The sequence below is a fragment of the Gobio gobio genome (genome assembly GCF_949357685.1).
Source record: "Gobio gobio genome assembly, chromosome: 1".
Classification (NCBI taxonomy): domain Eukaryota; kingdom Metazoa; phylum Chordata; class Actinopteri; order Cypriniformes; family Gobionidae; genus Gobio; species Gobio gobio.
In genome coordinates, this window is record NC_137097.1 from 26,198,233 (window position 1) to 26,270,321 (window position 72,089).

At 38.5% G+C, this 72,089-nt stretch overlaps 1 protein-coding gene across 1 annotated transcript; it reads left to right on the forward strand.

Annotated features, from left to right (window-relative positions):
• The first annotated feature begins 33,185 nt into the window (after positions 1 to 33,185).
• On the forward strand, positions 33,186 to 57,563 carry LOC307129561 (magnesium-dependent phosphatase 1-like). The gene is made up of 6 exons (XM_079822096.1): positions 33,186 to 33,283; positions 45,234 to 45,297; positions 45,413 to 45,520; positions 45,613 to 45,720; positions 56,012 to 56,097; positions 56,208 to 57,563. Exons 1-6 carry the CDS (start codon positions 33,202 to 33,204, stop codon positions 56,327 to 56,329), a joined length of 570 nt encoding a protein of 189 aa, XP_079678222.1. The 5' UTR covers positions 33,186 to 33,201; the 3' UTR covers positions 56,330 to 57,563.
• The last annotated feature ends 14,526 nt before the right edge of the window (positions 57,564 to 72,089 follow it).

The following is a 72,089-nucleotide window of genomic DNA, read 5'->3' on the forward strand; positions in this document are numbered from 1 at the left end:
CTTGAAACTCTCCACCCACTGTAGTTTTAATATGTGTACACATGGAGGTCTCCAGACTACAGCAATGTTGTCATGTAGATTTCTGTAATATAAATTAATTAGTAATTAGTAAATATCTATTATTAAATAACTATATTTAGTAGGTAGTGTTGTTTTCCCCAGTGTTTTGCTATTATGTTAAAAAATCTAAATAATCTAAACATTTACTACTCCACTTTTTTCTTATACAGGGATCTCGGAACTTGAATCCGATACCATACACTGCAGAATACATGGGTCACAAATTACATCTTGACCAAAATGAGAAGATGGTAATGTTTGGGGTGACCCACGTAGCAGCTGTGGATGGATACTCCAGAAAAATTGTCGCACATTCCACTATGCCAGTGAAAAACAACCTGACAATATATCAAAATGTTTACAGGTAACTTCAAATTTTTTATCTTGTTTTTTGGGAAGTACTTTATTTGTGTTGTTCCAAATTAATGAATACATTAATTAATACATCTATGAGAAATGTGTGGATAATACTAATCATAACACTAACCGGCTAGAGTATGAACAATTAGGCTACATGTTTTTGGATGCAAGAGTGAACTTAGCTCTGAACCGTGGATAAAGAGTCAAAAAATTAATTTATTTCAACAAGCATTACCTATTCAACATGTGTTTTCTCAGAGGAGGCAAAGAAAAAAAATTGTATGAGAAAATAATCCATTCGATAAATTCCACCCTTAATTTTCAAGCATCAATTCACAAATAATATAGGACTATACATGAAATCTGAATTGTTACTGCATTGTTATAGTTATTACTTTGGAATAAATAAACTGAGATTTATACATGATTTTAATTAATATAACATTTTAATTTATAGCATTTTAATGTAAAAATGTAATTCTGTGTAACTGGAACGTGAATTTACTTTTTTTTTTTTTTAATAGTGAGGACTTGACTGTCTAAATAGCAGTTTTTACCTTCAGTGCTTTTAACTATAAGCTGTACTTTTTGTTTCTTGCAGAAGTGCAGTGATCGAATACGGAATGTGGGACCAGGTCAGGGTGGATCATGGGAAGGAGTTTTATTTAACACTTTTCATTCAAGAGAAACTTGCACACCTTAGAAACAACAGAGAGAGGCAGCCATATTGCCAAACACCATCAACAAATGTGAGTCTTAATATATTCATAAACATTGTAGGGCCACAGAAACTATAGTGTCCTTTTAACATAATCTATTAAGATGTTTTATTTTGTTAATAAAAGTATTGTTGTGTCCAATACAGGGGCCTATACCATGAAGCCGGTTTAGGTGGCTAGCCAGATATATTTCAGTTTAGTTTGTGCCAACCCTGGGTTTTGGCTTTTTGCTGTGTTCATCGCCATAGTAACTTGTGCTCAGTGGCGAACATGGTCCGGGGCAGGTTTTTCTCCAGGGGCCAGTTGCATAAACTTAGCCATTATGTTTAGACTGTGTCTTAAGAACTAGTTTGACACACTAGCAATTAGTCAAGAGGTAATCAGTCTTACTTTTCTGATTCAAAGTAGACCAATCTAACTTTTTATGCAAGTGACTTTAAAAAGTTAAGAACAGTCTTGAAAAAAAAAAAAAGGTGACTAACTTTTAAGACTAGTCTAAGCAGTTTATGCAACCGGCCCCTGATAAGAGGTTGCAATCTGATCTTGGATTGATCTGCTGTGAGCAATTAGGATAAAGGCACTTCACCTGTTTCTACTCCAAATTAAAGGTCACTACATAGCAGAAGATTTTTTTAATCAACTTGTCTAGCGTTTAGCGATGCTTATTTATAATAATAATAACAATAATAATAATAATATTTTTTTATGATTTAGATATTTTAATTATGTTAGCCATAGTCCATTACACATACAATTTTAGTTTATCAATTAATATGCACTGTTTAAATGAACATAAACATATCAAGGTAATATAAATAAACTTTAGAATCATAGATAAAGCTATACAAATGACGACAAATGAACTTAAATGTTCAAATCTCTCTATACCTATATCAACTAAATAAACTAACTTCACATATTTTACTTACACTGATATAAGTTTTAGTTGTCCTCTTTCATAGACCACTCTTTTCTTCTCGCTGTGTAAATTTGTTTAAATTCTTAATATTTTTCAATCTCGTAATATCATGCAGAAGTGAAAAGTGAATCGCAGTTTCACTGATCCACAGCATGTGATTTTCTACTGATGTCATTCCTAAACTCAGGATTACAGCCTGAGTTGACAGAGAAAGTTGATGAACAGCGTAATGGTACCACTACCAACAAAGGCTGATTGAATTGTTTGGTTTTGTCAAGTCAAACTAATCCTGTAACCCTGATTTTGTTTAATTACCATCATGGTACAGGCACCTGCTCTTGGAGTGCCATCTTCCTGCAGAGTTTAAGGTTAACCCAAAATAAACCTGAACAATCAAATATAGTGATACTTCAGAATCACTGGAAGATGATATGAAGATGTGAATACTTTATTGACCCTGTATGTTAAGCAAAATAAACTGAACTTTTTTTTTGTTGCAGAATTAAAATGCTATATGTTCAGTAGCTAAGTTCTCTTAACACGCATACATTTTTACAATCTGAAATCAGGAAATCATTATGATGCATAAATTGAGAAACATGAATGATTGGTTCTCCTTCACAGATATAGGTTTCCAGGGAGGTTTTTTAGAGGGTGAGTGGAAAATGTACAGGAAAGCAGCCTGCAAGGAACAGTATTGGACACCCCAAGAGGTGTATGAATATTTTTATGCATCTTTGAAGTATTTGAAACTATACAATTATGCGAACGAATGTACTAACAACTAACTAGCCTACATCTCCATATAAACTGCCTCACCAAGTTCCTTACCATACTGAACCCCCTAGAAACTTTTGATATCTATCTCTCTGAATGATTGTCTATCTTTGCTATAAAACTTTCAGAATGTAAGCTTTTATAGGGAAATTTGCAATCAAGGCTTTAATCCAACACCATAGTTTGTATCAACAAACTTAGCTGTCTTGTTTTTCTTTTCATTCATAAAACAGAATCACATTGTTGAAAGAATATGGCCAGAAGTCAACAACAGAGTAAACTATCCGCTGAAAGGAGCACTCATCCAGTTGGTAGACCAGGAGGAGATTGATATGCAGGATAATCTCACACAATACTGTGTGTCTACTCTGACGTGTCAAGTTGCTCAAATTGGATTTGAACGAGTTGTGCACTCCTGGAATGCACACAGTATTCCAGGTAAATCTGAAGCAGTTGCTTTTTTGTTTAACCTAGCCTCTTGACCTTGATCGTTTGTTGACAGGATTTTTGTCTGCTGTGCTACTTAATAACAGTAAAATGTAGACTCCACCTGAAGCCCTAAAATCTCAATTTCCTTGTAGGGAATGGAGTTCCTGATCATCTGGCCCATGGTGGATGCCTGAAGAAAGTCTCCCCTGATGTTTTGCCTGATGCAGTGGATGCAGCAAACTGTTATGACAGAGAAGTTGGTTCTTCATTGACACGAGAGTCATCCTTTGGCAGGAATCCTTTTTTACATCTTGAAGACCAGGAAGCAGCTCAGAGGGAATTTTCCCTGCACTATCCAAACATTTGTTTGTTATTTGAAAGTGCTGTTAATTTCCAGCCTGGCCATTTCAAACATGCGATTAGAAAGCTAATTGACATTGTAAGAAATCGAAGTTCCTAATTGTAACTATTACCTATCTGGCCCATCTGCTAAAGTCTATTGTTGTAGCTCCAGTGATTAATTTGATATGTTAAGCATTTTGTTGACTTCTTAAATGACTAAATGAACTTGTAGAATTTATTGGCTTATGTGAATAATAAACTCTTGAGATTGTGCACACAAATAAAAAAAATTGCCATTTTTGGGGGGACCTAAAAGTGTGAAGATGGTACATTCACATTCTCTATATAGAGAAGGATATTCATTTTGGGTAGACCCTGTATATTAAAAACAAGGACATTTAAAACAGAAACATGCTCTTTGATTGTATAAATTTTAAAGGATGTGATTCTCTAGTCTTACGATAGAGGTCATAATTTAAATAATTTCACCACCACCTTGAATAGCTTGCTGAACTTTTATGACTAAAACTGAATTTTGATTGTTAAACTTTGCTCAATTTCAATTGATGTAAATGTGTGGAGTGTTCAGAAGGACAACTGAAACCCATCGAATGTAGATTATCAGATGCTGTCAAATCACACTTCAATGCACTAATGGAGGTTATAACTGCATATGACAATTTAAGAAGAGTAAATGTGTATGTTGCACACTTACCAAGTGAAGGTTATTATTTTACAGCTGTAGAGATTAACTGGTTTTTAATTGTTCAATATTTGGGCAAAAAGTGTTACAATTTAACATACCGGTAGTCTACCTCTATTTGTTAGTAACTGATACGAGGGAATCATGTTCCTTTAAGGAACCCATCCCCCCATCCACCCCCAACTTCGACGCGGCCAGTGTTTCACTTAACGTCGACAGCAACTTTAAACTAAGTAACCGATCTTAACTCTAACTCTTCGAACATTGAAATCTTTGATAATGGCATACGTTTTGTTTAAAGACAACAAAAGAGTTTCTTTGAGGCTTGACGATATGCGCGCCGAACGCATTGGAAGGATTTTCCAGGTGTGTCTAATTAGATAATTAAGTTTAATTGAAGTGGCATTAAGTAGTTAATGCTGTCACCAGTCAAACCTTGTGCAAATTCACTAACCTTTCGTTATGTTCGGAATGAAAATATAGACTAAATTAAACTGCTGTAAAAATATATCAGATAAATAAACAGATTTTTTGCATAAATCTGTTAATCAACCAACCTCAGTCCTGATCAAAACTGATTATTATTATTATAATTTTTTAATCCAGGATTTTTACTCTTTAATTGCCTAGTTAATAAATGAACTGTTTCAAAACTGATTTTGGGGTGGAAAAAACACATACAAATTACTTATTTTCAATATAAAAAGTGATTGTGGACTGGATATTTTTTTAACCTTTTATCACAGTCTTGGGCATGTAAAAGATCCGAAACAACATTGGCTTTGATGCATTGTTAGTTTTTGTGCAGCATCAGATTTTAATTTGTTCTCCATTTATATGCTGTTATACTCCATATAACTCCATATTAAAGCCGGAAACTAAGCTTTTGTTTGCACAGGCCTATCTAAAGGGTTAATGGTGCCACCTGGTTATCAGCTGTTAATTACAAATTGTACCTCTTCCCAACAGGGAAAACCACCAACAATCAGAATGCATGATTATATGGTGTCATGACAGGGCAAAAACAGCCAGGAACAGTAAATGAGGGAGAAAAAAATAAAATCTGATGTTGCACAAAAACTAACAATGCATCAAAGCCAATGTTGTTACTGATTTTTTACATGTCCAAGACTGTGATAAAAGGTAAAATAAAATATCCAGTACACAATCACTTTTTATATTGAAAGTAAGTCATTTGTGTGAGATTGCATAATTTTATAGTTAATTGGCCCTGCAAAAATTAGCAAATTGGCCCTGCAAATTTTTTTTAATAGGTTTCAATGTGGACATTTTTGTCCAAAAGGCGCTGAGAGGAAGTATTTTGTGTACCTAGTGCAAAATTGATTTTTTTAAAGGAAATGGGGGTAGTAAAATTCCAATATAATATATATCCAATATATAAAATTCCCACAGACACACGGGGCAAAACTAGCATGGGGCAAAGACAAACAGTATTGACAAAAATACTTCACTAGACGTAAAAGGTGTATTTCAGTTATCACTTTTTTTGTTTCAGGTTGATACAGACAGTCTGTATTTAACGGACTCTGCAAACGTCGCTCTTTTTCCTATGGAAAATGGAGATTTTTGCAGCTTGGACCTAACTGACAGAGGGCTTTATGAGGTTCATGGCGGTGAACTTCAAGGGCAAGTAACAGCTTTGAGTCAGCGTAGTTTCTCATTTTCTCAAAGGCCTTTAAGTTCACCAGTGGCAAACTTCACACAGCCACCTAGAGCTACTACTCCAAGATCATTTCAAAGGTAATCCTTTATTACTGCTTTATAATGTCATTATGTGAAGTCATAAAAATATCATAATTTTAAGCTATTCATACTCAAACTATCAATTCTGGATTTAAGTTGCACCTTTTGTACAATACAGAAATGTGTTTATTTAATAGATCCATACACATCTCTGAAATACAAGATGGACGCTTGGTCTCTAGTCGAGTAGTGGTGGTGCGTTTCACAGAATCTGAGGCAAATGTGCCCAGCATTCTGGAAAAAGTGAGGCTGGCTCTGGGCAATGATGAATCTTATGTCCTTACCAACGCCCAAGGAAATGAAATCTTGCACTCTGAGGGCACAACTGGTAAATAAAAATCCTATGTTTGTTTATATGTATTTTTTTCCCCAAATTTTCCAATCTTTCCTTATTTTCAATGAATTAAAGAAAATAAATGAATTGAAGAAAAAATCTGAAACTTGAAGAAATAATAAAGGGACAATATTTACACTTAAACGGTCTCAAAAATGCACTAGTCAATGAGAATCCATCTTTGTTATCCTTTTCAACATGTAGAGGACAAAAACGCTGAGGGAAAAATGAAAAGCATGGTTGAAAAATTTAGCAGCTCATTTTTAATTCTCAGAAACAAATGCAGCTAGATATTTTCAGTAGTGAATGCAATGTTTATAAAGAGCAAGTTTTTAGCCTTTGAATTTTTTTTTTTTTTCAGATTCATTTGAAGACTTCTTTTTTTATTGTTTTTTTTTTTTACAGTTTTATTTTTCTTTCGGGAAAAGCCACTATAGTGTAGTATAGACTCCATTGTTGCTGTACTTTTTGACTGGGTATGTGCCTTTGTTGTTGTTTTAGGATCATCTTATTGGAGGCCAAACTCCAGAAAAGTCCATGCGGTGGAAAGGGCTGCATTTACACAGTGGCAGCGCAGTAGGAGTCTGAGGTATTACAGTGTAATATAATACATCTCCAGCAAATTCCAAAGCTTTTGAGCTACCCTAGCCAAACAAACAGAATCTTTCAGTGATCAGACATAAAGAGATTTGTTTTATTACTCTCAGTCAACATAACATGTCATGTGGCTAAATCCACTTAAAGGGATAGTTCACCCAAAAATGAAAATCATTTACTCACCCTCTAAACACGCATGAATTTCTTTCTTCTGACCTTATGAACAGATAAAAAAATATTTTTAAGAATATTTGTAACTAAACAGTTGCTGGTCGCCATTGACTTCCATAGTATTTATTTTTCTTACTATAAAAGTCAATGGGGTCCATCAACTGTCTGATTACCAACATTCTTCAAAATATCGTATTTTGTGTTCAGCAGAACAAAGAGACTCATGCGTGTTTGGAACAACTTGAGGGTGAATAAATTATCTTTTTTGATACTCGAGTGTACAAAGTGTCTAAAATTGAACTCCCTACAAATAAAAAGCAAGTCAGAACAGAAATCTACATATAACATTTTGTTGTATTTCTATAGTATTTTCTTTTACAGCCTGTCCCATTCACTTCAATTGCCTTATTGTAACCCTTTTTCAAAAGAAACTTTTATAAGTAAGGAGGGATGAGTGAAATGATTTATGTGGTAACCTTTTTTTTTTTAATAGTCGCAGAGATGCTGACATCCTTGTCCTTCAAAACCTTAAATCCCAAATCGAGGAGCTGTTGGAGGCCTCTCATGGATTAGGAAATGTATCCAGACTTATTCAGCAGATTGTTTCCAGTACACAAGAAGCAGCACAAAGAGCAAACCTAGTAACAACTTTAAAGGAAACATTCATGTGTGTAATCTGCAGAGGTACGAACACACACACACACACACACACACACACACACACACACGTTTGTTTTTGTGAAATGTGAGGACATTCCATAGGCGTAATGGTTTTTATACTGTACAAACCGTATTTTCTATCCCCTTACACTGACCCTAAACCTACCCATCACACACACACACACACACACACACACACACACACACACACACACACACACACACACACACACACACACACACACACACACACACACACACACACACACACACACACACACACACACACACACACACACACACACACACACACACTGCCCCTGTCCCTAAACCTAACCCTCACAGGAGACTGTGCAGTTCACTTTCTGTGAAAAAAAAACTTGTTCTTTATGATTTATAAGCATTTTGAAAAGTGAGGACATGGGGAACGTCCTCATATTTCACCCTCTTTTTGTAATACCTATGTCATTATACACATTTGTGTCCTGATATTTCACAAAAACATGCCCACACACACACACACACACACACACACACACACACACACACACACACACACACTGCAACTGCAACTTTAAATGTCCTAACCAAAACACATTAAACCAGAAGGAACAAATGTGGTGCTAAAACAGAAGCACGGATATTGTTCGGCTGAAATCATGTTCAATCTATTCACTGATATCGGTTGCAAGTGTGTGGCCCCTATAGACTGAGTTTTTGCAGTACCTGCCAAAGGTTTGTATTTGTAGCCATGATATCAGCTGTAATTGATGTGATTTGACTTACTGTTTTCCAAACCCGAATCATGTCTATTTGGCACCAGCTGCAGCTAATGTTGACTTTTTATTTGCTCTTTACCAAGCTGTCATGGAGGAACCTGTGTTCACCTCATGCTGCAGGAGTGTGGTGGGGTGCAAGGTCTGTATTGACCAGTGGAGAGAGAACTCAAGGCAGTGTCCTAAATGCAGATCTGAAGATGTGGTCTTCACAGAAGTCGCAGGCCTATTCAATGTGCTTGAAGTCACTAAGAGTTTTGTTTAAGAGTTTTGTATTGATTTTTTTGTCTCCACTTTCTTCCTGCTGTAACATATTTGTTCAGTTAGTAAGGTTCAAGCAGGGTATGTGAAGAAGACTTCAAAATCTTAAAAAGTTCGAAAACATTGCAGTTTTGTTTGCAGTTCAGACATTGTTGCATTGCAGTGTTGTGAGAACAAATAAAGTTTTTGCAGATTCCATTTTCCATTGTACTGACTGACCTACACATCTGCATGCAGATACCCAACTTTGCACATTCATTTATAGATTTAACACCCAGTCCTGACCCTGGAGGATCATGTTCTGCAGAGTTCAGCTCCAACCAGTCCCAACACATTCCTAGAGATTTCTAGATATTCTGAAGACCTAGCTTAGCTGGTTCAGGTGTGTTTAACTAGCCTATACTTTGCAGGACATTTGCCCTGACATTAGCTTGTTATCCATTGAATGTGATTCATCAACAGCTAGTACATCTTAAAATATAGAGCTCCTGACAAATAAAAGTTCCAGATGGATAAACGTTACATGCAAAAAAAAAAGAATAACAATATCTTAAAAGAAACTAGGGAGTGGCAAACTTTGAAGTAGGGTTCAAGTTTTAATGAGTTGTAGAGCTTGAAGTGTAAAGCTTGTTCTCATACACAGATATGGCCTAATTAAGAATGAAATTCATGCATTTATTTGTCATTAAAAACTGATGCAAATAGGGAAAGAGAGCAGAAAAGACTTGGCGTGCGTCTCGATCAGCTCCCTAGTTCAGAAGTCAATGGGCTGACTGATTCCCTGACTACTGACCAGGGGAGCTGATCGAGACGCACCCTTATTATCCTGTCGCCCCCTCTAGTGGACAGCATTAAGTATTACGGTCCTCAGTGCCCAGATAACGCAAATCAGTGGGATTTTTTGGGAAAGTAAGTCTGACCATTTAGAAAAGATATAAGCGAGTCGGAAGGTCTGAGCTGAGTTTGGTGACGCATTAAAGTTCTAGGCGGAGTCAATTTCTCATAATAATAATCATCTTTAAATATATGCTCGCTTTCTTAAACCAACATAATAAAGAAAAATAAAAAATTCGACCAATTCAGTATTTAAAAGAAAAAACCTATAGTTATATAAATATAGACTAGGCCTAGGCTATATAAAGATTTTTCAGTATTAATGTATGTTTACTGATTCTAGCTGCTCTCTTTTCGGTCTCTTTCTTTTCATGCGAGCGGAGTTGACTACACATGCTTACATTCATAAATATAGGCCTAAACTTTATTTCTATTCAATTTTCAAAACTATAAACACGTGTCACACACGCCTACCTGCCTTTAAATAAATAAAAGACGAGTGTGGTAACGGTTACGGACATATTATCATGGTGCAGTTCAGCCTATTATTGATTTTTATTTCCACTTCCCTTTTATCCAAACAGACGGAAATATTTGCACTGTATTTATCAATGGGAAATACATCATCATGCTAAAATAATCTGTCATATATTCTGTGGCTCACATTAATGGAGTCGCAACATATTTCTGCTTCAAATATTGTGCGTAGTTGACGGTGAGTAGTGACATTATTTTATTAAACTACATTTGTCAGTGCCGCACTCGTACTGGCTCTTATTCTGCCTGACAGACAGAAAAGCTCGTACTGAAGGCGGAGCGATTTGACCAATCAGATGAAAGGGGCGTTTCAGTGCCGCCCTCGTGTGCGAATGAAATATCGAACCCATAAACCGTTTTGTAAACCACAAACGAAAAATGAAATATCGAGCCAAAATCTAATTTTTCGTTTTAAAAAAAAAACAAAAAAACGAATAACAAGCCGATTTATCTTGTCTCGTTATTCCATTCCAAACAGGAAATGAAATGATCAAAACGTACACGGACCTACATCGTTTCGCCTTAAACACTTGAAATGCTTAAAACACAAACCTTTCTTCAGCAGAGGCGCGGCATTATGACGTCACACACCAAGATCAAAATAAAAGTCCCGTTCACTGCTGAGTCAAAAATCACAAAAGTGCACAGACATTTACATAGAAAATATATATTAATATAAATAAGAAAAGATGAAAATTCAGAGAATATATATTAATATAAATAAGAAAAGATGAAAATTCAGAGTTGAATGTTTTATTGAAATACATTTATTAACACAAAGGTAAATTAACAGTTCACCTTGAGAGATTAAAAAAAGTTAAATTACTCTAAATCAAGACACTTTACCCAACATTAATTTTTACTGTTTGTATATATACACACAATATAGAAAACACACATTATAAATTAAATTAATGAGGAAATACCATAACTTCCATAACTTAAGACCATTTCATAAATAGTATAACAAACTTAAATTATCATTTTAACAGGCCTTGAATTTGGAATTGAAACAGAGGCACTGTGGTCTGGATATATGCTGATATATGTAGTTTTAGAGTGTAGAGAGACGGAGCAGTTTAGCTTCAACCCTCAAACTAAAGTTTTTTTTCTCTCTTGGCTTATGTCTACTTTATCATGTTTATCCTCATTTACTAGTTTATGGCTTTAAAATGGGAAAAGTATTTAAAATCCAAATAAAGTCAATATATGTTGAAAGATTATGAAGATTTTAATGAAAATAAATTTACTGATTCAAGGACAATCATATTTTTAGAAATGTTATACCTATTTTCAAGTTTTTAGACTTTCGATGAACTTTATATGTCCACATTTTTAATACTAGACAATAAATAAAATTATTCATTATTGTTCAATAAATATAAAATGTTAATATAAAAATCTATTTAAAAAATACAGAATACATTTTTTTAAAGTAAAGATTCTGAAAGCATTGAATGATATCCCAAAATAATTGATTAAAGCTTTACAGTAATAAAAACCAATAAATATATTTTTATTATATGATATGAATATTATCATATTTTTTTAATCTGATGGTTTCATTCTAAATATGGTGATTATCTCTAAGGTGGACAACCAACTTAATATATTGACTCATTGACCCATCTGACTCTAACATGTCTGACTCTCATGTCAACAAATGAAAAGTCAGTCGGCTGTTTATTATCATGTTAATTATTGTGCCTTTTACCCCAAATACCATACTTTTACATAATCTTCCTTTATTGAAAAACTGTTTCTTTATTTAATTTGAACAAAACTGAAAATTCATAACAAGACCTTTCTCAAAATATATTCAATAATTTTACCAATTCTCATTTACTACATCAAAGATTAAGTAAATGTACATTAAATAGTTAAAATGAAAATAGACTAAAATAAACAAAATAGACATTAAAATTAAATTAAAAATAATTTTAAAAAAATTAATAAAGAAGGGGATTTAAGAAATTACTATTAATTAAATTAATTAAAATATTTTGGCAGTACTTAATGACATTAAATAAAACAAAGCACAGCAGTCCGGTAATTCTGGACAATATGTATAAATTTCTTGCGAAGCCATCAGCAACCACCTCTTTCATGTAATGTTTTCCAAAAGGCAAAAAAACATGACAAATAAATCATCTATATTTTCAGAATGGTAAATACAGAAGTGGTTTCTCAGACAATGTCAAAAGATGCGCATCAACGAAAATCAGTTTGTACACTGTACATTTAAAGTAGCCGTTACATGTTTTACCCAACGCTATCTCACGACCAATTCGTACGTTTTTGTACAAAGTGGCTAATTCGTACGACCTCACTTGTATGAATTCGTACGATTTGTCTATACAGCAGTGATGGGTAGGTTTAGGGGCGGGGTTTGAGGTTAGGTCTTTCGTACGAAATTGACCAACTCGTCAAATACGTACAATTTAGCAATGTGTAAGATTTTACAATTGTTATGGGTCAAGTTTACATTGACATTGTTTTCAAATGTACAGTTGAAGTAAACAGACTTTTCGCAAGCTATGGAGCAGAAGCCAGCAGGAGATCTTTAAGTCGTCGTAATCGTTCAGCAAGACCTCTCAGTAGCTTCGCAAGAGTGTTCTGTTGCTTAAGTAGCATGACACAAAGTGTTGCACCAACAACGTTTGAAAGGGAGGAACTGGAAGCTGCTGGACTTGGTGAGGAAAAAAGTAAAAATGTTTTGGTGGGTATGGTTTTTAAACAATGTAAAATGTTTAGGAATTGGTAACTTGCCAAAAGTTTTGTTTCCTAAAAGTTTGCTTTATCTTTTCACTTTTTGTGTTTTTACAGGTGATGAAAATAATGCAGAAGATTTAAAAAAAAAAACCTACATTCTAACGACATATCCAAAACTTGGTTACTGTGGGGGATTTGAGATTTTAAAAACATCAGGCATGACCCGTTCTAGGAAGCTGGTGGTGTTGCCATATCCAAACCCAGGATACACAATTAAAATGTATGCCCTGTCTGCCGCAGTGGATGCAACAAGGACCTCTGGCGGCTACATGGAGGAACTGAAAGAAATTGATATGGACAATTTAATTGACTTTTTCGGAGATGTGGTACCCAGTCCCCCTGTCTCTCCAGCGTCCCAAGTATCTCCAAAGTCTCCTTCATATCAAGAATTCCTGCCCAGCCTTCCTCTCCCACCTCCTCAGTCAGCCAGTTCCTCAGCCCAATCAGCACTGCTGTCCTTCAGCCCTTCTGCTCCGCCCACATGTGGTGTGGTCTCGCAGCATGGCTCAAGTCCAGCAGTTTTGCCTTACACAGAGGATCCCCTGTCATCGTTGCCTGTCTCCTCACCCTGCACTCCACCGCGGCCTGTCAATGCTTCGGCTACGCCATGGCTCTTCCCTCCCTTGGCTCCACCTGACACCTTCGGCCATACGGCTTTCCCGGGCTCCCTCGTCTCTCCGGCTCCGCCTTGGTCAGTCGTCGACCTGCCTACACCTGCGGTTTTGTCTGGCTCCGCCTTCCCCTCAGCTCTGCCTTCGTCCTCGGTTGCACCGGCTCAGCCTCTGTCCTGTGGTTTTCCTGCTCCACCTCGGATGCTCGTCTCCTGGGCCTCCGGTTTCGCGCAGGCTCATCGACCCAGCTGCTCCTCCAGTGTCCTCATCCTGGTTGGCCTCTGGTGTACCACCTGGCTCCTCCTGCTCCAGGCTCCCCACTGGTTCCTCCCTCCTTCCACGCCCCCATGGACTTGTTCTTTCTGTTGGACTGTTTTTCTTTGTTTTGGACTTTTAGTTTTCTCCTGTTTGTTTCCATGCCCTCCTCCAGAGCCCCCTCCCACCCTCCTCTGTTGGACTGTTTTACGGTGCGAGGACGCACCTTCCGGGAGGGGGAGCTAATGTTACATGTATGCCCTGTCTGCCGTGTTCATTGTGTTTTCAGTTCAGTCCCTGTGACTAAAGGTGGAAAGAGTAACAAAATATTCTACTCAAGTAAAAGTAAAAAGCAGTTCATTTAAAATGTACTCAGAGTAAGAGTTACTTTTTTTTTTTAACAGCGGGGTGGGGGACTCTCCCGTGTAGGGTTGTAATAGAATGAGATTTTCACGATATGAAAATCAGTTTCACAGCATCAAGGTATTAATTATTTAATAAATAAACTGTATTATTCAATTATAGTTATCACCAGTTAAAATGGCATTAAATTAATGAAAACTGATTTTTTTTTTATTGAACAAATGCTTTATTTTAACAAACTTGAAACCATTTTTTTAAATTAAAATTTCAATAAAACATGTCTAATGAATTAAATAAATTATTATGAATTAGATTAACAACTTTAATAATAATAGAGTCCTAAGAAATTTTTCTTTTTATGATTTAATACAAATACATTACCATAACGGTGGTAATCAAATACTTATCCTTTCATTTTTTTGGGGGCAAAGCGCTGCTGTTTTACTAAATTAAACCATGGATTTAAAAATATATTCTTAAATAATGTTTAAATTATGTAATATTATTGTTGTTATTATTATTTTGACAAGTATTCTATAGGCCTACAATAGTAATATATTTCTGTCACAATTTCATAGTTAAACTGTTTGTTTATTTTGACGGGTTTTAGTGAGGACCTATTTCAGGGAATATCTGTTTCAGAATGTATTTGATAATGGCTTTTAGTCAAATAAAATGATGAAAAAGTTCATTAGGGGGTCTCAGATCAGCTCTGGAAATGTTCATACTGTATGTTCATGCCCAAATATGTTTTTTGAGATGTTAAACACCACGAGCATCGCATAGGCTACTTAAGTATGTAGGCTAGTAGACGAAACGCCGCTGCTCATTCACACAGAGACAGAACAAGCAGATCATATATTCATATAGCAGTGTTTTGAGCTTTAATATTCACAGACCATGGGCCCTATCTTGCACCCAGCGCAATTGACTTTGTACACCGACGCATGTGTCATTCCTATTTTGCACCCGCGCAAAGCGCGCTTTTCCCTCCACAGAAGCACGTCGCTAAACTAGTGAATGAACTTGCGCTACCTGGGCGGTTCAGCGCAAAAAAGGAGCCGTGTTCCGGCGCAAACAATCCCTGGTGCTATTTTGCTGTTCCATTAAACAATTGCGCCACTGACCAGAAAAAACCTAGTCTTAAGTCAGTGGCGCGTGGCATACACTTTGCTCATGTAACCTACACAGATGCAACAGTGATTTTTGCAAATCATAAATTGTTACACTAAAAAATATTAACACATGAGATGACGGAAATCATTGTGGTGTGCCACGAAGATGTGAAAAAATAGGCATAAATCTAGCTCACAAATGATTCAGGCTAATTGTAGTCTAATAATTAAGGAGACCTGTTTGCCCAATAGTGGCAACTTCTGGCAAGACATATATGTATATAAGGACATCTAACAAATTGGTTTGTACGTCAAGAACCAGGAAAAAAAAATCGGTGAGGGTGGACGCAGCGATGTCCTCTGCTGGCGTCAGGTCCTGAGTAGAGGCAGATCCACCTCCCGTTACACGGCGTGCCTGATTGATGCTGGCAAGCTTGGACTTTCCCCGTCTTCTGATGTCATTGTAGCGCTTGCGGCACTGGTGCGACGTCCTGGGGATGCCAGCTGATGAAACAATTGTGGCTATTTCCTCCCACGCCTGTTTAACCGACGCTCTTTTGGGTGGGTTTCTCCCATCCCCATACAACACAACTTCTCTGTCTTTCACTGCTCTTACAAGCACATCAGTCTCCTCGGCTGTGAACCGCTCCTGGCGTGCGCCTGGTAAATACGCCATAAAAATAGCAATCCATAATGGAACTTGCGCACCTGCTTTTACAGGGAATGTTGGATGACGCTCTGATTGGTTTATTCACGTTACGCCCAAACCACACCTATGAATAATGAAGCTACTTCAGACCAACCCATTTTAGATTTGCTTCGCGCTTTGACACTTGCGTTTCAGATCGTTAAAATAGGGCCCAAAGTCGTGATTTGATTTATTGTACAGCTCCACTGTCGATGTATTCATTCATCCATCAGTTTGCGTGTTTTACGTGACATCTGCGTTATACTGTAATTCCGGGATTCCCTCTGCATCACAGAAAACATTCGGCCTTAAGTTATAAAAGTACCTTTATCTGCACAGAGGGATGGTGTTCCCGTACATGTTCTATGTGTTTCCTCCTTTGCATCAACATTTTTTTGCTAATTTGATATCCTCCAGGACAACACCCGGCTATTTTTTGTCTATATCCAAAGTATTTCCATACTATCCAGGGGTTCACGACGGTGTTTCGCTTTCAGCTGGGTCTGACGTAGGCCTATGTCTTGTCCGTCCGTCTCCATCTTTTTGTGAATTTTTTTTTTTTTTTTTTTTTTTTTGCGTTCGTTCTCCCGTCTTCAATTCAATGCAGTCGTTTCCGGATCGCGATTTTCATCACTTTGTATTATTTATTTTTACTCAGTAACGGATGTGGTTTAAAATGTAGCGAAGTACAATACTTCAAACAAAACATACTTAAGTAAAATTATAATTACAGATTTTTAAAACTACTTAAAAAAGTAGAAGTACACAGAAAAACTACTCAATTACAGTAACGCGAGTAAATGTAATTCGTTACTTTCCACCTCTGCCTGTGACCTAGGGTGCGTCTCAATCAGCTCCCTAGTTCAGTAGTCAGGGCACTGATCAGGACATAAGTCAATGGGCTGACTCCCTGATCAGTGCCCTGACTACAGAACTAGGGAGCTGATTGAGACGCACCCCTAGTTTCTCCCCAGTCTGTATAATTAGTTATTTCTATCACCTGTGTCCTGTTAATCACCTCGTTAGCACTGTGTATTTAGTTCTCAGTTTTCCCTCAGTGTTTGTCGGTTCTCGTTTCATGTTGGATGTGTTCGTGTGTATGTTCCTGAGTTTTTATTAAAGTTTCCTGTTCTCCTGGTTTCCTCGTTTCCGTGAGCTCATTGCCTGCCTGCTTGCACGTACGTCTGTAAAACCTGCTCTCCATTCTTAACAATGGCTGCAGTTGATGCAGTTCCGCTACAACTATGTACAGAGATTCTGAACATGTACGCTCCTTTCAGTGGGGCTGTGAAAATACCTGAATCAAATAACAAGAGATACAGAATCAGCTTTTTCCTGTATGATTGCTCAATTACCAAACACACTGTGTAATAGTTTTGAAAGATGGCAGATGATTTAATTCTCTTACACATATTACACAACTCCAGAGAGGTCTGACTGAAACAGGAAGGTTTTCATTTCTATAAACTAAGTTTATGACTCAATTACATTGATAATTATCTGTAGTTGGGTTGTAGGCGTTCCTGTAGGTTAGTGTGATGTCAGTGGTAAAAGGACCAATATTTCCACTGCCAGATTCCATCATTGAAGCTGAATAGTTATCTCTCTGTTGTTGAAAAACATAAGCAATATTGTGATATATTACTCTATTACACTGAGAATGCTAATGTCAACATCGTAATGCATGGTCCTGATATTTTCTGAGGAACTGCTGTGGGGCATGGACTATTTTCTTTTTAGGCATGCTGCTCTCTGTCCCTGTCAGTATCCTCATATGACGTCATGTTTTTTTAAGTCACACACACTTACACCGTAACTTTCTGCTGCACATGCACTCACTTTTTCCCATTCTGCCATAATCTGCTTTAATAATAATTATGAATGAGAATAAAAAGTCATGTTTCGAAATTTTCAACACATGATCACTGAGCATATAACTCCTGAGCATACAATCCATTACTTTACCATGTTAAACAAACAACAAGCAAGCTAGCTTGCAAATTACGTAGCATTAAGATAACGTTATTAATGTTAAATATTTTCCAATGGTTTAGCAGGTCTGCTCTGCACTCAGTCACACTCACCTTTGTGCTATTCTTTAAGGCAGTATTTTACAGTAATCGATGGTCATAATCTAACCAAAACTAGGACAATACTCATTTACTGTAGTCTGACTTTAATTTATTCATTCTGCCAAAAAACAAACAAACAAACAATTACTGTAGTACAGTAAATGGTAAAACCATGGTAAATTTCGCAAGCGCTGATTTTAAATGATGTTTTATAAACATAGTTCGGGAGGAGCACGTTCAGATAATTGACACAGGTGGAGAGCACTCAGCTAATCAACAGTAAGAGGTATATATACACGCAGCAGTCTTTCCTCCATTCATTGACAGTTTTCTAGCATCCCTCCACCACCCCTTCTCCACACTTTTATTTTATCAACCACTTACATACACGGGGGTACTCTGGGTTCGGGCCAAATTCCGAGCTCAAAGCCCTCCCCCCGGACAGCACGCCAAATACGCATTTAAATTACTCTCCATAAATTATATGTAAGTGTGAACTCGTGAAACGATTCTCATTACAAATCAGGAGAAACTGTTTGGGCATCTTGTAACATCAAGTGTATGTTATAAGTGGCACAAACCAAGTTTTGGTTGTCTGGCTATCACCAGACCAAGCTCAATTTAAGATTGAACATTGGTCTGGGGAGTCTGCTCTGTATTTTCTACTGCATATACGCGCATAAATTAAATGACTCTGTACGCAATTGGATAATCCTTCAACCAATCAGACCACAAGAGGCGTGATAAACAAGCATAATTCAAATGACTCTATGCAATTGGTAGAGATGCTCCGATCAGCATTTTTGGGGCCGATCACCGATCACCAAGATCATGATCTGCCGATTGCCGATCACTGCCGATCACAGAATGACAGGGGAATGACAATCTTTTATCTATAATCTTGCAGAGTTTGCACCATTTGTAGAAATGAAACTAACTCTAAATTAACTGAGTCAAGATCTTGAAGAACCACCAAGTGTTTATTTTAGAAAATGAGATAACTTAAGGCTACTGTAGGCCATCTTTCCCAAATAAATGTATATAATAAATGTATATTATTATCTCACTTAAATATTTGATCATGCAGTGCATTTTTGTTTTTAAAAACAATTTTTCAGGTAGGTCTGGCATTAGTATTGAGGTAAGAAATACTAAAGACATTTAATAAGAAATCAAATGTAAATTAATATTGGTCTTCCCTGAATAAATCCTTACACTTAAGGTTGCAAAAGTTAGTCATTCAAGCAGTGAGTGTCATAAAGGTTCATCAAACACCACAAGACAAAGAGAAACTCAGAGACAGCAGCAGTTTATTCGACAGCTGTCACTTTAAGAGCAAACACTGATACGGTTACATGCAGTTGCACAAACGTTCACTCGCGAGTCACGACGGGGTTTACGTGCATACTCGTCAAGACGGTAATTTAGTACATACATTTGTGTGTATCTGACCATTTCAGTACAATTTGTACTCGCAAGCTTTTTGTGAGATGGCCTGTGTGTGTGTGTATGTGTGTGTGTGTGTGTGTGTGTGTGTGTGTGTGTGTCCAGACCGAGCGCGAGTGCTGAGTGGTTTGAACACTGGCAAGACTTAAAAACAAATGCAAATGATTAACTTTAGTGACAATGCGACACTCCCTCGATTGTGTAAGAGGCAAATCCTGTGTCAACTGTGCAGCTCGATTTTAGAAAGGGAGAGAGAGAGAGCGCGCACGCGGTGATTCACGCGCGATGTTTGTGAATTTACGTCCCACAGAAAGTTTTCAAATGACTGCGTAAGTTATTTAATATAGAAATATGAATTGTACCTCACCTTCAGCATTATAATTATTTTACCCGCGCTGGAAAGAGAATGAGACGGTGTCGCTGCATATCATGCCCTAGCTCTCACAGTTATGTGTCGTCAGCATGCGATCGGTTCATGAGATCTGCCTTTTTGGAGACCGCCGATCAATCATCCCAAAGCGATTATCGACCGATCGAGATCGGTTGGCGATCAATCGGAGCACCCCTAGCAATTGGATAGTCTTTCAACCAATCAGACCACAAGAGGTGTGATCAATGAGCAACGACCCATCGCTTCTCTATCCGTCATGATAATCCCTCCAATTGTGCCTAAGGTCCCCACTAATGTGGCGGGCCCCATAATGCTGCAGGCCTTTTCTCTGCCTCCGTTTCAAAACCCAGACCAGGAGAAATTAAATCTGCTCTGCGAGATTTTATAACCTGGATGTGGCCTCTACTCCAGGGTCTCGAGTGCTTGGAACATAGTGTGCGCTACGATTGATGCAGTGCGAGTTCCCTTGAAAGGGAACGTCTCAGGTTATGTATGTAACCATGGTTCCCTGAGAGGGAACAAGATGCTGCGTCGCTTTGCCATACTCCCGGCATGCCTGTGACCGACTTGTTCGACCTATCAGAAGCTGATATTGTCTGGTTCAGGGGTGCTTTATAGTTTCCTGGTCAATGACGTCACCCGCCTATGACATCTCGTCACACCATTGGACTGATAAGACTAAGTGCTTCATGACACAATCACGCAGAGTCGTTCCCGCAGCGCTTGACGCAGCATCTCGTTCCCTCTCAGGGAACCATGGTTACATATGTAACCTGAGATGGTTTCTTTCTTCATCAGAACAGAATTTAAGATTTTTATGATTTCATTTCAGGCCTCCAGATGAAGTGAATGGACGGTCCAAAATATCAAGCGTAAGCGGCAGTTCTGGCAAGACACATCAGCCAAGCCTGCGTCAGCTGACATTCAGCCGATCCATGCATCCAATAGGAATATGTTTCTAATTAGACTGCGCCTTTAAATACACCTGCCAGCCATTCAGAGCTGCTTGATCGCACGCTGCGCTCGTTATATGCTATGCTGTATTGATGGATTCAGGCTATATCTAAACTTGCGATGTCAATTCGATCATTTTTTAATCAACACGACCTTGTACAGCTTTAACAATCAAGCTCCCATAGGAGTTACTCACAAGGAACTTTTTCAGTTCTTTCTTGCCAGTATAGAAGACTCAAATCAGCTGTCTTCCACTCCTCCTCAGCCGGGTCCCAGAAAAGAAACTTCCAAAAGGACACTTGTCCAAACAGCGCACCTCCAGCTAAGAAGAAAACTGCCCAAAAACCGTCTCAATCTACATAAGATGATCCAGTACTGTCAGCACTTCAAAACATTCAGCGCTCTATCACAAACATGGATGTTCAGATACAAGCTTTAGAACTTTATCAGCCTTCTTCAAGCTCCGCGACAATCATGCCAAATCTGAGAATCATGTAAACGCAATGGTTGCATGGGCAGAGAACAAAAAGATGCAATACAAAAATACCTCACTGTTAGGTTTCATGGATGAACATTACCAGAAAAAGGTAACAGAAAATCGAAAATACATCAAAACGCTAGCTGAAATTCTTGTGCTAATTGCTTCCGAAAATCTAGCCCAGGTCACCGGGAGTCTCCAGACTCAGACAGACGAGGTGTGTTTTTAGCCATGCTAGATTTGTTGGGCAACCATGATCCCATTGTTAAAAAAAGACTTGAACAGCAACCCAAAAATGCTAAATATACAAGTAAAACCATCCAGAATGAAATACTGGCTTGTTTGGCTGGAACGGTAAAAGAGGAAATCATGCAGGAAGTTAAAGAAAGTGTAACATTTTCTGTCATCGTAGATGAAACTAAAGATGTTCAGAAAAAGAGCAAATTTCAATTGTCCTGAGATACTATCTGATTTATGAGAGCTTTCTAGAATTTCAAGAGGCAGAAAATCTGGATGCTGCTGGGTTAACTGAGAAAATAATTGGCTGTTTGGAGAAGTATGGTTTGGAGTACAAGAAAAATCTTGTTGGTCAGGGGTATGATCAGGGCCGGCCTGTGGCATAGGCGGAATAGGCAAATGCTAGGGGCACCACTCATCCATAGGGGCGCCAAAATGTATTACGGATACTATTTTATTAATATGAATTCAAAATATTAACTTAACTAAGTGCCCCGCCTCTTCCCGGTCCGCCTCATCAATCTCCCCCCGCCAAGCTACTTGAAGTGCGTCAGAAATATAACGCGTGATCAGTTTAACGTTGGGAATTTGTTGTGTCGCGTCGGCTCTCGCCGCATCTAATGTAGACAGGATTGCTTTCATTTTTTAGGATGCTTGGCCGCTCGCGCCAGGTGTAGACACGGTGAAAGTTGCCTGATAATTTATGACGGATGGGCGAATTGTATCAAAAAAGACAGAAGCCCTCTGATGCAGGGAAGATAAGGGATTCACTGCAAAAATGCTCTTCTTACTTAGTATTTGTGTCTTGTTCCTAGTCCAAATTGGGCTAAGAACATGATGGCGGCGCGCACAGACGCAGCGACTTTTGGCTCTCTGATACGGTGTTGTTTGATCGTGTATGTTGTGTGTGTGAAGATGTGTTCTCAAGCAGGACACGCATATAGTTACTCGACCTTGCTTGATATCAGCCGAGGGTGTCGGATTAATGTTACGAGCTCGTTCCATCATGCTCATAACATCCCGAGAGGACATAGCGAGGCCACCGAGATCTGCTTGGATTGTTTTCAGGCCGGGAAGGCGACGCAGGCGGTGTCGGGAGAGACGGCAGAAGAGGGGCTGCCCGGGGAGGTCTACTAGCTCGACTGAAAAAGCGACCACACAAACCATCGGTACCAAACATCTTTCTCACCAACGCTAGATCTGTCGTGCACAAAATGGACGAACTGGATTTACTTATCGCTGGGAGTTCCACCATCCGCGACTGTTGTGTGATGGTAATAACTGAGACTTGGTTACACCCAATGATCCCGGACACGGCGGTACAGCTAGCAGAGCGTTCCATGCACCGATTGGATAGGAACAGCATCTCCGGTAAGAACGGGGGGGGGGGGGGGGGTCTGTGTATGCACGTCAACATTGGCTGGTGAAAGAACTGTAGGACCATATATACACACTGCTGTCCGGACCTGGAAGCACTGACGGTATTGTGCAGACCCTATTATATGCTGCGAGAGTTTTCAGCAGTGCTCATTACTGCTGTGTACATACCACCAGATGCTAACGCTAGTATAGCTCTCGCTCTGTTACATGACTTGATAAACAGACAGCAACAGGCTTATCCTGAGGGTGTACATATAGTTGCCGGTGATTTTAACAAGGTGTGTTTAAGGACTGTGCTCCCTAAATTTGTACAGTATGTACAGTGTGCCACCAGGGGGAAGAACACACTGGATCGTGTTTATTCCAACTTAAAACGCGCATATAGAGCTGTGCCCATGCCACATCTGGGCTTGTCTGACCATCTCTCACTGCTCCTAATCCCAGCATATACTCAGCTGATAAGACAAACTAAGCCAGAAAAGAGGACAATAAGAACTTGGCCAGCAGACGCACTCATTCAGCTACAGGACTGCTTTGCACACACGGAGTGGAGTATTTTTGAGTCCCAGGACCTGGAGCAATATACAGAGACCGTGTTGTGTTACATTAGGACCTGCACAGAAAATGTAACTGTTGACAGACGCATTCGGGTTTAACCCAATAACAAACCATGGATGAACAGAGAAGTACGGTCTCTGCTTAAAGCACGTAACTCTGCTTTCAGGTCCGGGGTCAAGGCCCAGTATAGCGCAGCGAGAGCGAATCTGAGGAGAGGCATTAAGGCAGCAAAAGAGGACTACAGGAGGAAAATAGAGGACCATCTGCAGCAGAACAACCCACGGCGGGGGTGGCAGGGACTACAACATCTCACCAATTATAAGAGCAGATCATCGGTGGCTGTCGCAGGCGAGGCTGAACTGGCAGAGGAGCTGAACCGTTTCTTTGCCCGGTTTGAGATAACAACATCACTCCCAGTCACCCTGACTCCACCCTCCACCACGTTGCACACTCTTGCACTACAAGAACACCAAGTGAGACGTGTGCTGAGGGCAGTGAACCCAAACAAGGCTGCTGGACCAGATAGAGTACTCGGTAAAGTACTGAAGGCTTGTGCAGAGCAGCTATCAGGGGTCTTTACAAGGATTTTTAACACCTCCCTTTAACACAAGCATCCATCCCCATTTGCCTAAAATCTGCCATAATTGTCCCTGTTCCCAAAAAACCTGCAGTCAGTAGTCTAAATGACTACAGGCCTGTAGCCCTCACCTCAGTGGTCATGAAATGTTTTGAAAAACTGATCGCTGAGAACATCAAGGTCAGCCTCCCTCACAGCTTTGACCCCCATCAGTTTGCATATAGAGGAAACAGGTCAACAGCAGATGCAATCAACACAACCCTTCACATCGCACTGAGTCACCTAGAGCAGCCAGGAACTTATGTTAGAATACTGTTTATTGATTATAGTTCAGCATTTAATACCATCATACCAGGCACTCTGGTGGAAAAACTGCTGCACCTAGGATTCTCCCGCTCCATCTGCACCTGGATTTTGGACTTTCTCACTAACTGGCCACAAACTGTGAAAATTGGTTCCCATACCTCCTCTACCATCACAACTAGCATCGGCTCCCCACAGGGATATGTGCTGAGTCCACTCCTTTATTCCCTGTACACCCATGACTGCATTCCCATCCACTCCTCCAACACCATTATTAAATTTGCAGACGACACAACGGTGGTCGGTTTAATAACGGGAGGAGATGAGTCAAAGTACAGGGTGGAGGTCCAGGCACTGTAAGTGGTGTAGCAACAACAACCTGGTGCTGAATACCAAGAAAACTAAGGTAATGGTCATTGATTTTAGGAGAAAAGGGATTGTTTTAGTCCCACTACAAATCAACGGGGATGAGGTGGAGCAGGTCTCCACCTTTAAATTCCTAGGGACAACCATCTCCGACAACCTCTCCTGGATCGATAATACAACAGCCATTGTGAAGAAGTCCCAGCAGAGGTTGCACTTCCTCAGGCTACTCCGGAAAACCAATCTGCGGAGAAATCTGCTGGTGACTTTTTATCGCTCCACCATTGAGAGTGTCCTTGCATACTGCCTCACAGTGTGGTACTCTTGCTGTTCAGCCGCAAATAGGAAGGCACTGCAAAGAGTTATTAGGACTGCGGAAAAAATCATTGGTTGCCCCTTGCCTTCTCTAGAGGAAATTGCAAACAGCAAGTGTCTCCACGGAGCCTGCAACATAATAAAGGATGACACCCACCCTGGACATGGACTGTTTAGCCTTCTGGGAGGAGATACAGGAGTCTTAAAAGTAGGACAAATAGACTAAAAAATAGTTACTATCCATGGGCCATAAGGACTCTGAACGGGGACAAGACTATTTTATCTGAGATGCTCCAGTCTGCTCCATTATACTCCATTATCGCTTCGCGTCGTGACCGCATCACCACCTCGGGTGTGCATTATCATTCTAATAATTGAACGGCCCGGAGTCAATTATTCCGCTTATGCTACGGTTACCACACCTCAAGACATCGATCCGATTATATATTTAAAGGGATTCGTCCGGTTTTTGTACTTAAATCGCTATTGTGAGTAGGACTATTTCTTCCGTGTCTCATCCAACGGCTCTTTTGCTAGTTCCGAAAGAGAGCGAGAGAGAGAGAGAGAGAGAGAGGCTACCTCTGTGCGTCTCTAAACTGTTATTACCTCGCTATAGTGGAAAAAATGTCATGTGTAGACAATGTAGACATTAAGTTGCTACACTATATAGGCCTATAGGCTAACTGATCAAATCGTCAGGTCAGCGCTGAAAACACGTTTTTGTGCAAACTGTAGTGTATGTGTGCGAGCACATGTGATTGCAGTAATGAGACAGAAAAGCTTGTGAATGTATATATATTCATTTAATTATTATTAAATCGTTGCATTTTCTGTTTTTTTGCTTGTTTTTTTTTTTGCAAAAATGAATGAAACACAAAAGGCCTTAGGCATATCTATATTATTTGTTGTACCTGCAATAATAACGGGGAAAAAAATCATGCAGCAGGCCTACCAGCTGTATTATATTTACTTTTTGATTCATGCTACAACTTTATTTATCTAGACCTACATGTTTTATTTATTGAAATTAAACTGCACGCTTCCATTAATTGTAAAATTAGACATCGAAAATGGCAGATCAAGCGCAGGGAGCTGTGTAGTGGAGATTGTCTTTACCTGTTGGTCCCGGCCTTGATTTTCTGTGGCGTTTGAATTTTTGTTTCCTGAGAGGATCAGGCTCCATTGTTTTCTTTCTTCTGCTGAAGGTGCCCAGTAGCTTCTCAGGCTTGTTTCACACTTGTGCCCTGTGACAGACATGATTTGCCTGCTCTCCAGCCCTGCTTCAGACAGTATTTGAACTGCTGTGCTTCTTAATGAATGGTTGGTGTATCTTTTGGATAACCCCACTGCCTCGCAGATGCAAGGAAGCATATTTCCGAGGTAGTTCACACCCATGGGTTCGTGAGAATACCAGAACTCTCGCCTGTCAAGCTCCTCCTGTGTCGCTTTTAGAGGATGAAGATAGAAGGATGTGGCATCAGGTGGGCATTTAGTGAGGTACTTTTTGAAGCTTTTAACTGGGCAAAGGGGGTCACTTGTGTTGGCAGACATGAATCCTCGGTAACAGTCTTTTTTGGGATCGTTGGGCTTTTTGTGTTTTTTTGTTTCTGCATTATAAGACAAGCAAACAAATTCACCTCCATTTTCATATTTTTTAATAACGAATGAATGCTGTCTTAACTCTCGATTTCCCTCACGCCCCCTCCTCGCCAGGTTCAGCTGAATGTCAAACCAGACCTTGCGAACCAGTCCGGCTGCTGTGTCTGGTGACAGATACGGAGAGTGACGAATGCGCTGTATTTCAGCAGTGGAGATGGGAGGATGATGAGTACTGACGTCTTTCCCAGCCTTTCGAAACTTTTTGAGGACGGCCCTGAATACGTTGTTGGATGACTTAAATTCCGATTGACCAATGATGTTGTATTTGGATATATAGCGGTTCAGTCCAGCTCTAAGGGAAATAAAACTTGACACTGAATACTCTGCGCCGGATGCGTTTCGGACAGTGGCATAGAAAGCTTGCAGCAGGGTATTTAAAGTGGATGCCCCCTCTCTCTCTACCTAATCCAGAGACGTATTTTTGGCTTTAAGCCAGTCGTTAAACACATTAACTGCCCAAGCTGTTGTTTTTTTGGTGTTTTCTTCGTGTTTTTCTCCCTCGAGTATGTCTAGCTGTTCTTCGCTAATCATTTTATGTCTTTTGTTGTTGCCGGCTGTCTTTGATGTCCGCTTCCGTTTATGTTGTTCTTCATCTGGACCGTCTAATACTCCTGCCGCCCATTTGTTGAACGTTTCATAGTTCCCGTAAATATTAAAATTAACTTTAGGAAAATCGTCTGTCATGGTGTTTTTTTTTAGTCCTGTAATTTCCGTTATTACAGTTAACTATGCGAAGTGATATGGAACTGTAATGCGGTCAAGAGCTGCATGGAACTACGTTCGCTGTGCGTCTCCCAGAAAATAATTGCACACCTCAGAACGTTCATCAACCAATCAGATTCAAGCATTCAACGGGCCCGTAGTATAATTCTAAATATCTGTCCGAACCCGGCCCAGCCCGTCGGTTATCGACGGGTCCCATTGGGTTCGGGTCAGGTATCCATTCTCTAGTTGGTGACTAAATAAACCAGTGCTTATATCCATATATAATCTGTATTGTTTGTCATTCTTTGTAAATTCATATTGATATGAACTTGTTGTTATGGCAGCGAATGAGCGATATAGTAAATACTCATTTATTTCAGTATGACTGAGACAGAATGTCGACAACAAAGTCATAGAAGAAACAATGGAGACAGGTCAGGCAGATCCCAGCAGACCGACAGGTAATCCCAGGCAGGCAACGAAGCAGGGATGCACCGGGCAACACGGCACAGCAGAATCCCGGAACGGCGATCACACACATCAACCTTGCGCTTGACATGGTGTTCTAAATAACACAAGCCGCTAAACATATTATATAGTTAGTATAACTTATACCACATAGTTGACGTCCTGCTCTAGTCGTTTTTGCTGCTGCTCCTGTTCAACTTCAGCCTCTGGGTCTGATTCCGGATCATAGATGTATGGCTGTATCTGATTAAAAGCCATTTTTTATGTTGAATAAAGTTTTTTCCCGCTTTTAGGGATGACGCAGCTTTCAGACGCACTCAACACAGTAACAGCGGCGCGCGCTCGACATTCTTTAGCTCCGCCCACACGATACGCCCCCAGCCGCACGGCTTTTTCCGGAAAGACTCGGAACAGCGCATCTTTCTTTTATAATTATAATAAAAATAAAGACTTTTCGGAGATATGCAGGATGCAGTGCTACTCTATAGGTACTCAAGATTGACATGAGACTGACTGAAACTGAGTGTCCCCCCCCCCCTTTAAATGCTCATAAGTACTAGCAAAAAACACACACTGGTGTCTATGAAAGCGGCAATGACAATCCTTTCAGACGGTTATAATTTGACTAACGTTACATGTTTTATTCACATCAGATACATGCACATTATATAGTAGCTATATAGTTTACTCTATTCTTCCTCCAGTTCGCTGGTCACTTACTTTCATGTATTTCGTGAGACGCGAGTGAACTCAAGTGTTGTAAATCCGACAGATCCGATTCTGAGGCGTAAACTAACATGGCGTCGCCCATTGCGCTTTATAGATCAACTAACACACATTCACTCACACATTTGAACATCAGATAGTTTGTGACACAGTTAAGAAGTTTGTGAATATTTTGAATAAAAAGAAAAAACGAAATAAACCCGATACAGCTGAGCTGTCAGCGCTATTGCGGCTGCTGTGTGTCATGTGAGAAACATGACGCGTCGCCATGGAAACATTAAGGCGATGCGTTTTAAAATATTTAGCCAGAGAATATGATCATATTTCAAAATAAAGCTGAAGCTGAAGCTGGTTAGTAGCAGAGCAAGAACACAGACGACTGCTGTTATTACTGTAACTGTTATTTAGAGTTATATTAGGCCTGTTGTAGTTGGGTTAGGTGGCTTAGGTTTTACTGTGAATTTGTAAATAAGTCAATTATAATTTGTAAATAAGTAAATTGTGTTTTGTATTTATTTATATTCATACATTTAAGTATACATTAAAGTTTTAATAAATGGTTCAATTTAAATAAAAAAATAAAAAGCCATATAATGTCATCCACCTCGTTTTGTGGCCTTTTTAAAAAAAAAAGTATCGGTTCAGGAACCGTTTAGGCACCGGAACCGTTTTAAAAGTATCGGTTTGGCACCGGAATCGAAAAAAACCCAAACGATACCCAACCCTAGTTATGAATCAGTGAGGTGATTTCAGCAGTTTGGCGGTTTGACACGCGAATCATGATTCGACTCACTGATTCATAACGCTTCGAAGCTTCATGAGGCCGTGTTTTGAAATCGTCATCACTATATAAGTCATTATTTAGGGTTTTTTTGCGCACAGAAACTATTGTCGTCTTCATAAAGTTATTGTAGAGCCGCTGTAGTGAGATGGACTTTGTAACTTTAGTCTTTAGTGTCTTTTAAGGGTCTTGAGAGTGTAAAGTTGAGCCAATGGAGGCCTTTCAGAGCATCAGATTTACACTAAAATATCTTCATTTGTGTCTGAAGATGAACGGAGGTCTGACGGGTGTCCAACCACATGAGGCTCAGTCATTAATGACACAATTTACATTTATGGGTGAACTAACCCTTTTATGTCGAGCCCTGTAACGGCCTCTGACCTCCAACAGTTTGGGATTCAGCCAATGCAGTTCAGTGACTCTAACCCAGAGTGGAAGATACTGACCAGATCCAGCACCAGTGTGGCCGCAGGAGTGCTCCTGGTCTTGGGTGGGATGTCTCGCACTGCTGAGACGGGTCTGGACTGCTGGGAGCGGTTGGGAATGTTCTTGATGGGGCGCAGGAACACAAGCCGACGAGCACACACGAGGGAAGCCTGAAACGATCTGACAGTAGCTGTGTCTCATTTCGAAAGGTTGCGTCCTCCAGAGGTCGCATTTGAAGGCTGCATGCGTTATCAAAGCTGTCTCATTTCAGAAAAGTAAGTAGGACACTCCGAATCCGACCTTCAAATGCGCCCTTCTTTTCAGGAATTTGGAGTGTGCATGAGGTGTATCCTTCGCTGTTGCAGATAACCCACAATTCTTTGCGTCGCCATTAACAACCGTCATGTTTTTTAAATATTATTTGGAAAAAATGGCGCCGCCGGCAGACATACATGCAAGCGAAGATGTGGTGTTTAAACTTAAGTAGTTTCAAGCTTCTTTTTGCTGTATTACCTCAAATAGATAGTTGTGTTAAACAGGATTACAAGTGTTTAGTGATTTTTAAACTTTTAGAACAGTACTTTGCTCTCAAGGCAAGAAAAATGTCATAGTCATTTTCAAGTCATGAATAATTTTCATTCATATAAATGGTGAGAGCGCAACTCCATTGTGAATGTGTTGGCATAGCAACGTGATACTTCCTGCCTGTGTGTCCTACGGAGGACGTCTCGTTTAATTCTGATTAAGGACACTCCGTATACCGCATCCTTCACAGGATGTGTCCTCCATAGGAAGCAGCCTTCAAAATTAAATGAAATGAGACACAGCTAGTGAGTGTGGGTGAGAGACCAGCATATAAAGCCGGGTGATTAAGTGCAGCAGGTTACGGTGATGAGCACCGTAATCATTGACCACGCCTCCAACACAACCTCACATGCACAGAGAAAAGGAGACAATGAATTGATGAACCGTGACACTTGTACTCACTTTAAGTTTCCAGTCCAGCTATCAGGTTCAGGCACAATCTATCATACAACAGTCTTTAATCTTTATAGACCTTAAAAAAATGTGCTCCCTGTGTATATACACTGAATATGTATATTATTACTTGAATCCACAAGAACCATGCAAGGATGCTTGCTTCAGTGTTGCCACCCCTCATAGTTCTCATGCCACCCCATAAATAATTTTCTAGATCCACCCCTGTCTAGATTGACCTATCTTGCTCTTTCTGTACATGTGAACAAGTCGATATGTGTAGCGGTGGATAGGATGCTTTTTGACTTTTTATAGAAACACAAGCAACATTACATCAACAAATCTGTTGTCATAAATAGCTTTGAACAATAGCTTAATTTTCTTGACTTTGCTTCTTTAAACAATACTTTTAAGATCAATTGGCTGAGGCAAACGATTCTGAATCCATATGGAACATAATTCCCAAGTATATTTTCTCTTAAGTTGGTGGTCTCCTCTTTCGGTTAGTATCTAATTATAATATCTCTAAATTGCCCATCAAACTATCAAATTTCCATTTTCCAACTTGTTAACTCAAATGGTCATCTGTTTTCTTATTCTGAATTCTTAACTAAATATTGTAATCCTGTTACTCCTCGAGATGTTCCCATAGTGATGGATGCCATCCCCAATAAAAAAAATTTGTTGATTCTTTGCCTTCTTCTACATCTTGGGCACATCCTTGTGAGACAGCGATTGGGAAGATTTGCTTTTTGTCTAGTCCCTCTCTCAAGAATAGAAAAATTAGACAACTCTTTCAGAGCGATGTTATTACGGTCCATTCCGTAATATCTTATTGGATTTATTGCTTTAATAATATTCCTTGGAAGAAAGTGTGGTCTTTACCATGTAAATATTTAATCACTTAACACAAGGTTAAAGAGGTTGTTACACCGATTTTATCCTGTCAATCTTTATATCAAAAAATGTTTCCTGAGATAGATCACCTTTGTACCTTTTGTGGAGTGGAAGATGAGTTTGTCCCTCACCTTTCTTGGGATTGTATTCATGTAGCTACTATTTTGTTTGATTTGTACGTGTTTCTCTCTTAGACAATTTTTCTTTGGAGTTTAAGGATCTCCTATTTGGGTTTTATAACTCTGACAAAAGTCTTAATGACAAGTAATTTCTTTAATAATATTTATTTTTCTAGCCAAGTTTTCTTATACACAAGTGCAAATTTCTGTCTGTTAACCCTGTTTTTATAAATTTTTGTAAAGATCTGAAATTTTATTTAGATACTATCTTCTTCCAGCAATGTCAAAGCTTTAAAGTCCTCTATACTGTGCACAAAGTATAATATTGTAATTTTTTTTCTCCGTCTAGCTCTCTTGAACTAATTTTTATTTAAAATGTTATGTCACCCCTGGCTCAATGTTTGTTTGTTTGTTTTTGTTGTTTTTTCCTTTTTACTACCTCTCCATCTACTGTTTATAATTTTTTGTTGTTGTTAAATTCTTTTTTTGAATTGTAACTATTTGCTTTCATATTTGTTCAATAAAAAAATAAATAATAATAATTCCTTTGATTTGATACTTGTCTTCACACCAATGTCTTTTTCTGAGAACAAACACCAAACCTTTAGACAATAGCAAGTGCAATTCATGTTTTTTAAAAGTTGTTTGCTAAATGTTTACTTTCAGTATATAATCCAAATAAAACATAACTTTACATTTCTGTTCACTACACATATATTGTTACAAAAAAAAAACAAAAAAAAAACATTATAAAGGCAAATGAAGTTGAAAAGTGAGAAAATAATTTGTTGGTTGATGACGTCTGGTTTTAACGGCAGCCGTTTCCTGGTAGTAGCTGCTGTTTTTTCTCTGAACCTAAAACCCCCCCTTATACCATCATTCACTCTTCACTACATTAGTCCACTTATATACAGCATCTGAGAGAGACCTGGCACAAAAAGCTTTGAATGTGATGAAGGTAAATCAGCATTTTGTGTTGTTTATATTTTCTTGCGTCTCTTGCAAACATTACTATGGTATTCATAATATGCCTATTTTTTGCTTCTGTAAAAACAATAACAAATGTATGTGTTTTGTAGTTTTTTTTTTTTTTAAGAATCCAAATGTATATGTAAATATTAAATAAATACACCTTAATAACAAAGTTAATATTATATTATACAATATGATTTTTTTTTTTTTAATTTAAATACGGTTAATATATTTAATAGTATTGTCACAGAAGACAGTTTATGTTAAAGACATCAAAGGTACGTAACCTACGCGTCGATGACGTCATGAAGCTACTTCCTCATTACCGGTAAACGAAAGTGTTCTGTCCATGTGTGATTTGAGTTCGGTTGAGCTACGTGTCAGTCGCAAATCAAAGATGTCTAAACCGAAATTAATAGTGTTCGACCTCGGTAAGTTTCTACAGTTAATGTTTAGCCTCTTACTTAAGACTAACGGGTTGGTTTTATAAGCCTCAGTAAATGAAAAGATAAATACACTTCCTTGTGTGATATTTCATAATGTAGAAGAATATTTTTAAGGACATTTAAGGACATATATACCAAATAACAGTTTTACTGCTGTATCAATAACTCTAGTAACTATAGTCTTTTTTATCTGTGTGTTGTGTTATATTAATAATATACACTACCAGTCAAAAGTTTGGAAACATTACTATTTTTAAGGTTTTTGAAAGAAGTCTCTTCTGCTCACAAAGGCTGCATTTATTTGATCAAAAATACAGTAAAAACATCAATATTGTGAAATATTATTACAATTTAAATGAGCCGTTTTATATTTTAATATACTTTCAAATGTAATGTATTCCTGTGATCAAAGCTGTATTTTCAGCATCATTACTCCAGTCTTCAGTGTCACACGATCCTTATTATCAAAGTTGGAAACAGTTGTGCTGCTGAATATTTTTTTATAACCTGTGATACTTTTTCAGGATTAATTGATAAATTAAAAAGTTAAAAAGAACAGCATTTATTTCAGGGGGGGGGGGGGGCTTCTTTTAAAAACGTATACTAATATATAGCTTGAATTTAATGGATCTGAAATAAATTTAAAAAAAATCACAAACCAATAAAATAATCAAACTTTTATTAAGTTATATAACAAAACCTAAAATATTTTTTTTACAATAAATATAAATACCAAATAATATTATTCTTCAAGTTTTATGTTCCATCAAATAAAATATTTTTTTAACAGTTTTGCAAAAAAAGATCCACAATTATCTGAATAACTGCACAGAAAAATCACAGAATGGTTCTCATTAAGAACATGAGATGCTGCACTGAATAGTCTTCTCTGTGCACTGTTTATGCTGGTGCTTGGGACAGATAAATAACCTGCGTGCAATCCGCGCAAGCAATGGAAAGCGGCCTTCATTCGCGCGTAAGTAGTCAAGGGGATTGTCGCTTCTGGCAATGGGTAGTTCAGCTGGATACGTCTCTTGTTCTCATACCGCTGACATACTTAATCTTTGATAGGCAGACGCGTCGCGTCATAACAGCTCGACCGTGAACTCGTTTTGCTATGTGTTTATTTAATAACCGAATTTACTTGGGAACTGAGTTCAGAGTTGGAAATGCACTTAATTTTCACTTGGATGTACACATGCATCACATTCACAAATTATTCTATAAACATTAAATAAGCAAAACGTAACATTCACAACACATCTAGGGTAACGTTAGCCTAATATCAATCAAAATACGCAAGATAAATATGGCGAACTTACCATTTCATAGTCAGCTCAGCTGCAGGCTGCAGCGTATTCATTAATAGCACAATTCTTGTGTGTGAGTAGCCGTGTTTCCATTACCCTTAAAATTGCGAATTGAAAATATGCCCAATGGAGACGCGTCCATTTCGCAAAAACTCCCATATATCGCAAAAAAGTTTTTACGCTCGCATGAGGTGGTTTTTCAGGCAATTCAAAAAAGGAAACTTTCGCAAAACTGGAAACTTGATGGGTTAAATGGTTTTTTTTGCATTTACAGGTCACCTGGTACGGTCACGCATTGCTCCCACATATCCTACATATTATTTTTTTCCACTCAAGTATGTCGTAATAACAAGATCTTATGTCGTTAAACAACATATATTTTCTCCGGACAGTGGTGTAACTTTAACCTAGTAATGACAGCCCCGGTGCAGCCACACATATCATAACTATCTATAGGCCTACTGTAGGCCTAATTAAGACATATATTCAAGAAATGTATTAAAACAGAAAGACGCTGTAGTTTCAGCCTTACTCAAAGGCCGCGGAAACAGCCCAGTTATACGCACGTCAACCCATTCCCAACGATCTTGGTTTGCTTCTTATTTATTAAATATACAGCCAAATAGGTGATTAAATATTGATCAAAATTAAAATACAATTTATGCAAAACAAAATTAATTTTAAAGAAAGACTTTCTAGAAAACAAAATTCAATGAAGGGATCAAAATCCATGTCCCCAGACATATGCGTATCTGATTATGTGCCTTACTCATGCTGCTCATTTGTCATAATCAACATATGAAATTAAAATAATAATATTTAAACATAGCCTAACCATTAAACTAAATAGGCTACGTTTTCTTTAACCCTCTGTCTGACAAAGTCGTCCGCGCCTTCTAATGGATTTTTTCCTTTATGACAGCGGAAACAACTCTCAATACTCCGTCATTTTTAGGCATACAGATATAATTATGAACAGTAAACTGTCTACTTTTATTTGTGTACACTCACAATAACATCAAAGGCCGTGGACTCAGGGAACAGATTATTTTACACTCCACCCCAAACACGGTCTTAATTTCAAAAATATATTTTGTTTATTAAACACAAAGTTTTTCGTTTCAAAAGCATTTCTAAATTCAGTTTATATTTCCAACAAACGAAATTCCAAGCCAAAATAACGAAGTGGTAAAAAAAAAAAACTTTGAGTTACCACCATGCAAATTCAAACATTTTGCTCGTCTCTGTATGTGGCAGACTGGCAGCAATGCGTCAGAATAACTTGCGTATGTAAAAGTTGATCATTCTTTATTGGTATGTTTGGACAGAAGACGAGACAGAGTTCTTTATTAAACTCATAAAAAAACAATAGAATATAAAATGCCACAATTTATAAAGACCTTGAAGCAGATAAGAGAGAGAAACACCCAGAAACACTTCATATGTGCCGCTCAAGTATAAGGGGCTTTCCTTGCCATCAGTGCTTGGATAACACGCACGTCTCCTTCCATTAAAAATAATGGCGTGCGGTGGCTGGGATATACATAAACCTAACAACCTACGTAGCATCATTTTTGGAATGACTTAACACGAGAGGAAATAAATTGTTTTAGTCGTATAACATCAGTTAATGGAAACGCCGTCATTTCGCTATATTTTTTTTATCGACTATAAGGCAATATCGCAAAAGTTTTGCGCAAATCTGTAATGGAAAAAAAAAAGCGGAAAAATGTGTTAAATGAATTAATTAGATTATGAAGAATGACGATTTGTAGATCGTGCTTTTGCTTTAATACACACCTTCCGCAATCTATTTTTCAATTACTTTTAAAAAGTGGTGGGGACAATATCGAGCCTGGCAAAAAGTGGTGGGGACATGTCCCACCCGTAAATTACGCCTATGCCTCTTCTATATTAAAGACGATAGGAAATAAACACAAGCAAACAATTCAGTCAAACGTACAACAGCAGAGCTCTAGAACAGAATTTAAGTTAAATGTAGCCTACAAATAAAGTTACGAGACCTAATTTTCCCTAACCCTAAAATCCATTTGTTCTGGAATATGTTATAGATTAATAAGACCAAAGATTGCCCATTTGATATACCCCACATTAATTATACTATACTTTTTTTATTATATTTTTCATCTCTTTGTAAATTAACACCAAAAGATAATTATTTAGTCCCCTTTCGTCAATCTATATCTTTGTATTATAAGTAGGGGGAGGCATTGCAAGGAATTACGGCAGATAATCATTTAAAATATATATATATATATATATATTCTGTCCAGGAATGTGCTGGTAGCTCCTTAATTTTTCACGTATTTGTTCCTGGCAGTTCTGCTTGCGTTCACTTACATCTCATGTTTAACCACTATCTACTTAACAGGGTTTTTCCTACATTGAAAATTTTTTGGCGGCCGCCAAAACAAATTTTTGCCCCGCCAAAGCCTTATTTGATCAGTTATTGTGATTTATGTAGATCTACTGCGCTTGTGATCGGCGCATGTTAACTGATGACAGAGAGAACGAGCGGAGAGCCCTAACGTTACCCCGCGCGGACGCAGAGAGAACGAGCGGAGAGCCCTAACGTTACCCCGCGCGGACGCAGAGAGAACGAGCGGAGAGCCCTAACGTTACCCCGCGCGGACGCAGAGAGAACGAGCGGAGAGCCCTAACGTTACCCCGCGCGGACGCAGAGAGAACGAGCGGAGAGCCCTAACGTTACCCCGCGCGGACGCAGAGAGAACGAGCGGAGAGCCCTAACGTTACCCCGCGCGGACGCAGAGAGAACGAGCGGAGAGCCCTAACGTTACCCCGCGCGGACGCAGAGAGAACGAGCGGAGAGCCCTACCCCGCGCGCACGCTCTCGGTCTTCAAAATAAGCACCGTTTTAGCATTCTAATATATCACATATCACGTTAATCAAAAGGTCGGAAGACCGAATCCATGTTGCACGTGGTGGATTCGGACATTTTTTTCCTTGAACTACCGCTGGATGTGAATTGCGCTCAAAAAACGCTAACTCTTCACCGACCAGCTGACATAAACCATACTTTCAATAAACGGGAAACAAATCCTATCCAATTATGAAGTGTTTTCTGTGTGTTGACAAATCTTTCGCGATGTTCTAACAGACGGGATTCACACACAAAGCGTCTGCTGGTGTCCGATTCGCGACCTGACTCCTTTGAACCGAATCATTTTAACGACTGGTTAGAACAACTGAACTGTCCAACACTGAACTAACGAATCAGTTTAATAATTTACTCAGAACATCTGAAATGTGAACACAAGTGTGCTCACCCAATTTAGCAAGAGTGGATAGTAAGAATTAGTTTGAATTATCCACAGTCTTTCAGCTTATTTCTGTTTACAATGTGTAGTAAATAGATAGCCTAAAATCATTTAGTTTAGACTGGAGTGAGGTGAAACCAGAACAAAGTTATTAGCTAGCTGATAATTTTAAGAAATTGTATATGGCAGAAAATTAGGCTATTTGTTATTTTTTTAATACTATTTTTTAATATTGATATGGTTATATACCAAAACAATTATTTGTAAATAGTGTAAAAATGAGGAACAAAAGAAACAAAAATCAAGGTATCGAAATAAGATAAGCAAAAATTACAAACTGTTTCTTTGAATTTATTTTAAATTTATTGTCAGTATTGCGATCGCAGATCACGTGGGTAGGGTACTTTTTACTGTGTATGTGTGGATGACCATGTCTGTCAGCCACCACCGAAGACCATTTTTGACCCAGGAAAAACCCTGCTTAAGGGGCATATTGCAGGTTAGAGACCCCAGTGAGTCAATGTATAGAAAAATAATATAGGAACTAGATTTTCTTTAAAATATACTTTAAAATGCACTATTAAGGCTTTTGGAGTCGTTTTTGTGAGAATTTTACTTCCGCATCTAAAAATGCCAAAACCGGAAGTAACATAACGAGAGTGATAGGAAAACAATGGATCGCAATGACAGTTCGGATGCTGGGGAAATTATAAATGTTTATTAATACTCATATGGTGGACCAAAGCAATACAGTTATGACACACAATTAGGGACAGACCAGTATTAGACAGAGCAACGATTAGAGGAGACTGATTGAGTATTTGTGTGATGAGAAACACTGAAGAACAGGGCAGGTGTCGGTGAGAGACCAGTGTTAGCTTATAGATAACGCTAGCTAACGATACATGTACACTATGCTCAGATTACAATACTGTACAGATTATTATCATGTATCAGGCAATAGGGATAATTATGATTTTTTAATTACAATTATATCTGCATTTATGTTAAAACCTAGAGACTTTCAAACATCAAAATGTAATTTATTCATATGTATTCGTGTCAAAATGACATATACATTTTTTTTCCTATATTCTATTTTGCCTGGAAAAGCTTCCAAAAATAGGCGTCGATTCTATTTCTAGCATGCACGCGTTTTCAGCGGGACTCGAGCCGCGTGCGTCACCCAGGCAGTGTACAAGCTCTAACCTGTTAACATGAGAACCGAAATAAAAACGGGCATGCCACGCAGCCAGGATGGGTGATACCAATCATTTTCTTTTCGATCCGATACCAAGTGCTTTCAAGATCAGTATCGACGATTTTGATACTTCAAATATTTTAATTTGAATGATTTTATAATGCATTTTGAAAGCCATCGTAATTCATATTAAATAAACAGCAATAGACATTACTCCTTTTTTGTTACATTTATTTAAAATGACTGAACATTATTAATCAAATAAACATTTAACAATTTATATAACAAAAATATAACGTCACACAAACCAGTTTCAATGATTGTAAAATAATGTTTCTACATATTTTTCCCCAAAAAGGTTTTTGTGATGGAACAAGAGCATGATGAAAATGTTCTTTCCCAGGTTAAACTATAATTTATTTAATAAACAAATTTTAAAAGTAAATAAACAAAAAGTAGTCTAATATGAAAAGATATGGGCTAATGAAAAAAATGTAAAATCCTACTGTTTAAATTAAAATGTCCAGTAAGTTATTATAATCAGTATATTCTTCATGAAATATTGTATTTAATCTTCATATCTGAAACAATCTGTATTGTATAGGTCTAAAGCATATATAAATAAACGTGACTAGACTATTTTAGTCAAATAATTAAATTTATGTAATCATCACTTGGTACCTATCATGAGGGTCGTGACTGTTTTACCTTCTCTGCTCGGCTCAGCTGTATTACTACATGCTCTTTAGGGTGTTTAACTTTTAGATGCTTTGTCATGTTTGTGGTATTGCCACAATGGCGACTTGTTTGTTGAAAGATGTCACATGAAACTTCATCGTTGTTAACTGGAGTGGAATAAGTCAAGTCATAACCGCAGCAATGCACTCGATTCTGTGCTGAGAGATTGTGGCGCTTACCGCTGTGCCGCTGACATGAATACATGATAAGGAAGAAGAAATAGTTCCCATTGACGTTCACATTTAAGTAAATGTATATACTATACGGCCTACTACTATTATAAACATATTCTAAAATCACTTGTTTAAAATAAATCCCTGGTAGAATCGATATTTCAATGTGAGAATCGATACTTTCGATACAATGCCAGTATAGGAAGTATCAATACTCTAGGATTGATCCGCCCATCCCTAGTGTGTAGTGTTTCTACAAGCTGAATCTCTGACGGATCCGTGACCGCCATGCCGACGACCGAACCACAGACAGTATAGTGTGATTGTATGCGTTTCATGTTATCCTTTATTCATTAATTCTGTGTTATGGTTTTATTTTGTGTCGATTCACAGATAGTGTGAGACTGTGAGGATGTATATGACGTTATGAGTATGTATTTGAGTGAACTTGAATGTACATACAGCATGAATAAAATATTTACATTACCAGCACATAATTCAAATTTTTTTGAAAAGTGTGAGACTATGCATTTGTGTTAATGTACATACTGTGTATTCATCAATTTTCAAATTGATTCACGTAAAAACAACGGCAAAGAAGCATCAAGTGTGGATGTTTATTAATTTAATATGATCCTTTACATGAGTATTATCATGTTAAACACATCATATCGCTGCGATGATAATCCTCCTGTCTAAAGTGAATGCAACACCTACACACACCACCGTGTGTTTCGAAGCAGATGCAGAAGTGAAGTCCCGTCTCTTCACCTGCACAAAACGCCACCTTCCAGGTTTCCTCAACTTTTTTTTTTTATAGGAAACCTTTGGACTCGATGTCCTGACAGGCTGGACACAATAATTTACCATGACAATGATACATTGGAATAGAAATCTACAGAAAATACACAGACTCCAACTGAATACCAACCTATTCTGCACTGAGCCAACGCAGAGCTGGGCAAGCGACTCCCTCTCGTGACGTAATATGACGCAATGTTGAAAAAAAGGCAGTTTTTACAAGCGGCCAACGAAACGGCCTCTTTATCTACTAAATTTGTGCTCTTATGTCTTTTTAAAACATTTTAAATCCTGCATTACCTTTTCATATGGTATTTTCATACAGGTTATATATTCATTTAGAATTTTTTTTAACCTGCAATATGCCCTTTAAGAGCCAGTGGCAAATTCCCAAAGGACTGTCCGATAAGGGTGTGAACCTACACTGGTCTCACGGTTCGGTTCGATTATGATTATGATTATCATGCCATAGATTCGGTTCAATCCGATATCACAATGCATTGACGATGCACTGCATCCTCATGCATACAATTTTGTTAGTCAATTATATGAACTGAACCTTTAATTTTACCTGCTCAAAGAAAACACGCTTCTTGAATATATCAAACAAAACTGAAGTCTGGGCACAGAAGACAACAGGAGAATTTAGAACAAATAGAAAATACTAAAAGCTACTTCTGGAGGTGGTCGGGCCGCATTATATTGAAAGCTAAAGTCTAAATGCATCTGGTTGTTGAAACATTGAGAGCGTGTGAGAGCGTTATGGGCTATATGACATGTTAAAGCCCAGTGTTTCCCCTTGGATTTTTTTCAGGGGGGGTGGTAGACCTCCCGAAACTACTAGTGTCGTGGAGTGGGAGTGTTACGGATACGTGGTGTTGTCATAGACGCGGCGCACACTAGGCGGTAAATTGGGTAAATAAATATAAACATTTATTTATTCATCACACAACTATTTACAACACAAAAGAGGTTGGCTTTGCTTGAGTTGTTTCTCCATATTTTGTTGCTTTTAAGAAGCCAGCACCTTTCTCCATTTCTCTACGACATTTTTACCGCTAAATTTACTACATGGAGCTCGCAAATCCATGTTTTTTTTTGGAATGTTTCAGGGCTCAATGCTAAGGATTTTTTTCAGGGGTTCAAATTTTTACTTGCACTGCCAAAATTTTCACTGGCCCCACCACAAATAAAGTGATAAATAAAATAAAATAGGCCTAGTATTGTTTTTGTTGTTTTTGAGCCATGTAACCTTAATAAATAAGGTTATGACTCTAAAAACTATTATCCTAACTTGTATTAAAAAAAATTATGTTAAAGACAGTCAGTTATAAAATAAGAACAAATAATCAAGTAACGAGCAAAAGCGCAAATAAATACTGCAGAACAAACATACAAATGAAATAAACAGTTATTTTCATGTAGGTTTAAACTAGATTGTCAGGTACAAAAATAGTAATCAAATGTAAAATATCACTGCATAGTCTGCATAAAATTATGTCACTGCATATAAATATAGATTAACCCTTATTAAAAGTTATTCAGTTAAGAGCAGTGAGTGAATTTTTTTTTTTTTTGTCTTTTGTTATGTCAATATTTATATAGCCAATGACGATATTTTCAGGCTTTCCATGTTTTCACTGTTATACGGTAGGGGGCGCTGTAGCGCATCTCCTGGACGAGAACAGAATCTCCTGATCAAAACACAGACGAAGAAGCAGCAACGTGCGATATATGTAAGCAGATGCATATGTAAAATAACATGAACATTAAACAGCATATAAATCACAACTGCCTAATATTATTGAATGAAATGTCAACCCAGGGCGAGCTCTAGGACTGTGAAGCTTTGGGGTGTTTGATGGACTCTATCTACTCCATCTGTTTTGATCATCATTCCTCGTTCGGATGTAGTTGTTTACAAAACCGTGATTTTCTCAGCATTATGCTCAAAATGTTGCTTTTTCATAAACTTGCAACTTTCAAGTGTTGATTAAAAAAATTATGTATGAAGCTAGAATAAAACAGAGGGTCTGTTCTTTCTTTTGATATATTGCATGTTTAGATATTCATACAAGATATTCTGTGGGCCATGAAACTTGTGAAATGACCATAAATGCTGGCGGTGACTGGCAAATTTCATGTTTACATATGTTCATGTAAGTGCCAACGACATAACTGACTATGTTTACGATTATACTCAACAAGACAGGCATTTTGATATAATTTTGTGTGAATATTCGCGTGCTGTGAGACGCGTGGCCGTGCTTATGTGTGCTGTTGCTGCGCTTCGCGAGTATCACACTGAGAGACACTTTCTCGTCTATGAGCGCTTGAATATTTAAAGGGTTAGTTCACCCAAAAATGAAAATTCTGTCATTAATTACTTACCCTCATGTCGTTGGACACCCGTAAGACCTCCGTTGATCTTCGGAACACAAATGAAGATATTTTAGTGTAAATCTGATGGCTCTGAAAGGCCTCCATTGGCTCAATGGCACGGTTTACTCTCAAGACCCTTAAAAGATACTAAAGACATCGTTACAAAGTCCATCTCACTACAGTGGTTCTACAATAACTTTATGAATCGGCGAGAATAGTTTTTGTGCGCAAAAAACCCTAAATAACGACTTGTATAGTGATGACGATTTCAAAACACGGCATCATCAAGCTTCGAAGCGTTCTCAATCTTTTGTCAACTCTCACAAAGTTTATTCTTTCTACCAAATCTTCGGGAAGGTTATCCTTCTGGCCACAAAGAATAAACTTTCCGAACTATAAGGATATTAATTAAAGCATTCAAAGATACTTATAAGAGCTCGTAGCTTAGAACTGAACATTAAAATGACTCATGTTTTGTGAGCGGCAACAATGACAACGTGGATACAATGGTTTTAATAATTGATACTACGATTGCATACGCCTAAATAAAGAATACATGTACTGTACATTTATGTGACCAAATGTAAATTAAATCGTTTTGATAAATCAGATAGAGTTCTTAAAGGGCCTGTTTACACCTAGTCACTTTTACAGATCAGTTATCTAACGTTGATATAATTTGATCCATTTTTGGCTGAGCTGGGTCCACCTTGGCACTAACAGGCATTAACAGCTCACGATGAAAACGGCTGACGTGGTTTCTCAAGTTAGTGGTATTATTACCCCATGCACATTTTATTTATGCATGACAAGATTTACACACAGCGCGTGTCTTCTCCAGGTCGTGCTTACCAGGTTGTCCATAAAAGCCGAAATGTGCCCAGATGCTGGCTTTTAAAGTAGTTAGAGCATTTTTAATTACTCACACTCATGTCTCGCCTCCCTCTGCCTATGCTACCGCGACAACGCACGTACGTGACAAATGACGGGAGAAAAGCATCAGTACATTATTATCGGTTATGGTCTATTACTGAACCGATTCCGAATCGTCCCCGTCTGCATCACAAGGCATCGAAGAAACTATTAATTTTGACACCCCTACAGTCTAGGCCCTAGGGTACATGAACGCCCGCTGATGGGCTGGTGCTCACATCTGCGAAAGCTTTTACACACATTGTAAAACAGGAGCTATGTTTACATATGAGTCACATATTTGAGGTATAAATCAGGGGTTTTCAAATTGGGGTAAAATGCAAAAATGGATAAAGCCTACTCAATATTCTAACTGTTTAATTTCTAAATGTTTCTCTCCTTTGTTGCCATATACATTCCAGAATTATATATGTTTGTTTTGTATCTTTAGTGTGTTTTTCTCACTATAGTCCACTTTATGTTGCTCACTGGGGTTGTCAGGCAGTATTCTTAACGCAGTACGGACGCTTCTTACATACATGTATTGTGAAAGTTGCTTATACAAATACATTTTAATTGAAAATGTTCTTCTTCAGGTTTATACATCCAACATTAATAGCCAATTTAAGTTGGGAAACAATATGTTGCATTTATAATGTCACACTTACTATTTATCTAACAGTTTTTCGTACATAAAAATAGATGGATTTTAGGAAGGGGGTCCCTCATAAAGGTTCATCATATTTGGGGGTCCTTGGCATAAAGTTTGAAAACCCCTGGTCTAAATGACTACATTCTTGCCTAAAAACTCTTACAGTCCTCATGAAATCAATGCTGAAGTAAAACCCTGCCCTCTATTCAATATTCTGTTTCACTTGGAAATAGGTCACAGCAATGAACTAAAATCAGTTGCAACTTCTGGTTCACTGGGACTTTAAAACTACATTCTGTGACACAACAACAGTATTTTTTTAAATATACTATATTTAAAATATCACATGGCTGGAAAAGGCTCTCAGCCAATCAGATTCCAGAACCAGAAAGAACTGGTGTGTGTGTGTATTTTTTTTAAATTTAATTTAAATTTATTTTTTCCTTTTTTCCCCTTCGTGTTTCAGATTTCACCCTCTGGCCATTATATTCTGATGCTCACGTTGCTCCACCTTTTCACATGGATGACAGGTTGGTTTTCTTCAGCTAAAGTGTTCATTCATTGTTTGCTCTTTGATTTAAAGATGTTTGTTTACCCAGTTATTTGTGCTGTTGTTTCTTTGCTGACACACTGACTCGTCTCCAGCGGAACAGTGCGGGATTCACAATTTGCAGAAGTTCCCATTTGCCAAGATACTGAAAAGATCCTGAGCTCACTCCATATTCAAGGATTCAAGATCGGCATTGCATCACGGTAAGACTTACAGAGACAGAAAAATATAATCTGATCTATATATATACATACATATACATATCAAAGCTGTGGTCTTTCTCTTTTTCTCAAAGATCCACTGATGCAGAAGGAGCCAATCAGCTGTTGTCACTCTATAATTTAAACCAATACATCTGCTTCAAAGAGATCTACCCTGGGTCAAAGATCACTCACTTTAAAAGGTATAGGATGGACACTTTTGAATTTGGCCAATAATCAATCCCCTGGCACAGAGCCCTGCACGGGTGCGGGTACCCGCGATTATTACTGAAACGAATGAAAAACATCCTAACTGTGTCGGATACGGGTGTGGGTCGGGTCGGACAAGGGAGAAACACGGGTTTAAAACAGTCACATGCAAACGATAAGCGCCGTGCAGAGAGTGCTTCATGGGCAGGGGCTCAAATGTAAAAAAGGGGCAAAAAAAACTAAAGTTATATATATATATATATATATATATATATATATATATATATATATATATATATATATATATATATATATATATATATATATATATATATATATATATATATATATATATATATATATATATATATATATATATAATGCTCATCAAGCCTGCATTTATTTAATCAAAAATACAGAAAAAACAGTAGCCTAATATTGTGAAGTATTATTACATTATATTCTTTTTAACTTTTTATTAATCAAAGAATCTTGAAAAGAGTATCACAGTTTCCATCATTGACATTAAATCATCATATTAGAATGATTTCTGAATGATCATGTGACGCTGAAGAGTGGAGTAATGATGCCGAAAATCCAGCTGTGATCACAGGAATAAATTATATTTGAAATTATTTTAAAATAGAAAACCATTATTTTAATAATATTTCACAATATTGCTGTTTTTTATCAATGCAGGCTTGATGAACATAAGAGAGTTCTTTCATAATGCTGCATAATATTCAAAAATGGTAATATAGCGAATAAAGTCCTTTCACGTAACCATTTCGCCAGCCTACACTTCACATAATAGGCCTGTAGGAGCCGGTGGCACTTGGGTTTTGTTAACTTTGAAAGTTTCATGAAATAGTAAACGGTGTATCAATATACATAAATACAAGTGAATTTAACACTTACCATTAATGCGACTTTTGCTGCTACTGCATGGTTTTGTTTGTTGTCAGTTAAAATCCATTTGGTCAGTGATGCAATTTATAAAATGAGACAAACCGCAGGAAATCGTTCCACAAACGTTAGTTCGTCTGTCCATGTAATTTTCAACCGATTTATGAATAAGAACAGAAAATTACTGATTCACATCGCCCAATGGAATTTGAACTTGCTTTGCCAGATCACGATTGGTTGGTGTATATACATGACAAACGGGCATTGGTGAATTGTGTAATACTTTAAAATATATAATATATAGATTTGTAATTAAATCAACACATTAGCTCTGATTATGGATGAAAAAAAAAAAAAATTGGTTTACTTTTTTCCCGCGAGGCCACACACTCTCTGAAAAGACCATATTTGGCTCGAGAGCCGTTTCCGAACTGTGGAAAATCAGCAGTCAATCAAAACGCATGCAACCCATAGCAACGCGCTCAACAGAAATTGTCCGACTTTTGAGCCGTTCGTTACTATTGTAAACATTGTCATGTTATAATAATCACATTTATTTAGTTTTATTGACCACGATATTATCATTGATATTTGTCTGATAGGGGCACTTTTGATTCATTTTGAAAAAGGGCAGGGGCTCGAGCACCCAAAGCCCCCCCCCCCCCCCCCCTCTGCACATGCCTTATATATATATATATATATATATATATGCATGTATATTGTAGATGTGTGCATTTTTTTTAGCAACACATGTACAAAAATATGCCTTGTCTGTATTTCAAATTGATAAAATAATTTCAAATCCATATCAGTTTATTTGTGCCCATGCGGCACGCGTGCCCCCTCCCTGGAGAATCACAACCGCACCCGCGTGAGTTGAAGAAAAGATTGTATATTGGATAGCCGCAAATGTGGAACTTCGTTCCATTCGTCGCTGTGGAAGCACGTAGATAACTGTGGTAACAAACCAAGCACAAGCAGTTCTATCGAACAGTATTTTTCAAACAAGGACAGAACTAAAGGTGCCTCATAGAGATGATAAGGACACATAACCATGTTCTTCATGATGTAGCCTTTTGACAGCTTCGGCTGAAGTTGTCCTTGGGTTAATGGTCGTGTAATAACTTTTGTATGCTGGCAATAAACATTTTTGTAAGTGTGTCTATAATGTAATGCTTAACTGATTTTATTTCTGGTGCGGGTCGGGTGTCGGTTCTATTTTAAGCGGGTCGGGTGCGGATTTGAATTAGTGCTGCTGTCGGAAAACTGGTCGGATGTGGTTTTAAGCACTGCGGGTGCGGGTTTACAAAATCAGACCCGTGCAGGACTCTGTCCTGGCAACCACCCAGAATACACTAGCAACCACATAGCAATGCTGAAAAACAATCAGAACACGAGTAACCCCATAATAACGCCTTTTGTGGCATCACTCACATTTTCTTCAGAATATATAAAAATGTATTTGTCATATACAGTGTGTGTGTGTGTATATATATATATATATATATATATATATATATATATATATATATATATATATACAGTGAGGAAAATAAGTATTTGAACACCCTGCTATTTTGCAAGTTCTCCAACTTAGAAATCATGGAGGGGTCTGAAATTGTCATCGTAGGTACACGTCCACTGTGAGAGACATAATCTAAAAAAAAAAATCCAGAAATCCCAATGTATGATTTTTTTAACTATTTATTTGTAAAATTGTTTGTTTGCAATTACAGAGGTCAAACGTTTCCTGTAGTTTTTCACCAGGTTTGCACACACTGCAGGAGGGATTTTGGCCCACTCCTCCACCAAATCTTCTCTAGATCAGTCAGGTTTCTGGCCTGTCGCTGAGAAACACGGAGTTTGAGCTCCCTCCAAAGATTCTCTATTGGGTTTAGGTCTGGAGACTGGCTAGGCCACGCCAGAACCTTGATATGCTTCTTACAGAGCCACTCCTGGGTTATCCTGGCTGTGTGCTTCGGGTCATTGTCATGTTGGAAGACCCAGCCTCGACCCATCTTCAATGCTCTAACTGAGGGAAGGAGGTTGTTCCCCAAAATCTCACAATACATGGCCCCGGTCATCCTCTCCTTAATACAGTGCAGTCGCCCTGTCCCATGTGCAGAAAAACACCCCCAGAGCATGATGCTACCACCCCCATGCTTCACAGTAGGGATGGTTTTCTTGGGATGGTACTCATCATTCTTCTTCCTCCAATCACGTTTAGTGGAATTATGACCAAAAGGTTCTATTTTGGTCTCATCTGACCACATGACTTTCTCCCATGACCCCTCTGGATCATCCAAATGGTCTTTGGCACACTTAAGACGGTCCTGGACATGTGCTGGTTTAAGCAGGGGAACCTTCCGTGCCATGCATGATTTCAAACCATGACGTCTTAGTGTATTACCAACAGTAACCTTGGAAACGGTGGTCCCGGCTCTTTTCAGGTCATTGACCAGCTCCTCCCGTGTAGTTCTGGGCTGATTTCTCACCTTTCTTAGGATCATTGAGACCCCACGAGGTGAGATCTTGCATGGAGCCCCAGTCCGAGGGAGATTGACAGTCATGTTTAGCTTCTTCCATTTTCTAATGATTGCTCCAACAGTGGACCTTTTTTCACCAAGCTGCTTGGCAATTTCCCCGTAGCCCTTTCCAGCCTTGTGGAGGTGTACAATTTTGTCTCTAGTGTCTTTGGTCTTGGCCATGTTAGTAGTTGGATTCTAACTGATTGTATGGGGTGGACAGGTGTCTTTATGCAGCTAACTACCTCAAACAGGTGCATCTAATTTAGGATAATAAATGTGGAGGTGGACATTTTAAAGGCAGACTAACAGGTCTTTGAGGGTCAGAATTCTAGCTGATAGACAGGTGTTCAAATACTTATTTGCAGCTGTATCATACAAATAAATAGTTAAAGAATTCTGGATTTTTTTTTTTTGATTATGTCTCTCACAGTGGACATGCACCTACGATGACAATTTCAGACCCCTCCATGATTTCTAAGTGGGAGAACTTGCAAAATAGCAGGATGTTCAAATACTTATTTTCCTCACTGTATGTATGTGTATATATATATATATATATATATATATATATATATATATATATATATATATATATATATATATATATATATATATATATATATATATATATATATATATATATATATATATATATATATATATATAAATGTAATGGAGGCCAACTAGTAGTTCTCACTCAAGAGGCATTCTAGCGACTGATGCTAGCACACCTTCTTGTTAGAGCGCCTACCTCCTGTGCCGCAGGCTCAGGTTTGAGGCCCACACAGAGTGGGGCAAGTAGGACCTGCGGGGTTACATTTATAAACACCACTGGTCACTCGCTTTTATGTAAAAAAATACATTCTTTTGAAGTTTTTGTTCATCAGTGAACAACATTTTTCCAACATTGATAATCAGAAATGTTTCATTAGCAGCAAATCATCATATTAGAATGATTTCTGAAGGATCATGTGACACTGAGAATGCTTTGACATCAGTCAATAAATGTAATAAATTACATTTAAAAATATATTTACATAGAAAACAGTTCTTTTAAATTATCATAATATTTCACAATATTACTGTTTTAACTATATGTTTGATCAAATAAATGCAGCCTTGGTGAGCAGAAGAGACTTTCAAAAACATTAAACATTCTTAATTGTTTCAAACTTTTTGACCAGTTTAGTGTCATTAATGTGACATTCGTGACATAATAGTGAATGCGTCTGTCTTTGCATCTTTGCAAAGCAATTCTTGCCAGCATTAACTTCTTGAGCAATTTGAACTCCAGTAGCTCGTCTGTTTGATCAGACCACACGGACCGGCCTTCGCTCCCCACATGCATCAATGAGCCTTGGCCGCCCTTGACCCTGTTGCCGGTTCACCACTGTTCCTTCCTTGGACCACTTTTGATAGACACAAATTCTGACGCTAGAGGTTGCCTATAAAAAAAAAAAGTGTTGTGGAGCTGAGCAAGGCTGCTGGATTGTTAATAAGATGAACGCAACACACGCCTTGTGAGCAGGGGGACTTTTATTATGCCACAGTCGCGGCGCCATTTCCACTTTTCCGGTCATGAGTATGAGATATCGCAGCTCTGTTTATCATATTAGACACATCTGAGTGTGTTGAAAATGAAGTTATGACGGTACTCGGTGCGTTCTCTCGGGGGCTGCTATGACACTTAGGGATGCACGATCCACATTTTATCACTTCCGATCCGATCCCGATACCTGAATTTGGATATCGGCCGATTCCGATACCAGAGCTGTGTTTGCTTTAATATTATTATTATTATTATCATTATTGTTGATTTTAAATGATGCTGAAATAAACTCCTCTCAACAGGCAAGAATGATATGCATGTAATAGGGATGAAATGGTATGGAAATTTTCACATCACGATAATAGTGACCCAAATTATCACGGTTATCAATGTTATCACGGTTTTGGTCAAATAAGATGTAAGTGTTCAAAAAGAACAGATGCACACACTTAAAACATTTCAACAAGTTTTATATTTGAAAATCAACAAATAAATCAAGCAGCTCTGCACTTTTTTAAGCTAGATTCTGTGGGATCCTTATAATGGCCGTCGTCAATGGCAACGCATAATGCATAAATCTCTAATATTATCTCTGTAAATATATTCTCATCAGTGTTCTATCAGCTATGACATATATCCTAGTGAAATAAAGCATATATTTTCATATGATTTGACAGTTTGATTAAATATCAAAAATCCAAAAGGTGTGCTTCATACCTGACACCTAGATGAACACTTTACAGTCAGTTTTATGACTAAGTCATTCTCTCCAAATGCCATTTAAATTAGAAACGTGTATACCAATGTTTTATGTAACTTTAGAGACGGTCCCTAGATTCGCGAACGTCAAGCCAACTTTATGCCAGTCATACGAAATGCGCTATGGTTCTGCTGTGTTTGTTTGAAACTATTTTCGGTGCTGAAATGGAACAAAAACTGTCAGTCACTGTATGATGAATGAATCTCCTGCGTACATCGCAAGTTTATCTCTGCTTTGAGTGTAGATTTCAGTGAGTGAGAGCCGCGCGTGCTCTGAACAAAACTCTGCTAATCTGAACACCTCTGATTATTATATTCATAAACTCAATAGAAACACGTGTGATTGGTTATAATGCGCAACGCGATTACAACAGATGGCTTTTGAGAAGACCATCAGTTCAAAGTGGCTAGTGTGAGTGTTACACGCCACAGCCGAAATACACATGCAGATGGCAATTGTTAATGTCAAGCCCTGATTATTATCTCTTAAATGTCACCCTAGTCTTATCTGAACTTGTCTGCTTTTTTAAATGTTTGATTGCGTTCATTGTGTTGTATGACGCGAGGGAGCTTCCACCTCTCTGAATTACGGTTTTGCAAACATTGTCTTGCTCTGCTGTGTTTCCAGTGTGAAGTATTTCCACACAGCTGACATGTTGGCTAGCCATAATGCTGCTCAATGCTATCCTGCTATCTGGCAGCAAACTGTAGAATGGATTTCCTGAGTGGGGCGTGTCTCATAACTCTGTCTCATTGAGCCGCGCCTCCGTTCAGGAAATCCATTCCAGTTTGCAGCCAGCTAGCAGACAAGCCGGCGGGAATCACGTTTGGAGTCATTTCAGCAGACAACGTTACAGCGCAGACATGGCTCATAGATATCGAGTTTTTCTGCAGGTTGGATCGGGAAAACCCGATACGTGAATTACGCTGGTATCGGTCCCGATACCGATACTGGATCGGATCGGCCCCATCCCTACTGACACTTGTTCACACTGCAGTCAGAGTAAAGCGCTTCTGCAGAATAAAACTGCGAAACCGCAGATGGGTAATGCAGATATGATGCCATCGACAGGCGACTCCCTCACACGTCCCGGTTCCTTGGTTAAAATAGCAATTTCTCACGATTTACAAATAGTTGGAAACATTTGGGATATTGTAAATACTAAACTGAACAAAATATATAACACTGGCCTAGTGGTTTTTGGATATTTTACTGAAAATGTTTTACATAGTGCACCTTTAATACAAAATCGAAGTTTTTCATTATTTTTGTTTTGTTTTGCAGTCTATTTGTTGTGGATAGTAAAACATCTGCAAAATGTATCAAGTTCATGGATAAGGAGTCTAATTTCATCCCATAGAATGGTATATCAGGTATAGTATATACTCTACGAGTGTGATACTGCGCTTGTACAACAGTTCAACAGCACACTTCAGTAAATAAATAAGAAACAACAATGGAGCGTCTTTAAAAATCCCTCTTTTGTGCACAAACTACTTCCTTCCGCCACGGATTCAAATCTCTAGTTGACAGTTAAACAGTTGAGCCCTAGCCTCCATTACTCATTCTAATTCTATAATTCTAATGTGGCGTTCACATCGGACGCGTTTTGCGCGAATAATTCGCGCGAAGGTGGACGCGTGTACATTTTGAGTTTACTCGCGTGAAATTCGCGCAAATCGCGCGTGACATTCACTGCACAACAGACGCGAATTCGCGTCATGGGCGGGGCTTCCGCCAGCAGCTCGTCTCGTTGAGAAATGGCTGACATGGGCTGTGTTTACATGTCTTTTTTTTGTTAATATCTACTGTTAATGTGTGACAAAACGTAGGTTTAAGACTTTTTCAGTCGATAATGTAGTTGTTTAAAGCTCAAATCTGTGGTTTATTTATATAAACAGTGCCTATTTGAACATTTTATCTGCCGTGTTCGGAGTTGTGAACTCCAGCAGACAGCGGCGGTCAGCGCTCGTCAAAGCCGGCGAGGGCAACCTTTCCTCGGCCAGTCCTTCTGCCGTCTCCCGCTGGCTCTGTCTCTGTGGTGTGTCTCGAGCTATAATTCGTCTTGTAACGGCCGATCTTTGCTCTCATGGATCTATAATTTGTTCCCTGGCAAATCGTTTAGGCTGAGGGCAAAGATAAGTTTCATTACTTTATATTTTTAGGCTATAACTGTACGTTGCAGTTGTAACGTTAGCCTACTAGCACTGACTTTGAATGTTTGACTGCATTGTTTGCTTTATTTCATGTATAGCTTGTTATACATTACTTATACTTTTGTATTATTGATCATACATAAACTTGCATTTAACAAAAAGAGACTGGGTTGTGTTTCATGTCATTTAATGTTATCACAGTGATAATCATTGTCTGAACCAGATATTAATATACAGATTTTCTCCTCATTGTTGTCACTACTAGAGCAAGCTCCTGATTGGTTAACGCGGCGCGAAATATCCGCCAAAGTTCAGATTTTTCAACTTGAGTGATTCACGCGATTCTCGCGTTCAAAACGCTCAATTCGCGTCCTTCGCGCCGCCTCAATCGCGCGAATCGTGCCGCCGAATGCCATTTCGCATCTCTGCATTGACTTAACATGTAAATCACTCGCACGAATCATAATCATAATCATAACCATAAGATATGAGTCACATATTTGAGGTTTAATGGTGCGTTCACACCAGACGTGAAGGAAGCGTTTCGTGCAAGTGAAGTACATGTTAAAGGGGTGGTAAAACACATTCTTTTGAAGGCTTGATTGTGTTTGTGGGGTGCACTGTAACATGTGTTCATGCTTTGTTTTTAAAAAAAAAAATCATTATTTTTCATATATTTGACCTTTATTCTACACTGCTCTGTCCCTCCTTGTAAAACGGTCTGATGCTTTCCGGGTTGTATGAAGCCAGTCCCTCAAAAATACGCAATGGGCTCAGATTGGTTAGCTGGCCCAGTGTGTTGTGATTCGCTAACCGCCTAGTGCACGTTTGTCGGAAACGTCACGCCCCTTACCTTTACCGGTAGACTGTGCTTTGGTCAGTATTAGAAACAATGGCGTCAATAAAACCATATGAGCCCGAATCAGACCCAGAACATTTTAGTGAAGATGATCGAGCAGAACCTGTTCATTCCTCAAGAGTAAAGACTGCGGGTCTATAGTGATCGCTAATGAATGGCACTGTTACTTTTGTATTTTTAGAACGATTATAGCCAAATATCTGTCACAAGAACTAACCCAAAACGAACACTAAGCACTGGCTTTACTAGTAAGTTAGCCAAATCACACACAGAACCATGTTTAGCAAGCCTGTAGATAAACAATACATAAAAGCTCTAATCAAAGAATCATTTACACTAATGCCAAGTTCGCTGTTGAGATTTTAACGTTAGTGTTTGTAACGTTAGGTGTTCGTCGGATAACGTTAAGTATGAATGAGCATTTAACAGACTGGTTTGCAGAACAGCATTGTCATCTGTTTACTTCCTTGCTATTCCTATTACAGGAAAACACATCGATGAAAAATAAATCAGAATTACAGGTGGTGGCCCGTAAACAGCTTCTGTTTGTAAATCCAGCTTTCAGGACAAGCCGTTGTGCATATCCTGAATTGAACTCGCGAAAATGGTGGAAGTTGTCCTCCGTGAAATGTGCAGCGCGCGCGCTTCGTGCATCCACGCACTGGCAGTGTTTGTCTCACGCAGCTGACGTTGTTCAAATCCGGCATTGAACTCGCAAAGTTTGTGGAAGTTTTCCTCCTTGAGATGTGCTGCGGGAGCCCCGTGCGCGCCTGTTCCCCTCCGTCTCAAACACACATGTGCATATAACATGCTGTGTGTTAAACGCTCTGCAACGCACCCCCGTCCCACAAGGAAGGCTGAACAAAGCAAGTACCCCAGACCTGCAATCCGGATGAAAATAACAGCGTTTCCTTGGCATCGCGGCAACAACACTCCAGCCTAACTATACCACAACAGCGCCGCGATACAAAATGGCCTCACCCCCCCTTATTGAATATTCTCGGAGGAGGGGTTTATGTAAATATTGAGCCTGTTGATGTCACCAACCCTGGAGGAATGTCTGTAGTCGCCTGCTGGCCGTTTGCTGTAGTCCTTAGAAACTGATTTCTTTAAAAGCAAATATCTCCCTTTGCTTTAAACTTTGAACGTTGTAACTTTGCAGATGTTGTTTATGCTCAAGCAGCAACATTACACGCTATCTAAAGTTAGGATAGTGAAATCGTGGTTTACCACCCCTTTAAGTCAATGCAAAGATGCGAATAGACATTCAATGGAGCGATTCGCAGTCGTCGCAAGCGGAGTGATACAAGTGGTGAAATGGTTCCAGTGCTGAAACTGGGGGAATATTGCATGGCTCTCAGCCAATCAGATTCAAGAACCAGAAAGAACCTGTGTGTGTGTGTGTGTGTGTGTGTGTGTGTGTGTGTGTGTGTGTGTGTGTGTGTGTGTGTGTGTGTGTGTGTGTGTGTGTGTGTGTGTGTGTGTCTCTACCATAGACCATCTGACGACTGTTGTTCTGTCTCCAGGTTGAAAGCTGACAGTGGCGTCCAGTTTTCTGACATGATGTTCTTTGATGATGAGGATTGGAACATCATGGAGATTGGCAGACTGGGTAGGTCTCGGCTTATTCTTTATTGTGCTTCAGAGATCTGCTGAAACTGTGTGATGAAAGTTGGAAACTGTTCGTTCGGTTGAATCAGCAGCTGTTTCCCGCTCTTTCAGGAGTTCACTGTGTGTTGGTTCATGAAGGGATCACCTCTGATCTAGTCAGTAAAGCACTGGAGCAGTTCAGTAAGAAGCAGGGACTGCGTCTGGTACCGGAGGGATACAGCTGCTGCAAATGAAGAAGAATCCAATTGCTGAAAAAACTGACGTGTAGGAATGTCATGTTCAGGGGCTATTTCTGTGTAATCAACTGTCCAATGATAGTTTTGAACTTGATTGACAAATGTAATCGGCAAATTTTTAGCATTTAAATAATTATAGTATTTATCTCAGTTTTTGAAAATATTAGTCAATTTGTAATGCAGTTTACATTTTTATATTGTATAAATTGATTTGTTTATTTTAAGTGCCACCTAGTCCTCCATATAAACATGCTTATCTTTTTTATTTAATAAAGCCTCGGTTTCACAGACAGGGCTTAGATTAAGCCAGAATTAGGCCTTAGTTTAATTAGGACATTTAAGTAACTTTTTTAAACATGCCTGAGAAAAAGAAAAATACTGATGTGCATTTTGAGACAAAACAATGGCATATTTTAAGACATGTCAGTGCAAGTTACTTTCAGTTAAATCAGCCGAAACATTTTAGTCTGAGACTAGCTTAAGTCTAGTCTGTGAAACCGGTGGAAAGTTGCAACGAAGTTAAAATTGTTAAGTTAAACTTTTAACAATACAGCACATACAAATTGTAAAACAAAAAGGACAATATTTTGATTTTTAATGTATGTGATATTTAAAGATGTTTATATGAAAGTTTTTTATATTTTTTAAAACATACGTGTCTCTTTTCTGTTAGGTTTTTTTTTTGTTTAATTTTCTCCCTGTGTGTTCCTTACAAAAATACTGCTTAAAAAAAATTAAACATTCTAGTTTTAAAGGATAGCTTTAAATATGTACTATATCAAATGCATCTATCAAACTAACTGCTTTTATCTTATTTTTAAGTACACTGAAATGTTACATTTGCCCATGTACTGTTCAAGTGGGGTTTTTTTTGTTGTAAGAAATATAATTATTTTGTCCTGTCTAATGTTCAATTGTTCAAAAGTATCAGTATGTTCAATTGTTCAAGTGTCAGTAAAGACATTTATATTTTACAACATAATTATATCTCAAATAAATGCTGTTCTTGACCTTTCTATTCATAAAAAAATTATAACTTTCCACAAAAATATGAAGCAGCATAACTGTTTTTAACATTGATGATAAACACTTTTCATCACTTCACTTTTCTTTATTTGATCAGCAATTCTGCATATTAGAATGATTTGTGAAGGATCATGTGACACTGAAGACTGGAGTAATGATGATAAATTCAGCTTTGATCACAGGAATAAATTACACTTTAAAGGTCCCATGGCATGAAATTTTCATTTTATGAGGTTTTTCAACATTAATATGAGTTCCCCTAGCCTGAATATTGTCCCCAAGTGGATAGAAATGTTGATCGGTGTAAACCCGAGTTCTGGCTGTCTTTCTCTGCCTTTGAGAAAATGACAAGCCAGACGAGCCAATCCTGAAGTCTCCTGGTTTGACGTCCAAGCAGGAACGGTTACCTCCCTTTCCTCCGCCCAGAGAATCTGGCACGCCCATGCAAGCGTTCGAGAGATCATTGCTTGTGAACGAGTGAACGCTGGCAGTTTCTCAGTGTTTGGATGTACAAATGAAAACAGAAGTCTTTTTTCAGTTCCTTCTGATCTGTGATCACTGATTTCTTATGTGTAGCTAATTATTTATTATTCGTGCACACACTGCGGCTTCTCTCTCTCCCGACAGAACGGTGTTTTCGTGTTTTCTATCTTGTGAGTCAGTGTTTTTGTACGTCCTCGTCGCGTCTATCTGTTCTACAATGTGCATAGTCATGAGTTACTGCTCAACATCAGCAGACTCACATCTCTTTAGAGATAACCCTCACACACGCCGAAGATCGGGCTGCACTGGCCGGTCGGCCTTCAACATCCCGACCCCCAGTACTGCATCTGGCCCACAGCGGAGGCACCAAACTCGGCGCGAGATTAAGCAGAAGGGGGGTAAGCGTGAGGGTATACGGGCTAGCCAGCTAGCCCCACAATAAACTGGATTACATTCGATTACTGCTGTTGTATCTTTGTTTGCGCTGTGTACTCAATGCGCGTCACTGACGCCTTTCATATGATAGGAACATATCTAAAAATAATGCTATTATCAACACTAACTCGTAACTCGTTCATCTCGCTGTAATGGTACATTGCCTGTGTTACAAAGTTGGTAATAATGATGAAGATGGACTCTGTGTGACTGGGACTCGTGTTTATTCAGAACTCTCAAATACAAACACAATAAACTCGCGCTGACTGACGGCGCTCTCATAACTCAGTAGTTACTATAAATAACTTTGTTAGCGATCGCTGAGCTCAGTCTCTGGTACATTAGTGATGTCCGGTTCGCGAACGATCTTTCTTTTGAACCGGTTCTTTTTAGTGAACCGAACCAGTTCACCAAATCGGACTGAATCATTCTAAACGGTTCGCATCTCCAGTCAGCGCTGATCCATAATTTACTAAAGTTACTAACTTTCTGACATGAGTGACAGTCACTCCGACTAGAAATAGACTAATAACCTGGGCCCGTATTCATAAAGATTCTAAGAGTCCTCTCAGAAAACTCCTAATTTAGCTTAAAAACTTTTACGTAGGAGTCTTAGCTTAAGAGCTATTCGGGACCGATCTAAGAGCAACTCTGAGCAAGGAAAATACCCGTTGCTACGTATGACACAGTCTTTTGAAGACTGTGATTGGTTGGTTGTCCAAAAAGGGGAAAAAAGGAGCGCTTTAAAGTATAGGGTCTATTCTAAGCCTTCACTTTGAAATTACAAGCGCAAGTTGTCCTATTTTACCGTTCTCTCTCACTCACACACACACACACACACACACACACACATTATATATATGTACACTGAAAAAAATTATTATGGCCCGATTAAATTAAGCATAATTGATTTGTGCTCGTTTAAATAATTTAAATGTAGTTTTTTGATTTTAATTTGAAAAAATTAATTAGTTTTATGGGAATTGCATGTGTTTTTGTTTAAATTGAGATCAAATATCAAAAAAAAAATTGTAAATTCAACAAATAATTTTTTTCAGTGTATATAAATCCTTTTATTATTTACCATGCTGTTAATTTTCTATAAGGTATTTGATTGGCTTAGAATTATAAACATTGTTCCACTCTTTCCAATTACACTGATTGCTGGCATGTCTATTTAATTATTTGAAAGTTGGGTTTAATGCAACAAACAAGATCCCTGCACGATCTAATCTATAGCGTCTTATTAAGTCACTGTCAGTGTCATCCATCGTCTGCAACACATTTCTTCTCCCTCTACGTCTTTCTGCATTTTCTCCGCTGCTAAAGAAACTCTTAAGCCTCTTAAAAGTCCTCGTCCGTGCTCCTAACAAATTTGACCTTAAGACCTCTTTTAAGGGGTAAGATGCTTTCTGAATTACTTTTTTCTTTACTAGGATTTTTTAGTTAATTTTAAGAGTAAACGCCCACATTTCTAAGAATTTTCTTAGAATTTTGTCACTAGGAGCTACTCTTTGCATTAAGATTCTTTGTGAGAGACTTCCGGTTTGACGAACCAGGAGATGGCAGCTTAGAGAACGTGCTCCCGACAATTTCGGACATAGTTACCCACTACAACTCGAATATTTAGAAACAAACTTAGTTTACAGAGTGATTTAAGACAGTGGGTCTCGAGAATGCCCAAAGGGAAAAATAAAAAGTTAAAGCAGAAGGAGTTACTCGACGTCGAAGGAGCTAGCCAAACTTCATCGCCTAGCAGCGTAATGGAGGATGATGATGACGATACGCATACGCAACTCGGAGCGGGTCAAAGTGAGACCGGGGACTTTGGCCTCATACTTAAAGAGTTGAGAGAGTTCAGAAAAGACAGCAGTCAGCAGCTGAATGCGATACGAGAAGAAATTAATAAATCTAATACTAGGATCGAAGAGGCGGAGAAGAGGATTGATGCGACTGAAACACGGTTACAAGTGGCGGAGGATACCGTGCAGGAGCTGCTACACCTTCAAATACACCTAGACGCTAAGCTGACTGATTTAGAGGGCCGCTCCAGACGAGAAAATATCAGAATTCACGGCGTTAAAGAGGGAGCGGAGGAAAATTCCCCATCGATGGTGATGTATGTGGAGTGCTTGCTGCGGGAGGGCTTGGAGCTTCCGGCTACATTTGAACTTCGAGTGGAAAGAGCTCACCGCGCCTTGATGCCGAGGCCGCCTGGGGAAGCCTCGCCGAGGTCCATCGTTGTCAAGATGTCAAGCTACAGGATGAAAGAAGAGCTGCTGAGAATGGCCTGGCAAAAGCGAGGATTTCAATATCTCGGGAAAAGAGTCAACCTTGATCACGATTATGCCCCGGATGTCTTGAAAAAGCGAAGGGAGTATGCCGAAGCAAAAGCGATATTGAAGGAGAAGAAAATCCGATTTCAGACGCCGTTCCCCGCCAGGTTCAGAGTTTTCTACCAGGAGGGAGTTGTGATGTACGATTCGGCGGAGGAGGCTACAGAAGATATGGCGAAGAGGGGGTTCCCGGTTTCGGTAATTAAACACCCGGTCTCGCTTTTGGAGCGGATTCAGCGGTTCACGTGGCATTCCGTCAAAAGACCAGGGAACCGGCACAGAGCTGGCAGGGCTTTGGATTATAAGGAAAAATTACAGGCTTTTAGATGCCAGGATTCAGGATGACTGTTAGTGAATTGAAAACTGCTGTGCGCGAGTTCACTGGGAATATAAAGGGTGAGTCCGTTGAGTCGTTATTTTCTTTTTCTTTTTTCGTTCGGGATTCCCGGAAGAGAGAGGAATTAAGACCTTTAACACGTCCTGTTTATTAAAGAAACTTTGAACGGGCTGCATAACCAATGGTATAATGTAAACGTCGGTGGGTTTTTCTTTTATATGTTGCCAAGACAGAGACGTTATCATGCATGAAGGCCCTCTCCCACCTGTTAGGGGGGAGGCTTTACCTCAGAGCCATTTTTCCATCAGGGCTTCATCAGGGTCAATATTAAGACCCCACAGTTGGAAGTCTTTTTATTTCTGTTCTTATTGTTCTTATTGTGTTTTGAGTGTTGCAGCAGTTCCTGCTGCGGTTCTTTGTAGTTTGTGGGATGTAACCTGTGATTCTTTTTGGTACTCATGTTCATTATGGGTTTTTTTTTTTTTTTTGGGGTTTATTTCATTTCTCATTTTTCCCCTTACACTGAATGCAATCAGTTAAAATAGCAACTTATAATGTGAATGGCCTTGTCAACCCCATCAAGAGAAGTAAAATATTAACTAAACTAAAAAGAGAGAGAGTTGAGGTGGCGTTTTTACAAGAAACACATCTTTCGGATACAGAACACGCTAAATTAAAAAGATTGGCCTTTAAACATCAGTACTCCTCATCATATAAGGGGGGGCACAGGAGGGGGGTGGCAGTATTGATATCTAACAAGACTAGTTTTGAACCCATTTTTGAAAAAAGGACATAGAGGGAAGATTTATTCTCGTAAGGGGAAATCTAGAGGGCTCATTGGTTACTCTATTTAACATCTACGCTCCTCCTAACTCTGACTGGAAGTTTTTCAAACAGATATTCGATTTAATAACAGCAGAGACCCATGGGGTCCTAATCTGCGGAGGGGATCTCAACATTAGGTTAAATCCTAAACTGGACACCTCAAATACACACACAGCCCAGCCCAATTTGATAAGTAAAAAGATCAATCTGGCTATGAAAGAAATCGGGTTAATTGATATCTGGAGAGAATTAAACCTTTCAAAGAGAGACTACACTTTTTTTTCAAATCCACACTTGGCGTATTCGAGGATTGATTATTTTTTTACTTTTGCTCTAGATCTAAACAGGGTAGTGGATTGCGATGTAGGGAGCATAGACCTTTCAGACCATAGCCCCATGTATTTAAAACTAAATCTGGAACAATACCGGAAAGACACCTTATGGAGGTTGAACACATTTGTACAGAGTCAGATGAAGGAACAAATTAAGAAGGATATTGCTGAATACTTAGAACAGAATGACAATGGGGAAGTTCCCCCTCCAATATTATGGGATGCATGTAAAGCTGTGCTTCGAGGCAAGATAATTGGATACAGTGCTCATCTAAAGAGAATAAGACAAAAAGAGCTAATTCAGTTGGAAGTAGAATTAAAACAATTGGAACAACACCACAAAGACACAAATGATAAAAAAAAATAGAGAGCTACTTAGGAAGAAAAAGAACGAAATAAATGAGATTTATACGAAGGATATACAAAAAAAGTTAATTTTTACAAAGCAGAAATATTATGAAGGGGGTGGGAAAGCCAGCAAACTACTAGCTTATAGGCTGAAAAAACAACAAGCAGAGAATTCAATTCATAAAATAAAAAATCCTATTACTAATTCTATGCATTACAAATTAAATGAAATACAAGATTGTTTTGAAAATTATTATAAAAAACTATATTCCCAACCTCAAATAGATGGAGGGAAAATGGAGGATTTCTTTCAGAAAATTCATCTGCCTAAATTGAATAGTGAACAAAGTAGGAATCTCGTAGCAGAAATAACAGAGAAAGAAATTCGCTCAGCCATATCGCATCTTAAACCAAATAAGGCTCCAGGTCCGGACGGGTTCCCTTCCGAATGGTACAGAGTCATGGAGGGTTCTTTGACCCCTGTGCTGCAGTCCACCTTTAACTGGGTACTTAAAGAGAACAGTATACCTCCCTCCTGGAGGGAGGCGGTAATATCTTTAATTCCGAAGGAGGGGAAGGACAAGTCTGAATGCGGTAATTTTAGACCAATAAGCGTGTTGAACCAGGATTATAAAATATTTACCCATATACTAGCCAAACGAATAGAGGGACTGCTACCATTAATTATTAGTCTTGACCAGACGGGTTTTATTCGTGGAAGACAAACTCAAGACAGTATCAGAAGGACTTTACATGTAATTAACCATATAACAGAATATAATTTAGATGCAGTACTAGTGGGGCTGGACGCAGAAAAAGCGTTTGACTGTGTAAATTGGTCTTTTTTATATAAAGTTTTGGACAAATTTGGATTTCATAGTACATTTATTAAAACATTACAAGCTCTCTATGATAACCCAAGGGCAAGAATTAAAATAAATGGGGCTGTCTCTAGCCCCTTTACATTAGAAAGAGGAACAAGACAGGGCTGCCCAATTAGTCCCCTCCTGTTTGCAATTTTTATTGAGCCCCTGAGCCAATGGATCATTCAGGACAACAATATTAAAGGAATTGCTATGTATGGGGGAGAACAAATTATTTCGTTGTTCGCTGATGATGTACTGGTGTATTTAACCGACCCTGAGCAGTCTTTGGCACGACTATTGGAATTATTGGAGCAATATGGATCCTTCTCTGGATATAAGCTGAATGTTCCAAAAACACAAATTCTCTGTTTTAATTACAGCCCTTCTGTTAATATGAAAAATAAGTATAATTTGAAATGGGACTCGGTTTCAATTAGGTATTTGGGGGTAAACATTCCAATAGACTTGACAAAATTGTTCTCACTTAACTACCTCCCCTTGAATAAAAAGATTAGGGAAGACATAAGGAGATGGGACCTTCTACCTTTTCTTAGTTTCGGATCACGCGTGGAATCTGTCAAAATGGTTATTTTGCCGAAATTGCTGTATCTCTTTCAATCTCTTCCACTAGATATACCTGACCAACAATTTCAGGAGTGGGACAAGTATATTTCAAGGTTCATTTGGCAGGGACGAAGGCCAAGAATTAGATACCAGAGTTTACAATTGACAAAAAACAAGGGCGGGGCCGCTCTCCCACGCTTAAAAGACTACTATACTGCTGCTCAATTGAGGCCATTAGTATGCTGGTGCAACCCAGATTACTGTGCTAGATGGAAGGAGATTGAGGGTGCTATGTCAGATGAATTTCCAATTCAGGCTGCAATCGGGGATAAGGACCTGTTGTACAATTTAAAGGAATTGGGAAACCCATGGATATGTTTGTCACTTAAGATATGGAGCAAGGTAATAGCTCAAAGTAACCTGAAGGACGGGGTAAAGGTCCTGAGATGGTGTGCATTTGATGCCGATTTTTTGCCTAATAGATGGGACGCAAGATTTAAGAGATGGACTTCACAAGGTTTAACAGCGTACTTTTTTGCATAAGGGGACTATAAATAGCTTTCAAAATCTGAAGAGGCAATTTGGCTTAGTTAACGACGATTTTTACAGATTCCTTCAGGTCCGGCATTATATTGACCAAATGCAGAAGAAGTGTACGGTAGGCTGGGATAACATTTTGTTAAAAGTGTTTATAGAGGCTTATCTTGCTGGCTCTAACCGGAAGCTCATCGCAAGAATATACAAGGGGCTACAACAAACAAAAGGCAGTTCATTGTATGTAAAGCAAAAATGGGAACGGGAAGGAAACTTTGTTCTAAAGGAAGAAGATTGGGAGAACTTATGTGAGATACAGTGGAAAACTTCCAGTTCAGCTTTATGGCGAGAGTTTTGCTGGAAAAACCTTATAAGGTTTTTCATTACTCCAGCTCAGAAGAAGCACTACACCAATTCTTCGGCTTGCTGGCGACAATGTGGGTGCCTCGAAGCAAATCATTTTCACATTTTCTGGTCCTGTACATTATTGATTACATTTTGGCGGGAGGTTTATAAAATTTTGCAAAGCATTTTTCAGATGGACATTCAATTTAAATTTGAGTCTTTATATTTAGGTGCCTTAACAACAGAAAATGTTTCTTCTCATGTCAAATACTTATTTCAAATCCTAAGTGCTGCTAGTAGAAAAGCTATTACTAGAAGGTGGTTAAAACCAGGAAAACCTACCGTGGAGGAATGGATTGACATTATCTATGATATTTTCAAGATGGAAAGAATTACTTTTGCTTTGAGATTGCAGCAGGGGACTTTTTTGAAAAGATGGGAAAGATGGATAACGTATATCACTCCATTACGACCATCATTTGTTTAAAATGGATTTCGGTATTGTTTTTTTGTTTTTGTTTTTGTTTTTTGTTTTTCCCTCAATTCCCCCTCGGAAGAGGGCTTTGTGAGTCATTGAGGTTTATCCCATCATGTTTGTTTTAGTTCTCGTTCTGATTTTACTATGTCTAAATATTATTAAGCATATGTAATGTAGAATGAAGGTCTATTGGACCCTTGCTTACGTTAGTACTACTTAACGAGCCTGTGATGCTTTTCTTTTTTTTTATGGGTTATTAATGTACATTTGCAGATGTCTTAATGAGAAGTATGACAGGTAATATCATTGATTGTAATGTATGGACCTGTAAAATCAAAAAAAAAAAAAGAATAAAAAAAAAAAAAAAAGATTCTTTGTGAATACGGGCCCTGAAGTATATGTTGTAACTACAACAGTTCACTGAACTGAGACTGACAGAACTGATGTGAAGTGAACTCCGGTCCATCCGTCTCTCTGGCAGCAGCTCGTGCGTCGTAGACCTCGTTAAACCACGCCCCCTCCGCTCATTTCAAATGCAAAGATGTCAGCCAATCACAACAGTGGGCGTTTTTACTGAAGTCTCACAGCAGACACGCCTCTTGAAACAGGGCATTCAGCCACAGGGCAAACAGCAGTATAGAAAAAAATGCCTTTTATTTCTAAATTATGACATTTTATGATGTTAAAATCATACTAACAATATAAGTACACCTCAGGAAACATTATAAAATAATAGAAAAATGCCATGCCATGGGACCTTTTTATTATCTTTTACCTTTTTATCATGGGATCTATTTTAAATTGTAATAATATTTCACAACAATAATCCTTTTACAGTAGGCCTATTTTTAATCAAATAAATGCAGCCTTGGTGCAAAATACTGATAGCTATTATATATTATAAATAATAAAATTGAAATGTCATCACACAAAATCAGAAATCCAAATGGTTGATTAAGGTAAAGTAGGTCCAAAATACCATCTAATTAATATTTCCAATGGGAATATGGCATCACAAAGGTCACTGGCTGATGACCTTTGGACACACACAGTCATGAACAGGTGAAAGGTCATGATATACAGTTGTGTTCAAAATAATAGCAGTCCAACATCACTAACCAGATCAATGACTATTTTTTGAAATTATTAGCCTGACTAGGCAGACCCACATCAAGATGTTGGGTCTGGGAACTCACCATTGGCAGGGCTCAATCCGAGGGGCGGGACAAACGGTTGTCTTTCAAATTACCTCTGTACGCAATAGGATAGCGCTACAACCAACCAGAGCAATGAAGAGGGTGAAGCAGAGCTAGTTGATAGATTAAACTTTTGCCGTATCCGGTCTGCAAAACCGAACACATTTTCCTTTTTTAAGAATGACTTCAGTGCCGTTCTTTGTTCTTTTCTCAAAGAAAAGCTTAACTCCAAGTCTTCTAGAGTCGTGGCCAAATTCGAAAGACCGCTGTTCGCCAGCTTCTTTGTTTACAAGTAGCACACGGAACCACGGCAACTCTGCCGTCATTGTGTTAAGCCCGCCCACCGACTCGATTATACACAATGTGATTGGCCTGACTAGAGTTTGGTTTTTCCAGCTCGCACGCAAACGGAGAGTTGCTAGACCCTGGCTACAAATTCAATTTTCTGCCGCTAGGGTGCGTCTAGATTTCTAGGCTTAGAAATTATATTTCTACATGGCATATCTTTTACTAGTAGGTGTAGTAGAGTAATAGAAAACCAACAGACCCAGCAGTCGTGACATGCATGCTGCTGATTTTGTGTAATTTAATCATTATTTGAAAAGGCTGTGTTAAAAAAATGGCGGTGTGGAGTTCAATTAGTGATGAATTAGAGGTTATTTATTCTGTGAAGAAACTGGAGTCAAACAAATGGCCCTTATTTAAGGACAAAGGCAGAAAATTTTGTCCTGTGCATTTCTCTCTGAAAATCTGAGTAAAATGGGTTGTTCCAGACATTGTTTAGAAGAACAGCGTACTTTGATTAAAAAGTTGATTAGAGAGGGGAAAACAAATTAAGAAGTGCAAAAAATGATAGGCTGCTCAGTTAAAATGATATCAAATGCTTTAAAATGGCAACCAAAACCAGAGAGACGTGGAAGAAAACAGAAAACAACCTTTCGAATGGATCGAAGAATAGCCAAAATGGCAAAGATCAGCTCCAGGGAGATCAAAGAATATCGAAAGTTACCTGTTACCATACAGTATGAGCATTCGCTTGGTCTCATGTGAGCAAGTAGTTTTGTTTGGGCAGTATACACTCTTTTGTCCATGTGTTGTGCATTTGTTTAGCAAGCGGCTCATGCTCATCATCAGCCGTGTACTTTCTTGTTTTGAGACGCACCCATTGTGTTTGGAAGTTTGCAGAGAAGCTCACAGAGGACTCTTATGGAGCTTGAGTGCGCTGATACCGACTTCTTACCTGTATTGGATTTATGCTGCTTTCATGTGCTATCGGAATGATCGTAAATACGAGTTTCCTTGGTAAAAAATGCACATGAAAGGCCTCTGTCTTACCACTGGAAAGTTCGGAAATAATTTTGATACCCAAATTCCAGAGATGGGTGTGCCATAAACTTTAAACATGGTGGCGGGGAGAACTACTGCTGGGACAGGTATGATTTATTAGAAACAGAAAGCAGACAGCATCTGGATAGCATCGTAAATGTTTATATGGTTGTCAGTGCATGTGACTACATATAATTTCACTGATACACAAATATAATCAACGGTAAGTTGAAGATCCTGTGATCTTACTAATTTAAACCAGGGTCAAATAGTCAAATAGATAATTGCGCATACACACTATTCTTAAGAAGCCCTGATGGTGGAGCATGGACTCATCAATTTACCATGGCAACTAAGGGGAAAGAATGAGCAGCGATGTTCATGGCGACTGAGCAGCGTTTGCTTCTTGAGACTTATGAAGAATTTAAACATATGATTACCAAAAATGGGAATACCACAGCTATTAATAAAACAAGAGAGAAATGCTGGCACTAATTGCTGATCATTTGAAATGTAGATTACTATATTTTAAGTGAAATTTTATATTTGTCACAATACATTGAAAAGGTTTGCCATTGTTTAAATCATCATATGTATAGATTTGGCCAATTCTGTGTAGTGTGAAGAGGTTTCAGCCATTGGTTGTAACCATATTTTGTGGCAACGAAAAACCAAATTCTGTGAGGGATTTAATGTTGGAATTTCTTGAAGAGCTCACTAGGCTTCAGCATGATGGAATTTCCTTCAAAGGTGAAACCTTAATTGTTAAGGTCAGTGCTTTCATATGTGATGCTCCAGCGAGAGCTTTTTTAAAGTGCATAAAGGGGCATAATGCATGCAATAGTTGCGAGCGATGCACTATTGAAGGAAAATATGTGAACCACAGGGTTACATTTAATTACCAACCGCAAGAGAGGATTTTGCCAACAACAGAAGAGGAATTTGGTAGTTTGTCCTTCCCTTTTCACCAACATGGACTCTCACCCCTGGTAGATGCAGGCTTGTCATGCATACAATCATTTGTCCTGGACTACATGCATCTGGTCTGTCTAGGGGTGGTTAGACGCATACTTGTCTTCTTGAAACAGGGCCCCAGAGATAGCAATATTTCGCAGAGGCAAATTGGTGAAATTTCATCCAAACTCGAGGCTCTCAATGGGAAACTCCCAAGGGAATTTTCCAGACACCCACGGTCTCTTGCTTCTCTAGAAAGATGGAAAGCAACTGAATTCCGGCTGTTCTTACTCTACACTGACGTCTGTTCCGCTGACCGCTTCTACCACCACTTCCTATCACTGACCGTTGCCATGTCCATACTGTTGGACGCTGATGATGACATGTGGAAGGCATATACAGCCTATGCCGAAGAGCTGCTGATGCACTTTTACAAAACATCTACTAAGCTCTACAGCCCTGTCTTTCCTACATACAATGTCCATTCACTTGTCAACATAGCAGATGATGTTAGAAGTCTTAGTACCTTTTAAGGCTCTTGAGAGTGTAAAGTGCTTTGTGCCAATGGAGGCCTTTCTGAGTCATCGGATTTCAACTTAAATATCTTAATTTGTGTTCCGAAGATGAATGGAGGTCTTACGGGTGTCAAACGACATGAGGGTAAGTAATTAATGACAGAATTTTCATTTTTGGGTGAACTAACCCTTTAAATAGGGTTAAACCATAGTAGGGAAAAAAATACTATGGTAGTCAGTGGTTGCTCTATCTGCTTGGTTACAAACATTCTTCAAAATATCTTCTTTTGTGTTCAGCAGAACAAAGAAATTCATACAGGTTTGGAACAACTTGAGAGTGAGTAAATGATGACAGAATTTTAATTTCTGGGTGAACTATCCCTTTAAAGTGGTTTAGATTATCTATCAGAACGTTACCAATTTGTCTATTTAAACAGGGTAAAATCCAAGATAAACCTGTGCACAGAATCTCTTAAAATATAATTTGCACTTAGAAGGATGTACTGTTACTTCATCCGCTACAGTTAAAGACCTGGGTGTTAATTAGACAGCAACTTGATGAATGAAAATTGATAAATGCATGATTTGTAAATAAACACTTTACAAACATTTAGTTAAACTTATGCACCACAGCTGTGTTGAAGTATTATTTTAGTCATACTTCAGCTAGGGTTGGGCGATGTCTCCTAAATTGGCAGTTGACGATGTTTACAGTAACACATCGTGATGGTCGATGATATCGTCGTTGGGGGGTGGGTATGGGGGTTATTAGGTAAATACTATTTTCTACTTAAAACTATCGTTTCGTTATTTTTACTAACCCCAATAATGACTCATCCGTTTGCAGTTTGCAACAGTTTGCACGTGGGGGGGGGGGGGGGGGTAGCTTCCTTCCACTTAAGAGTTGTGCTCTTTATATTTCAATATATCTCTTTACATAAATACTATTTTCTACTTAAAAAATATAATTTCGTTATTTTACTAACCCAGTGTTTTGTATGTGAATGCTGTTTCACGTGAATATTACCACAGGAGTGAAGCACAAAGCTTTGTTTAGCCTAGAAAAGAAATAATGGTTAGAGAGCACTTTTTCATTCTGTTTTGCGATCTGGTCACTCGATTTTCCGTGAATTTTAACAATAGTCCTAGTCCATTTTGTCCCAATAGACATGGACATCTTTTCTTTTCCCAAATCTTCTCTTCACCCATTTTCGCAGGGGATTATAAACGTTTCTTCCTTTCGTTTGCTTATAATTAAGTCTATTATAACTATTCACATCCTTTACTGTGGTAAAGTATAAAAAACACTGTAGGACGAATACCTTTTTACTTCAAATTTTTTTTTAACACAGTTTGTTCTACAAGTTTGGTTTATTTGAATAGCACATTTCACACACACACACACACACACACACACACACACACACACACACACACACACACACACACACACACACACACACACACACACACACACACACACACACACACACACACACACACACACACACACACACACACACACACACACCAGTGATTTTAGTTTTGTTTTCTCTGACTGGCAGTGAATAATCAAACATAGCCTAAATGTCTTGACCTTGTGGAAGATAAAATCCGCTCTTCAGACCTTTTACAACAAGTGTTGCTTTGCAACATCAGGCGTTAACATGAAGATGAAGATATTCGAAAGTTGTCTATCAAGCTGTGTCCCACATTCCTCTCAAAGCGCAGATCGGTATATGACATATCTTTGTGGGTAAATAGTATGAATCAAATATTTTTCTAACTAATATTTAATTTTCTTAATTTCTTTAGGTTAGCATTATTTACTGAAAATCGTTTAAATGTTTTATAGGCTGTAGTGTGTTGTTTCACTGACGGAAGTGCTAGCTTATGGATGTTTCAGCCTCAAATTATTTCAAAATGTAGGCTATATATATATCTGGCATATACTACAGTATTTCACGAGTTCACACTTACATATAATTTATGGAGAGTAATTTAACTGCGTATTTGGCGTGCTGTCCGGGGGGAGGGCTTCGAGCTCGGAATTTGGCCCGAACCCAGAGTACCCCCCCTGTATGTAAGTGGCTGATAAAATAAAAGTGTGGAGAAGGGGTGGTGGAGGGATGCTAGAAAACTGTCAATGAATTGAGGTAAGACTGCTGTGTGTATATATACACTGACTGTTGATTAGCTGAGTGCTCTCCGCCTGTGTCAATTATCTGAACATGCTCCTCCCGAACTATGTTTATAAAACATTATTTAAAACAGCATATGCATTAGTTACATTCTGAATTTAATTTACAGAGCAATCCCTGCTAAGTTTTTAGTTTAATACTATAGAAGAGGATTAGTGTGTGTCGCATTCACAACAGACTCGCAACGGGGGCGTGGCATCCATCACGATCGTCCATCGGCACAACCCTAACTTCAGCTGTATTGCTGTTATACTGCACATTTTTACATGTAACAAAAACTGCTGTATTACTTATAAAAAAAACTGCAGGAATCATTTGTAAGGGCGTGAGTTTGGATGTGTTTATGTGTTTTATAGAAATTACTGACCTCGGAGTCGCTCATTTAAAATACTTTCAATTCATGCATGTACATGCGTGTTGTGAATTTGGGGGACATTTTTGGTGAGAAGTTCAGATGTGTTTATTACTGAAATATTTATTTGGTTGTGTAAGAATAGAGCAGCAATATTCTGTATATATTACACATTTGCAGCGATCATTTAGCCAGACTAATTGAGCCTAGTTTTATCTTAGAACCATGTTTACCAAGTGAAGCATGCAAGCTGAACACACACAACACACCAAGCACCTCACAGATTACCCTAGTCAGTGTTCTC

Bases quoted from the DNA above. Each gene is read 5' to 3' on its own strand.
- LOC307129561 (XM_079822096.1), top strand. From the start codon at position 33,202: ATGTGTGATTTGAGTTCGGTTGAGCTACGTGTCAGTCGCAAATCAAAG. The intron at 45,521-45,612 runs GTAAGACTTACA...TTTTTCTCAAAG, and splicing joins AAGATCGGCATTGCATCACG to ATCCACTGATGCAGAAGGAG. The intron at 56,098-56,207 runs GTAGGTCTCGGC...CCGCTCTTTCAG, and splicing joins CATGGAGATTGGCAGACTGG to GAGTTCACTGTGTGTTGGTT.